Raw genomic sequence first — 72089 nt, forward strand, 5'->3', positions numbered from 1 at the left:
AGTCAAACTACGTGACTTTGATGGTCAACACTAAGTCTATGCTCAGCTTAAATTTAGTTCTCTGAACCAAATGTGTGATCACCACATGTGCTACTTTCGAGGTGCTACGGTCATAGACATGTTCACTAGGCACAACGGCCATAGAACGGCTTTGTCTCGAAGGACTCGATAAACGGCCGTGGGATTTCTCTCTCTTAGCACGCGACGCTACGGCCGTGTGCGGTGGGTCTCTCTCGTGGAAAACAGGCACTACGGCCGTGTTGGGTTTGTTTGCGTGGGGTGTACCATTGTTTTGTGTTTTTTTTAATTAAAAATAAATAAATAAATAAATAACGGGCCGGGCCGGCCCTCGTCGCTTCGGGCGGGGCCGCCGCCCGTGGGGAGTGCTTAGGGCTAAGTCTGGCGGCTTGCTGGGCTGGCCACCCGCGTCATTTTTAATAAATTAAAAATGAACAATTTATTTTTCTTTTTAAAAAAAATAATAATGGGCCGGGCCAGCCATTGCCGCTTTTGCCCGCCCATGGGGAGCGCGCCTAAGGGTTGGCCGCCCGCTATTTTCATTATTCATAAAAATAAATAATGAAAGTATATTTAAAAAAAATAAATTATTTTTTTTAAAACCCCTTTTTTTTTCTTCGCCTGCAGCGCTGGGGTGGCTGGGCTGCTTTGGCCGCCATCGCCGCCTGGCCGGCCACCCTTGGCTGGCTGTCGCTCGCTGGCTGGCTGGCTGGCTGCCTAGGCCGCCTGGGCTGGCTGCCGCCTGGGTGCCTAAGGCTGGCCTGGCCCTGGTTTGACGCCACCGACGCCCTCCTTCGAACACCTTCGATCTTCGCCCCACCTCAAAGCAGGACCCGTGCTTCGTGGGCTGGTGGTCTTCGCCCCCCCCACACACGTGTTTTTTTTTAAATTCCGTAGGTTTTGTCTGCGCAGTGCGCCCCCCCCTTACCTCTACATAGGTTTCAATTCTTTCTCAACCATTCAACGGAGAGGTCTACGCGAGAGCATTCGTAGTCATTCAACGCTGAAAACAAAAACAAAACCAAAAATTTTGCTTACCTGCGATGCTGCTCCTTGTGTGTGACGGGGAGAGAGAGAGAGAGAGAGAGAGAGAGTTCTTCCCCTCCATTCTTCCATGGCTGCCTCCCTCCACACCCTCCATTCGAGATAAGGATAAGGAGACGAATGGTCGAAAACCATCGAGTGGGCTCCGGTCCCCCGGTCACGCGCGGGCTCTGACAATCCCATCGAACCACGCTCTGATACCAGTGTTACATTCCCGTAACGCCGCTACGGGCATTACCACAAGAGGGGACGGCCTCTGGCTCACCACCCAGCCATAGAGGAAGAATGAGGATTGCCCCTCATCCCCCAGGCTATATAGTGTGTGGCCTGCCGTCCACACTAGCCTGGCCGCCCATGACTCCGCACGGGCGTCCTCTCCCACTGAACCCCGGATATGGCCATCCGGTCTGCCGTCGGTCACAGGCATTACAGCCTACGTGACATAACCTAAGAGTCTATTACAGACAAGGTTTTTCACAAAGTCAGTTTGTACTTCAGAGTCCAAGCCTATCAACTTGCTTCTCTGAGACAAGATTCAGAGAGCTTACGCCGCGAACCTACCACAAAGAGATTATCGAGTGAGGTTAGTTTTCTATGCTGGCTCTTGAACACTCACTGTGAATCGATTTTTAAAATTGACCATAGGGTTGTGCTTTTGGCACCTTGAAGCATCTACACATTTATTTTAAGCTCGTTTTGAACACTTTGGTATACTAGCTATATTTAACCAACAATTTAGCTCTAACTTAGCTTAAACCAGTATATTCATAACCAGATTAGCCTGAAGGTAAGCCTATAGGATAATGCCTATACCGAGTAGTAAAAGCCATCTTGGGAATATTCGGCTCCTTAATCTTGATCTACTAATAATATTCAGACTATACGTCAATGTTTGTGAATATCCAAGCCTCATGCAAAAGGTCTAACAACTCATCTATCCTAAGAATATGATACTTATTCTTGATAGTAAACTGATAATCAATTCATGATAATCAATGCACAATCTGAGAGCCCCATCCTTCTTCTTTTGGAAAAGAACTGGTGCACCCCAAGGGGATACACTTGGCTGAACAAATCCTTGCTCTCCAAAAGTTACCTTAATTGCTCTTTAAGCTCAATTGCTTATGGAACGGCCATCTTATATGCTCTTTTTACAGTTGGCTAGGAGAATCAACTCTATCTCATGATCAACCTTATGAGTTGGGATCATTTCAGTCAAATCTTTTGGAAATATATCACCATAATCACTTAACCAATCTGGTTCCTTTGTATCTAACTCTTTCCCTATGGGATTGAGCTTCACACCATAAATTGCTTGTTTCTTCATGAGTCCCTTTAATAATTTGATGTCTTAACAAGTTGTGGGTGGGAGTTCTAGTTACTCCAATCCCCTGCACCTTCTTTCTAAGTCCCTTTAATGATTTGATATCTTAACAAGTTTTAGAGTGTGAGTTCCAGTTACTCGAATCCCCTGCACCTTATTCCCATGAAGATCTATGAAGGAGCTCGTCCCTTTATAACAATGAATATCAGCTTGGTTCTATGTGAGCTAATCCATACCAATAATCTCATCACATACTCCTAAGGGCAAGACCCTGAACTTACATTTGATCGGGTTCCCATCAAGGAGAATTAAATTACATCTGTATTTAAAGCACTTGCGCTCCTTTCTGAGCTGGAACTACAAATGTATTAGCATCCAAGGGCAAGATTCCTGATCTCTAAGCCCACTAGCTTCAAATGTTTGGGTCCAATCTTGACCCTCACTCCTCTTTGACAACTCTCTTTGACTTAGGCATGCCAAAATTAGAAGGAGCTCTCTTTGACTTAGGCATACCAAAATTAGAAGGAGCTCTCTTCAGGGAAAGGGGCAAGAAGGGCTTCTACTGGGTCGTAACTTTGGGAAAGTCTTGCAAAAAATCCTCAGCCATTTTAATTACTACAGCTTATAGATTAGGGCTTTGCATTCTTCACCAATCTATCCAAAGGAGGATCCAATATCATCCATCACTGGAGCATATCTCAGAAGGCTCACACAAGATTGGTGATATGCCTCAATAGGTTTATTAGCCTAGAATATCTCTAAAAACTCGTTCATCTTCTCTTCTTGAAACCTAGGGGGACTAAATCTCTGGTGAAGGTAATTCTTTATTTCCACCCATACAAAAGTCTTGGTTAAGATGGTGGATTCAAGATAATTCCTCCAACTTCTTTGGGCCATAGCAATAATTTTTAACCTAGCAAGAGCTATCTTACTCCTATTAGTATTCCCTGCAACATCAAAATACTCGTCCATAAAGTTTGTCGAGCTTAATAATGTCTCTCTAAGGTTGTTGCCTTCTCCTTGAGCTGAGATCTATGAAGCGCTTCTTAAAATTATCATCCAAAGGCTTCATTTTAGGTGCAACATTATGAGCTTGACATGCTCGTGCCTCAATTTTCTTTTGAAATAAAATACTTTTCTTAATTCAAAACTTTAGTAATGATTACATAATAAGAAAAGATGTCCTTTACTTTCTCAAAGAATTTATTACATGACCAAGGAGAAATCTTAATCCTGGATCCAAAATGCTAATAATGATGATATTAATCTACAATTACAAATTTTCTACAAGAAAGATATAGAGTTAGATAATTTAGCCTAGCTAAATACTCATCTAGGGTAAAAAGACTTCTACCACAAACTCTACATTCCTTTATAAAATCTAGACTTTCCATAATCATGGGCTAAACTTAGATTTAAGGCATAGAACAAAAGATAATCTATGTCTATTGCTACAATAAACTTTTCTTCATCTTCATCCCACTGATGCTACATAAATAAAGACTGATAAGGCTATCTGAGATAAAATTATTAATAACTAAGATAAATATTTGTAGCTATTGCTTTGTCAATGAAAGCATCTCAGATTGCTTATGAGCTATACTGCATTTAAGTTTTTACACAATATTACTCAAAATGGAAGATAAGATTCAAAATTTGAAAAAGATAACATATATTTTATCCTAACAAGTTTTATTTGAATACATTAAAAGAAGGTCATCTCAGCAAACAAGCCTAGCTCTCATGGAGCAATGATACATCCAAAGAGACATGCCATAATACACCCAATCATTAAAGGCTCAGTTAGAAGTTGAGATCCTATGTCAAGAAATATAGCACCTAAGAATCCTATACATCAATCTATCAACCCATAGATCTCTCTATTCAAGGAGGAAATGGAAAGGATGAAGAAGGCCATGGAGGGAGTAGGATTTCATGTAGCTATAAGGGGATCTGGACAGGGCGAGGGAGAGCTAGGCTGCAACAACAGAAGGCCAGATCGCCTCTTAATAAGAGAAGAGCATATCAAAATCATCAAAGAGGTGTAGGCTAGGGCGGATAGGGTGAGAGTTGGTCTAGTCAAGGCGGAAGCCAGAATAGCTGTTTTGGATGCCAATGAATTTCCAGAGGTATACGAGATCAAATCTGAAAAGATGGAGCAATGGGAAGGGCATGCCATCGATGATCTAAAGGAGGTGTGGGGGGGGGGAATATTTAAAGAAGTTGTCGCAATAATGCAAGCCCCCAACACCTTCTTGGAGGCAGATGATCCCTTACCACTCACATAACAACAATTTGGAAGGAGGCTCCGGACAATCAAACCCAGTCTAGTTAAACATGCTTGAAAACAACAAGAACTCTGAACACCTAGTCTGAGAAGGCAAGGAGGCGAGAGCCAATGGGGGAAGTGCCAACAAGGAAATGTAGTTGCAAAAGGAGATTGAGAAGCTAAAAAATGAGGTGGAAGTATGGAAACACAGGTTCACACTCTTGAAAGGAGACGGGAAGAAGGTAGCCACGCCAACAACTGATGAGAAGGGGAGGGAGCTTGTAATATGTAAAGGGTTATCAATGGACCTAATCCTCGAGACAATGAGCTAAAGGAGCATGCATGGGCTACAACAAAGAAGCTAGAGGAGCAAGAGAGTCATGAAGCTGCACTCAAGGCACATATTGAAGAAATGAAAGCCTTGGTGGAGGAGTTTAAAGAGTAGCAGAGGTAGGATGGGTTGACCATAAGACCCTGAAGAAGGAGGTAGAGGCCACAACCCCTGACAAGAATACAAGAGGAAGAAAAGGAAAAATGACCATCAACGAGCTGAATGTCGCCTTGACAATAGCCCATTCCAACCTCTGGAAGAGACAAGAACAAGTGGACGCCATGAGGAGGGAGCACACGTAGAAGAGGCGAGGAAGAGGCAGGAGATTATGGATGTAATGAGGCAAGTGCATGCCAAAGAAATCAGGGCCAAGGATAAGGTGATAGAAGATTTCTAGGGTTGGACCAAAAGGGAAAGGGTGGCTAATGAAGAGTTATAGAAAAGGGTCCAGGAGGATCTGGGACAAAAGAACACGGGTGTCTAGAAGGGCACTGCCCTAAATTGTATGCAAACTTTTATCCAGACAACCCAGATTGCAGGCACCCTGAGGCCTTCCAATTGGGAGGAGATTGTAAAATTCATGAACTAGTTGGAAGGGTCAAAAATCAACAAACATGGACAAGGCAACTCTCAAGCGGGTGCCTCGGGACAAGGAAGAAGCCCCTCCCCCATGTGATGTGGATGTGGATGAGATGTGATGTGATGTGAATATATGTGGATGTGAAGTGATAGATGTGAATGTATGGATAGATGTGGATAGTCGTACATGTGAATGATTGGGTGAATGACATGGGATGTGTATGAATGAGATATGATGTGGATGTGATGTAATGTGGATAGAATGTATGTGATGAAATGGAGATAGAATGTATGTGATGAAATGGGGATACAATGAATGTGATGAATGTGAATGGAATGTAATGTGATGTGAGTTGGATAAGTATGAATGGGTGAATGTGAATGGATACAATGAATGTGAATGGATGTAATGTGATGTGAGTTGGATAAGTATGAATGGGTGAGATGTGATGTGAAATGGATGTGATGTGATATGATGTAAAATTAGGATAGATGTGAATGGGTGATATGTGATGTAAATAGATGAGATGTGATGTGATGTGAATGGGATGTGAATGAATGATATGGGATGTGAATGGATGAGATGTGATGGGATGTGAATCGGGATAGATGTGAATGAATGAGATGTGATGTGAATAGATGAGATGTGATGGGATGTGAATCAGGATAGATGTGAATGAATGGGATGTGAGGTGAAATGGATGTGATGTGATTTGGATCGGGGTAGATATGAATGGACGAGATATGAATGAATGTGATGTGATGAGATGTGGATATGGTTAGATGCGAGCGAGTGGATGAGATGTGATGAGCATAAATGTGGAAAGATATGATGAGATGGAAAATGATGTGATTAGATGAGAATGGATGAATGACGATGGGAATACAAATGATTGGACTTGGACTAAGTAATGTGGATTGGAATAATGTGGCAAGACGAGAGTTTGTTATAAAAACTGTATTTATGACCTGTTTTTAAATGACTGTTTTATGTCAAGAATGCTGGGGAAGCATTTTGACCGTCTTGTAAATGAAGTCCTGGAGACCTAAGTGATAAAGTTGCAACAATTGACGGAGAGTCAACGGAGGACATCTCGCTAGCACGGTCGGCCGAGGTCTTGACCAGCCTCGGTTCGATTTAAATGATGGTGACCTTCCGGTACGATGGATGAGGGACCAAGGAAGCAGCCTATGAGTGAAGCGCTAGGTGACCTGCAAAGGATCCTAGAGGGTGTTGATGACCATACAGTGCTCGGGCTCTGAGTCGTCGAAGATACCCACAGGTGCATCGAGAAAGATATTGGAACAAGGAGTAAGAGTTGTTTTCTGAATTCGGGCGTGGATCTGGTTGATTGACGTTGCTGGTCCTCAAACGGATGAGTCCATGGCTCTTTTATATGGATCTGTTAGTTGATCTTGCTGATCTTCAACGAAGAGTCCATCTGGATTTTTATAAGTGAATATATTTCCGGGTACTATGAGCGGGGCCTGGCCCCTGAGTGGATAGGTGGTGAGCGTTCTGGTTGCCAATGATGCCATAGGTACACCGATGAAGGAATGATTGAAAATTAGAATTCAACCGGATATTTTGAAGGATTATGATCAGTGATTCTATGGTTTCATTAAAAGATTGTTTTAAAGACAGCTGAATCTGTGAAACAGGCAATTTCATATTGGGTGTGTAAGTGGTGTGACTAGCTTGAAGTTTGCATGAAGATGCGGCTAGGGGGCCTGGGAACTCTTTTCCCTGGTACCCGGGACAAAACCTAACCAAATTCTTAATTGGATCCCATCATTGAAGTGGTTGGGTGGTTGGCTAATCCATGGGACTGGATGGGGTTAGGTTGGACTAATGGATCCCTAAAATGAGACTCAATTCTGTTATGGTACGATAGATGAATTAAATCTCGGATAGTCTTTGTTCTATGGAAAAGAATCAACGGCTGTGCCTCTCGATGAGGAAAAAAGCATTGGTCTCTATGATCCAAGTGCAAGTTTCTTCCTTGATCTGACCAAGTGACTTACAGGTTGGGTCGGATCAGTTTGGTCAGTAATGACCTTGACTACGTTAGAGTAGAAATATCCTAGATATTTTGCTCGTGCTTTCGGGCAAGGGAAGTTTTTTCGGGTTCAGTTTTGGGAGAACGGAGGGATTAGTCTCTTGTCCGGATATTCGTGGGCGAGGCCCCGAGTGAGAGGCTCTGCCCTGCGCAAGAAGTGTTACTTCCGCCACTAGCACTCCCGAATTCATCGCGCAGAGGGGGCAGGGATCTTTCAACTAGTATCAGAGCAAAGTGGCTAAAGTTGATTAACCGAGAAGCAAGAAATGTCAAAAATTTATGAAGTACCAGTAAAAGATTATAATTGTGTGATGAAATTCATACAAATTGATATTCAGAATGAAATTCATAAATTGGTAACTGGGTCTTCAGATGGAAGTACCGCACTTGTATGGAATCCCTGTTGAGGCCTACACATGATGGTATTTACCTTATAATTCGAAGTGTAGTGACTACCTGGATATACCGAGGGTATAAATGTAGCTCTTTACTGGCAGTATATACGAGTAAATCTAAGACCTTGAAATTATAAGCAAAAATGCTATCCAGATGATGAATTCGAATGCTGGTTGATATGATTTTAGAATTCTGGTTGAGAATTAATGAGTTGATTTGGATTCTGATTGAAAGATAATGATTCTTGAATTCTGGTTGAAAGAAGATAAGTTGAACAAAACCACAATGAGGATGAATGGGACGAATCCCAGTAATGATGTTAATAACTGGAATGATGATTGTGACTTCAGCAAATCACTCTATGAGATTAGTGGATTATGCTGACAAATTGCTACTGTTAACACTTGACCCAGTGGATCAAGTTAAAGGATGACAAATTAAAAACCTGCATAAGTGAAATTCCCATGGAGGAATGTTCAGATGGAATTTTCGGTCTAATGGACCATTATTGTGTGTTGAAGGATATAATTGATATACTCTGAATGAATTGTTATCTGATAATGAGTTCTATATGTTCTTCTTGTAGAAGGGATCTTTATCCCAGGATTCTGTTTGGTTGACTTGACTATAAGAAATCCCAGAATCAATTGGATCTTAAGGGAAAGAGTTATCCTCCAGCTGCTGCGAGATGAGGACATCTCGCGTTTTTTAAGTGGGGTAGGATGTAAGATTCCTCCCTCCAGCTTCTGAGGTGTAAAGGAGTAAGAACCTCCCCTTCTGATCTTGTAATTATTCCCCTCTCTGAAATAAAAGAAAGATCTTGTTTGACCCTGTTTTGGCCTAGAGAGAGAAAATTTCTAGAGAGAGATAATCCAAAATTGAGATATTTTTGGATATAAAAATCCTCCTAATGTCTAAAATGATTCCCCCTGAAACATAAATTTAAAAAGAACTTTCCAATGTGCAATTGGAATTAATTGAAAATGTGTATAAAGGACCTTAGCCTAAGGGTCTAGATTTTCATAAAGTTTTGGATTATGGTCCAATTAAGGTTCCTATGGGCCAATAGGATCAATCCAAGTGTGGGGAGGAGATAAATCCAATGAATAAAAGAAAATACCCAAAAATGAGTAAATTCCCACATAAGATGAAGAGTTGACTGAGTACAAGGTTTATTAGTTAAAAACTATGAGATATTACTTTAAAAAAATGAGATATTTTGGTATAATGATACATTTTTGACACCTTGGTAGTAAGGAGAAGGGGGGACTTCAAGGAGGCGCCTATTTCACACATGTGGTGGAGTTTTTAACTCAAAAAAAATTGTGATATTTTTATCGCTCCTCTCTCCTGGATCACACCAAATCAAAAGGAAGCCAAACTAGGTCCAAATCCTGTCCAAATTTAGCCAAACTAAACCTAGAAAATTCTAGAACCTAGTTGGAACTGGTTAGAGGCCTCTCTCACCTATAAATAGATCCTTAGTCTTTTGTAAAAAAATCTGTGAGCTATACCATGCCAGTATTATACTAAAATAATGATATTTTTTATTATCCCTTAAAAATCCTCTAATTTTGGAGAGTGGAGCCTCTCTCTCTAGAAGCAAGCAAAAAACAAGAGGTAAAGTGTAATTTACTATTCTTAATGTTTCTCACTTCTCAACCCCTCTCAAGCTTGGGAAGTTTTTAATTAAGTGTTTATAATGCAAATCAAGCTTTTCTTAAGAGTTATAATGAATAATTAAAAAAAGTTTACATTTATGCTTAATTTAGGAGTGCTTTTATGTTTATCTCTCTCTCCAATAGAGAATTGGTCATTCCTATGACCAATTCTCTATTCAATTGATGCTTCTCATGGAGAAATTCTTAATTCACAAATCAAACTCTAGGCTTGTGAAGCTAGAGGTTAAGAAAATGTTTTTTTATATACTTATATGCTTGAAAATTATGGTAATATTATGAGATAAATCCATAAATTGGATTTAAGATTAAAAGATAGTTATACTATCATAATTACATTACTATGTCTTATTCTTTTCAAGAAAATTGAAATTTGTCCCTAGTAATAGCAGCGGAGCTATGGCAAAAATTGATACATGATTAATTCTTATGCATAACATGAAAAGAGGACTTCCTACCATATTCTAGGATTGAATATCCTAGGCTAAAAGAATGATTTTTATCACATTCAATGGAAAACTAATTTTTAAGATTTATGTATAATTAAATAATTAAGAAAAGAGAAAATTATGGTAATTATATTTAGATGATAAAAGAGAGAAATTCGTATGAAATTTGGAATTCAATCATTTAAATAGAAAAAGTGAAATTCCTAGCATATTGGAATTAATGGATATTTTATTTAAATTCAAAGATAAATTTTAGATAAATTTATTTTATGCATGAGAAATATTTAAATGATAAAAGCGGAATTCCTATGACATTTGAAATTCAATCATTTAAATAGGAAAAGTGAAATTCCTAGCATATTGGAATTAATGGATATTTTATTTAAACTCAAAGATAAATTTTAGATAAATTTAGTTTATGCATGAGAAATATTTAAATGATAAAAGAAAAAATTTCTATGACATTTGGAATTCAATCATTTAAATAGGAAAAGTGAAATTCCTAGCATATTGGAATTAATGGATATTTTATTTAAATTCAAAGATAAATTTTAGATAAATTTATTTTAAGTATGAGAAATATTCAAATGATAAAACAAAAATTCCCATGACAGTTGGAATTCAATCATTTAAATAGTAAAAGTGAAATTCTTGGCATATTGAATTAATGGATATTTTATTAAAGAAAAGAGAAATTTTAGATAGATTTATTTTATGATAAAAGAGGAATTCCCATGACATTGGAATGCAAATAATTAAATGCAAAAAGAGGAATTCCCATGATATTTGAGGTCCGATAAATTAAATGGAAAAAAGAGAAATTTTTAGTATATTTCAATTTATGATTATTTATCAAAAGTGTAAATATGGGTAGAATTGATTTTTGAAAATCCCATGAATTCTTTTATTCAAAAGAGGAATATTGAATATAACTCATTTGAGAAATTGAGAAAGAATATGGAAATAGTCGCGAGAAAAAGAACCTTTATCTAGGCCAAGCAATTGGCAGAAATTTAGAAAAAGTTCCCTTATCGGTATCGAAGTAGAAAAACCTACTAAATGGGAATAGGATGTGAATGGGATGTGATAAGATGTAAATGGGATGTGATAAGATGTAAATGGGATGTGATAGGATGTGATAAGATGTAAATGGGGTGCGATAAGATGTGAATGGGGTGCGATAAGATGTGAATGGGATGCGATAAGATGTGAATGGATGCGATAAGATGTAAATGGATGCGATAGGATGTGAATGGATGCGATAAGATGTAAAAGGGATGAGATAGGATGTGAATGGATGCAATAAGATGTAAATGGGATGCGATAGGATGTGAATGGATGCGATAAGATCTGAATGGGATCTGAATGGGATCTGAATGGATGTGGTGTGATAAAAATGAATGTGGATGAGATGTGAAGTAAATGGATGTGGATGTGGATGTGAATGATGAGATGAGAATGAGATGAGAGGATACATGAAAGGGTGAGATGTGAAGTAAATGGATGTGGATGTGTATGTGAAAGAATGTGATATAAATGAATGTGGATGTGGATGTGAAAGGATGTGATGTGATGTAAATGGATGTAAATGTGGATGTGGATGTGAAAGGATGTGATGTGATGTAAATGGGTGTGAATGTGGATGTGGATGTGGATGTGAGGATGTGATGTGATGAAAAGAGATGTGGATGTGAATGTGATGTGGATGTGGATGAGATATGATATGATGTGAATATATGTGGATGTAAAGTGATAGATGTGAATGTATGGATAGATGTGGATAGTCGTACATGTGAATGATTGGATGGATGTGGATGAATGAGATGGGATATGTATAAATGAGATATGATGTGGATGTGATGCGATGTGGATAGAATGTATGTGATGGAATGGGGATACAATTAATGTGATGAATGTGAATGGATGTGATGTGATGTGAGTCGGATAAGTATGAATGGGTGAGATGTAATGTGAAATGGATGTGATGTGATATGATGTAAAATTGGGATAGATGTGAATGGGTGATATGTGATGTGATGCGAATCGGGATGTGAATAAATGATATGGGATGTGAATGGATGAGATGTGATGGGATGTGAATCGGGATAGATGTGAATGAATGAGATGTGATGTGAATAGATGTGATGTGATGGGATGTGAATCGAGGTAGATGTGAATGAATGGGATGTGAGGTGAAATGGATGTGATGTTGATCCGGGTAGATATGCATGGACGAGATATGAATGAATGTGATGTGATGAGATGTGGATATGGTTAGATGCGAGTGGATGAGATGTGGATATGGTTAGATGCGAGTGGATGAGATGTGATGAGCGTAAATGTGGAAAGATATGATGAGATGGAAAATGATGTGATTAGATGAGAATGGATGAATGACGATGGGAATGCAAATGATTGGACTTGGATTAAGTAATGTGGATTGATGTGGAATAATAAGGAAAGACGAGAGTTCGTTATAGAAACTGTATTTATGACCTGTTTTTAAATGACTGTTTTATGTCAAGAATGTTGGGGAAGCATTTTGACCATCTTGTGAATGAGGTCGTGGGGAGAGACCTAAGTGATAAAGTTGCAACAGTTGACGAAGAGTCAACGGAGCACGTCTCGCGTAGCACGGTTGGCCGAGGTCTTGACCTCGATTTAAATGGTGAGCTTCCGGTACGGTGGATGAGGGACCAAGGAAGCGGCCTATGAGTGAAGCGCTAGGTGACGTGCAAAGGATCCTAGAGGGTGCTGACCATACGGTGCTCGGGCTCTGGGTCACGGAAGATACCCACACGTGCGTCGAGGAAGATATTAGAACAAGGAGTAAGAGTTGTTTTCTGAATTCGGACATGGATCTGGTTGACTGACGTTGCTGGTCCTCAATGGATGAGTCCATGGCTCTTTTATATGGATCTGTTGGTTGATCTTGCTGATCTTCAACAAAGAGTCCATCTGGATTTTTATAAGTGAATATATTTCCGGGTACTATGAGCTAGGAACTATTGAAAAGGCCCCTGAGTGGACAGGTGGTGAGCATTCTAGTGGCCAATGATGCCATAGGTACACCGATGAAGGAATGATTGAAAATTAGAATTTAATTGGATATTTTGAGGGAACATGATCAATGATTTATGGTTTCATTGAAGTTTGCATGAATATCTGGCTAGGGGGCCTGGGAACTCTTTTCCCTGGTACCCGGGACAAAACCTAACCAAACTCCTAAATGGATCCCATCACTACATTGGTTGGGCGGTTGGCTAACCCATGGGACTGGATGGGGTTAGGGTGGACTGGTGGATCCCTAAAATGAGACTCAATTGTGTTATGGTACGATAGATGAATTAAATCCCGGATAGTCTTTGTTCTATGGAAAAGAATCAACAGTTGTGCCTCTCGATGAGGAAAAAAGCATTGGTCTCTATGATCCAAGTGCAAGTTTCTTCCTTGATCTGACAAAGTGACTTACAGGTTCAGTCAGATCAGTTTGGTCAGTAATTACCTTGACTACGTTAGAGTAGAAATATCCTGGAGATTTTGCTCGTGCTTTTCGGGTGGGAGAAGTTTTTCCGGGTTCGGTTTTGGGAGAACCGAGGGATTAGTCTCTTGTCCTGGGCGAGGCCCCGAGTGAGAGGCTCTGAAGAAGTGCTACTTTCGCTAACTACTAGCACCCCCGAATTGGTTGCACGGAGGGGGCAGGGATCTTTTAATGTGCATAGGTTTATATGACCTTTGGTGTTCACGTACCTCCCGTGTCATTGTGGGCGCATAAGTGACAATCTTCTCTAGCATTGTCTTCATCTTCTTATTTTCTAGCCTGTAAATCATTAACCTGGTTAATCAAGTTGGCATTTTGCATTACCATGTCATGCATAGCATCTTGCAAAAACATTGTTCTCTTTTTGTTTTGCCAACAATGATCTATTAAGTTTCATGATCTGTTGTGCAGAAACATGGGCTTGGGTTGCAAGTCTCCAAGTATAACCCTGTAACCCTGCATTACCCTCACAAGTATACTTAACAAATGATGTTAGTCTTGAGAATTGGGGAGATTGTTGTGTAATAGGATGAGGTGGATATATAGACCCATCAACCCAAAGATCTATATGTTTTTCCCTGCTATTTTGTGTAATTGCATCACCGATGGATTCATCATTGAAACCTCAATTCTCTTATACAATGGGACATACTCTTCATCTAGCTGGAAGTGTATACTTCTCTTCTTAGAGCTTCTTGCTTCCTAAAACATCAAAAACTAGAAACACTTGAATATAAAAAATCAAAGCTCACACTTTTGAATATAAAAAATTTAACTTATCCCAAAAAAAAATCTCGAGTTTTTAAGTTTATAATTAAGTTTGGTCTCTAAGTTTAGAAAGCACTCGGGTCTCCTCAACTACTACCTGCTTTATAGTATTTAAATCCTTTATCATCTTAGACTAGTTTTATAGACTAAGCCTAACTGTTAAAACCCCAAGATCTCTCTAGATAATTGTTATGCATAAACATGCATAAATCAGGCATAAACTCATCCACCCAACCAACCCCGAGCCCAAGGGATGCACACATGAATTATAAATGAAATACATCATACCTCTACCTTGATGTCCCATACCATCAAGAGGTATAACTTCAATCCAATAGCATGTAGCTATAGTGTGAAATGGTAAGTGAGAGATATGATCCTCTACACAAGAGAGCATAACAGAGCCTTGGCCTCACAAGCCCAAGCCTCCCTTGAGTGTGCCCCATGCCCCTATTATATAGAAGGGCCCTCAAGTGACTCTTGACTCTCCATTTCCCATGTGTGACCCTTGGATGCCTGACCCTAACCTTAACCCTTAAGGTTAGTCCTAACCCATGCTCCACTAGAGCTTGTTCCCATGCTCCCATGCTCACAAGCCTAATGTGAGTTAGCCTCCTAGTATATGCACACATAATGTGCATATAACACTAACCCCATCCAATCCCATGGGTTAGCCTACCACCCTCCATGTGTGATTCGCGGGCAATGGGGGTTGAGGTGGGAGAATAAGGGGTGATAAGGGCATTTTAGGTACCCTAAGAATTCCTCTTTGGGCCACTTCTTGGCCTAGTTGAGGTGCATTATGGAGAGCAGGTGCTGGCAAAGCCAGCTGTTGCCTTGGGTTGGCTGGCAAGGCCTGAGGTATAGCACGCGCTTGAGCAGCCCTCTACTGATAGCAGTTCGTAACTTCGTGATTGCCCCATCTTTGGCAATATGTGCAATAGAGGTTAAGACGGGGTCGCAAATGTGGACACTCCATGCTGGTATGGTTAGCTCAACAAATTGGGCACCATACAAGCTCCGTCTTCGGATAGAGATGGGGTTGCCCGAGACCTTGATCGGTCCTCCAATGTTGGGTCATCTGCTACATTAATGTAGCGGCCCTCAACTTAATGTCCAGATGTGGACTCTTTGCTCTTTCCATCAAATTTTGTGCTGGTGGTCTTGAAAGAAGCTTCTAATGTACCCTCATGAAGTTCTCAAGGACGGCCAACTTAATGTTGGGTCATCTGCTACATTAATGTAGCGGCCAACTGCTCAACTTAATGTCCAGATGTGGACTCTTTGCTCTTTCCATCAAATTTAGTGCTGGTGGTGAAAGAAGCTTCTAATGTACCCTCATGAAGTTCTCAAGGACGTGTTCCCTTGAAGTTGTCCTCAAAGTCCACAGCACTCCTACAACATTACTCGAAGGAGGTATGGGCCAAGTCATCCATAGCTTCTAGAAATCTCACCATTAGTCTTTCATCAAAGAACTTGTATCTAGCACTATAACGAGAGTGGAGATATCTGACTCTATTGATATAGTCTTGGATGGTTTCACCATCCCTTTGTCTTGGAGTTTGTCTTGGATGGTTTCACCATCCCTTTGTCTGACATTGTACAGCTGCTCCACCGGACTCCATCTGGTACCTTAGTGAGAATATCCTACCTTGAAGGCCTCTTTCAAGTCTTCAAAGGTGGCCTTGTCCCTCAGCTTTCAAGGACCTAAACTATTGGCCAAAGGCACTCACCTTAACTTGATCTTCTACGTTGGCCAAAGACCACAAATTTGGTTGAACATCTCCAAGTTTTGTGGGATGGGATCTCCAGTCCCATCAAATTTAGTGATCAACTTTGAGATGTTTGCCGGTTTATTCCGCTTTAGTCTAGGTCCAGGTGCAGGTTACACCAGTGCTGGGGGCGTGATGCCCGCATCCACCCCCTCCCTATTTCCATGGCTAATCTTAACATTTCTTGTTGTAGCACTGCCATGGCTGGAGCAAGTGTTGGTTGAGGAACGATTGGGGGAGGAGCGGGGCCAGGTTGATAATAAATCGGATCCATATGTTAGAAGCTAGTGGGCCTAGAGGTGAGGAATCTTTCCCCCAAATGCCAATTGATTTGCATTTCCAACTTAGAAAAGAATGCAAGTTCTTTAGATGCCAACCAGGACATTTTATGAGTAATTGGTCACCTATCCAATACCTTCTTCCCTAGAATCTTATTTTCCAGAAGCATGTGGTCTCACACCAGAGTAATCACTCCCCGTTAGAATTGAAGAAATCAGAAGAGGTCCGTTCTAGCCCAATCAACCTCCAGTCAGCAACCACTTCCAGTGATGTGATAATAACTGACTGGAAGGAAGAAGAGAGAGGAAGAATTCTTGCAGTAGTAGTTGAGCACCAAGGACAAAATCGACAGGTTGTAGGCCCCTGTTAATTTCCAAGGTAAATATTTTAAGCTTTTAGTCAATTCAAGCAGTACTCATTCTTTTATTTTGCCAGGATGCATGCGTAAGTTAGTAATCAACTAAAAGAAGTGTAAAAGTGGAAAATTATTTTCATGTGCCATGAGATGGATTTAATTCAGCTTTCCTTCAATGGGAGGCAGGCAAAGTAAGTGGTGTATATTCAAAGTCTTACTCTTTGGTGTGTATGATGGAATCCTTGGAATGGATTGGCTGACGCGTAGAACCAAGCTAATATTCATTGTCATAAGGGGATTGTTTCTTTTTCAGATCCAAGGTACAAGGAATTGGAGTAACTAGAACTCTCACCCTACAACTTGTTAAGGCATCAAAGTTACTGAAGGGACTCAAGAAGAAGCAACTTATGTTGTGAAGCTTAATCCTATATAGGCAGAGTCAGTTACAAGGGAATCATAATGGGCGAAGTGAAGCTCAATCCTATAGACAAAGAGTTAGATACAAGGGAGCCAAAATGGCTAAGTGGTGGGTATGTTGATATATTTCCTGAAGATTTAACTAAAATTCTGTCAACTCATGAGATTGATCATGAGATAGAGTTGATTACTAGAGCCCAATCCATTACGAAGAGAGCTTACAAGATGGTTGTTCTAGAAGCAATCGATCTCAAAGAGCAATTGAGGCAACTTTCAGAGAAAGGATTCATTCCGCCTTGTGTCCCTCTTTGGGGTGCACCACTTATCTTCCAGAAGAAGAAAGATGAGACTCTCAAATTGTGTATTGATTATCGTGGGTTGAATCACCTTACTATAAAGAATAAGTATCCTATTCCTAGCATAGATGAGTTGTTAGACCGTTTTCATGGATCCCACATATTCACAGAGATCGATTTGAAGTCTATATATTATCAAATCAAGATTAAAGAGTAGGATATCCCCACCAAGATAGTTTTCAATGCTCGGTATAGACATTATGAGTTTATAGTAATGCCATTCGGATTGACGAACTCCCCTACTACCTTTAATCAATTGATGTGTAGGAAATCTTTAGAGAGCATCTGGATGATTTGGTTTTGTTCTTCTTTGATGATATTATGTTTTACTCCAAGAATGTTGCTGATCATTCAGAAGTAGATTTAGTATTTAGGGTTCATAGTATTGAAAGATGGTATATTATTTGATCCTACAAAGGTGAAAGCTATCATCGATTGGCTAGAACCAAAGGCAGTAAAGGAAGTCAGAGGATTCCTAGGATTGACAGGGTGGTGTCAGATTTTTATTCCTCGATATGCCAAGATAGCTTCTCCACTCTAATAGCTTTTCTTAATAAGGATATTCTGTTGTGTTGGTCTAAAATGTGCCAAAGTTTTTTTGATAAGTATTGTGTGACGCCTTTGAATTGCTCCAACCCACTAATCAAAGTGGAAGTATCGAAAGTAGAGGTTAGACGAAATGGATTGTCAGATGTAGTCAATAAAGAAAGATATCAAAGCCACTAAGGACAGACAAAAGCAATATGCCAATTTGAAGCATATGTCTAGAGAATTTGAGGAAGGGCATATGGTTTTTGTTCGATTACAACCTAAGAGGAGTTACCTTTCCTTTGGAAAATACAAGAAGCTATCACCCAGATATTACGAACCTTATGTTATGACAAAGAAAATCGGAGATCAAGCTTATGAGCTTCTACTTCCTCCATACTTAAAGATCCACAATGTCTTCCATGTATGCTTATTGAAGAAGTATATACCATCCACGTCATATATTGGATGGAAGGTTGCCTTTCCCATTCAAGGCCAAGTGGAATTGGAACATGAAGCGGTTCTGAAATTCAAAGAAAAACTCCTCAGAAATAGAATCCTAAAAGAGTATCTAATTAAATGGAAGTTCTTCCCCGCTGAAGATACTATCTAGGAAAAGGAAGAAGATATAGTAAGAGAATATCGCCGAGATGAGGACATATCGGATTTTCAAGTGGGAAAGAGTATAAGATCCCTCTCTCTAAACATCCAATTTTACACGAGTATGTGCAAAGCTAATGTATTTATTCTAGTGAGAAAAAAATGCATTACTAGAAATTTTGTTAAATGAATTCAAATGGGGGTAGTCTAAAATTTTTGAAATTATTAAGAAAAATAATTTTAGAAAATAAGAGTAAGAGATTTGTTAATTGGAACAAAATAGGTGCATAGGTGCACCTAGGGTGCACATGTGCATATTTGAACCTGAGAGCTTGACTTTGATTAGATGATATGGAATTCTTAAGAATAAAGTAAATTGTGCCTGATGAGTTTTAGAGATCAATCCTTGCAAATTAATGTGTGCAAGACGTATACATGGTGTGCGTGTGTGTTCATGTGTGGATGAATGCACTTCCTTGACCATAGGAATGTGGGTGTCATGGAAAGGTTTAATAAGGATTGTGAAATTGAGGATTTAACCCCATGTGAACTTATGTAATAGTGTATTAATCTTGGTCTAGTGAATAATTAATAAGCTTGACATTATTTTATTCCAATGATGGGTTAAAAATATTAAAATTATCAAGGAGAAATTAAATGGATGAAACCTCTTTAAAGAAATTACAAAGGGTTAAGTGTAAGGTCTTGTAAAGGGATAATATCAAGGCTGGAAACGTGCTTGAGTTGAGAACTAGTTAAACTGAAGTTTCCTTGTATTTAAATTCTCTGTGTAATGAGAAGCCCTTGGGTAGGAGACCAGTGGTGAAGGTAATACTACAATTCATAAAATGATCAATATTACAATTGATAGGGCATGATGTTCTGGAAGTTCAACTTAAAACATCCTTTAGGCAATACTACAATTCATAAAATGATCAAGACATGGAAATATTATCCATCTTCTAATTGGATAGAAGTATACGGAGGTAGAGGAATGGAGCTAAGGAAAATTGATGCTTTATGGAGGACAATGGTATATCCATCCACAACAACAATGAAAGATATCATGATATTTTTTTATTAATAGTCAAACTTTTCGACGCTTCACATCCAAGATCAAATTGGTTTCTCAATAGGTGGAAAAGAAATGAGGACGAAATTTGATGATCCAAGGTTAAAAAATGTCAACAAAACTACAATTGGAATAATAGAGCAAGAGCAAACGCTATACAAAAGGAAACAACTGAATAATTGGACGAGAGCAAACATACAAACCTAGAAAAGAGAGAAAATGAGAACCATTAATATAGAGAGTGAAGATGATGAGACTAAAAATGAAATTGACATCTACAAGCTACATTATATTTCATTGTGCAAAAAGGAAATAGTGTGTTACTATGATCACATGAAGAAGCAACAAATGACACTTCTGATATATATCTCTCAATTTTGAATCCATGGAATTTTGTCATCACAAACAAAATAGTATGTATAGCTTTATTTTTGTCTTCCTCCTTCTAAATTGTGAGAATTTTTCAAAGTAGAGATATTACATTCTCCCTAAAATTACCCCAAAAGTTTCAATTACTGAAAACTAAGCGTAGGTGTTTTTGTCACAGTGCTACACATGGGATCATAATGTTAAGTTTCTGCATTTGTAGTTTTTTTTTTGACTCCATGAATAACAAAAACAAACTAAATTGGGTAAGCACGTTTGTTATCCTAAACAATTGCAATAAAGAAAGAGAGTCTGAATCAAGCAGCTCATTGTAAAAAGGCACATATGCTAGAGAGGATCCATATTAGAGTAACAAATCTCTCAAGTATTGAAGGGTATAACTGTCGAGCCGTAAGTTGAAAAATCATTAAATGCAAGAAAACTCCCACACTTTTGATGTCATGCTGATCAATTTTTTAGCAGTTAGTAAAAGCTTGACCAAGTTTTCATTTAATGCAAAAGGCCAAGTAATGAGCTATGTCCACATATTGTAGGTGCACCAAAGGCAGTGCATACATGGACAAAAATATGTAGTATTGTTATTAAATGGGAGCATTGTACATACCCCAAGAGTACTGCATGCACGCATCGACATCTTCCACATATAATGAAAGCAATGTGCGCACATATGAACACCCAGACCCACAACTGCACCACACAAACTCACACGCAAGCATGCATGTGTTTGTGTGGGCCTACATACCCAACCTTCTTACAATGTGACTACTGATAAGTAGCATGGCAATGAAGCCTAGATACACCATGACACACTCGAATTAAAAAAATGGAAGGAAGAGCAAGCAAGGTGCATTTCCTTTTCAGGGATTTAATATGGCTTTTCTGATTTGCAAGCTAGCTGCTGCAGGTCTTGGGTTAGAACGCCAGCACTAGAATAGAATATGTTCTCCCAACACCCCTCCTACAAATCTGATTGTTTCCCTGTTACCAAAAAAATCTCTATGCAGCAGTATAGACCCTTCCAACCCAAGGTCAGTAGTACTTTACGACAGCCATCATCAGCAACACTTACTCTCTCAAACTTAGGGGCAGGTGAGTCAACCTAGTGCTAAAGCGCTCTACAAAGCAGACATGATACCATAAGGAGGGGGGTGCTTAAAGAAACAAACCTCTTAATTGGAAAAAAAAAAACTCTCCATACATTTCATTTGAAAAGACAGAAAGCAGAGGTAGAATTAATACAGAAAATATGATACAAATGGAAATCAATTAACATTATTGCACGAAATTTACAAAGTACGCCAATCACCAGTTTCACCTTAGTATTTGCAGAAATTAAGAAGAATTATGTACAGATTGTTGAATTGATGGACAAGATGCTTATTCTTGGTGGAGAGCAAGATGCAGAATACGCATTCTTAATTGAAACAGTATAAAAACCTAAGACTCGGAATATGCTGCAGCCTTGCAAATGGGGCACTGATTCTTCAGCACTAACCACTGCTGAATGCAAGCAGTGTGGTAACCATGACCACAGTCAAGTTGACCGAGCTCATCGTCTTCCACGTACTCCTCCTGCACACATCACAGTCCTGGTAAGTGTAAAAAATGCAGGTAAGGTACTCAACTTGCACGCTAGATTTTAGAAGTCTAACCTGGCAGATACTGCACTTTTTTTCACTCTCCTGAGAGAGGACTGCTGAAGTCACATCACAACAGGAGTATTTGCTCGTCTTCAAGCACTTTTGTATGTTGTCCTCAGAGAGCCCAGTGTCTACATTACCTATTCTTTCTTCCAAAGCAAGAAGCTCCTGGGGAAATTAACACTAGATTTCAGTATTCAAACCTATCATATCACCTTTAGGGTCTAGACTTTACAGACAGATCCCAAGGGAGATCTCACCATTTCAAGAAAAGATTAAATTGGCAACAACTTTTTGTTTGAATCAATTCAAAAAATATACTGCATACCTCATATGACATGTTATCAACATCCAGCCGCATGTTACTATGCTGATCATGAATATTAACCCCATTGTACACCAGTGACTGATCCAACAATTCCTGCAATGAACAAACCCCTAAAAAATCAATCATCACTAGAATAAAAGATTTAATTCAACCAACTCGTATTTTAGAGCAATGTTGAAAGTGGTTTTCAAAAAATATTAAAGGCAGCATTTGCTAATTTCAACATGAGAAAGACTACTTACATGAGATGCAAATCGTTGACGGTTTATCCCCTCTGCTGGCAGAACATGTAATCCCCGAAAAGGCATGCGGTTAGTATTTTGCATTGGTAATGCGCGCCCACCTTCACGGGGTCCTGGAAAGAAAGGTGCCATTGCTGGTCCATGCATGGATGCAAATGATGGATAAGCATCTCCAAATGCTAGTTGAGGCCCAAGAATCATATTGCTTGTAGTGGCACATGATGGAGGAGGAAACAGCAGTACGCCTCCTTGAGAGTGGAAATTATCATGCCTGCTCAATGGTACAGCTGGAGGATGTGCAGATGACCGTGGGACAACTGGGCATGGATACGTGTACGGGTTGGGTGCCAGATGAGAGACTTGTGAAGCAGACCCTCTCAAAGGGACAGATCTACTTGTCATGCCAGATATTACCCTGCCTGGGGGTTCGAATGTGTTCTCCACCCTACAGTCAGCTGATGAAATTCCAATCCAATTTGAAGCTCCACGTGAATGATGCCTTGCATGATTCCCCACATAAGTACCAGGGTTGAAATCCCTAGATGTACCAACAAAACTTGGGTGATTGGTGGTCTCCCCTATAAAAGTATTGGTTCCACACCAAGTGACAGCAGCAGAGGAGCCATTGCTTTGACTAAATGACGAGGTCTCAGGCAGACCAATATCAATGTTCCCTGCAAATTCTGGCATATGCTCATTTGATGGCATCCTTCTAGACATCCATGTCTGAGATGGCAAAGCAGCCAATGATACTCTGCTACTCTGTATAATGGAGGGAGACTGACAAAGTTCTTGTGGCCCAAGAACATGCCTGCCATGGTACCTGTTGGAGCTTCCACTTTGTGAATAATGCACCAGATTGGTTCTCAATGATTGACACCGAACATCAGTGTCCCTAGGATATTGTGGTTCATCCCAAACAGGGACCATAGAAGCAGAAAAAAAATCGGAAGACATTGGATTTAAAGCATCAGACCTGCTCATCCCAGCTCCTCCAGAAAACCTGGCAGAATCGGTCTCCCTTTGTCCAGATGAAGCTCTAAAAGTTAATGAACCCACAGACCCTGTTACACCATCCATAGAGCTTTTCCTTTTACAACAGCTCCGGCTTCCATTACCTAAATGTGGGTGAGGATTGCTCATGAAACTACCCATTGAACCACTGACTGGAAATTGAGGAGTTTCCCCTTCAGAACCTGGTAATATTGCATTGCAATAAGTTTCTGTTAAAGCACTTTCATTGTTGGATAAAAAACCAGAGGAGCTGCTGTTTCCAGCTTCAGCAGATCCAGTTTGAAAATGTCTAACATTCAGCTTCCTGTTGCCTTGATCTGTCATGCCATGAAACCCAGCGAACATTGGCCCAGGGCAGTGGCTTATGTTTCCTTCAGCTTCCACATTTGTTGCATTGGACCCAGACCCTACCTGGTCTGTGCTTCCAAAAATCAAATTGTGGTGTCCTTGCACAGTGTTTCCACAATTTTGTCGTTTTACTCTTTGTACACTTTGCATCACTCCCATTTGAGAAGATTCCCCCATGAATGTTCTTCTGCGAGAATCGTTCCCCAAAAAACCTGAGCCATTCCAAACTTCCCGTTCGTCAGAATTGATCAGCATGTTGACTGGACCAGGACCTTGGCTATTACTTGCTTGAAATTCCAAACCTCTGGAACCAAAACCTTGCTCACCTGTTCAGAGCATAAAAATTTCAGAAGTGACAGTCTTGTCAAGGAGAGAGTAACTGTTAAATCCAAGCATGCACTATGGACTAGCAGAGAAAAGAAATCCCACAAAATATAATACAGCTTTAACTTGTCTAAAACAAAGGCACAGGTTTGAAGTACTCGTTAAATCCAAGCATGCTCAATCAAGTAGCAGAGAGAAGAAATTCCACAAGTTATACTTACAGGTTTAACGTGTTTTTAATTAAGAGACGAGTTTGAATTACTCCTACGAAATAGTCAAAAAACCAGAAAAAACGAATACAGTTCTTCTTTACAATATGCCAGCAAAATGCACAGTAAAAGCAGAAGAAAGCTGTCTTGAAGGTCTAACAGAAAACACAATTCTTCTTCTCTGAATTGTGTCGACTCCCTCACCATCGACAGATTCGAGCCATCATTGCCCACCACCGGAGGAGTTTACCACTACGATTCAGCAGTTCAGCTTTCAGCTTTCAGCTCTTACCTCTCTTAGGATGTTACTATTTTCATTCTAGGATGTTACTATTTTCATTCTTTCTTTCAGATTTGTTATGATGAGACATCATCATCATCAGTTGTACCTTGTTTTGGTCTCATGGGCCATTTCGGCCTTTAGGAGACGTTAATATATCTTTCTTTCTTTCTTTCTTTCTGACAGTCACCAGGGGAGGATACCAGCATTTAAGCCACCCTATTTGGATAGTAGTGCAACCACTATTTTCCTTTAACTTTGACAAAGTCCAGCCATGCCTTTTGTGTGAGAGGATCTTTCCCCTTGATTCCTCATATTTTTTGAGGTAGCAAACTCGTGGTATTTGCACATATTTCTGTTAACACTTGTTACACGTGCTCTAAGCCGCAGTCAATGGCGAGGTTTCCTTCTTTTGCTGATGCTTGGTACCCAGACAATGATGATGTCATCATAGTACCCTTGGGCATTCCGCACATTCTTGGGCACCCGCCTTGGTTCTTTTAGGAGCAGGGGGCTGGTGTCAGGTTGGTTGTCCATTCAGCCGCTGTAAGGTGTTCTCCCTTTCAACATGCATACTGGATTAGCAACACATCTTTTGCTGGTTGTACAAGCGAAGTGATATTATAAATGCATGCATACTAAAGTTTAGATTTAGGTACTTGGCAATCTATCTAAGTTGTAATTTGTTTTTTCCTGGGCTTCTTACTCAGTTATGACCACAATTTGCAGCAAGTAGCAATAGCTTGCTGATTATGGCGCTTAGATTTGCAAACCAGATTGTGGACCAACAAACACGGGCCTTGATTGAAACGAAGCAAGTACTGTAGGGTGTCCTTACGTCGCACAATCAATTCTTGGAGCAGCAAAGACAAGCCAGAGAGTGTGTTTGGCTGACCCTTGGTACAGTTTGGAATAGCTAATACAATGTATATGTAGCTCATGGTGCAGGTTTTCTCAAGATGACAATAGTGGGTTGAAAAGTTGAAAGGTAGTTAAACCCATCTGTATATTATTTCCAAGGTATCAGTCTCCAAATAAAAATCGTAAACAAGGGTACTTTTCTGACGATGCAGGCACATATGCCAACAGGTCATCGGCAGGCCTAGCTTTGTGGGTAAATCCAAATGGTTCTTCCTTTTATAATCAAAACACACAACTCATCTTCAGATTAGATGTACCTTCATAAGTGGGAAGGGCTGGCCCTTCCTCCAGCCTCTAACTATATGCCATGAACAGCAACCACTTAGCCCAACTGCTGCTCATGTCCTCTTCCCAGACGGCTTTCAAAGTCATACAAAATGACCCTTTCACAGAGGGATGGAGAGCTTGGGAACAGCCAATACCGAAAAGATCTTATAGATGACCTTCCTGGTGGTTCATAGTCACCAGCAAATGGCAACTGTTTATTCAAAATGCCATTTTCTGTTTATGCTCCACCAGCTACCTCTCCTGGTCTGATTAAGCCTTCGTTTAATAGTCGGAAGTTTGTTACTGATCACTTTCTGATATTATGGCAAACATCATTTCAATGGCGTTCCCATCCCCTTCTTTTCAACAATCCCATTTGCAACAAGCTGCTGATTCTGCTCCCATCTGTAGGCACTCCATTGGTGGACTCTCATGGATCACAGGCGAACAGCAGTCTTGGGCACCGATCAGCTCCATCTTGCAGCTCACACCAGGACAACTATTTTTGAGTTTTCACATCGCGCAGCTGTAATATTATGATATCAGGGCTTCTTAAGCAGACGAAGGCAAAGAGCTAACGTCTCTTTTATGATGGAGAAGAGATGCATGGGCGATGCATTTACATACACTGCTCATGGTTGGCTTGCTAAAGAGGGCAAGCAAGCTTGTACCTTGTTAGTTGTTGATTGGCTGGCTAACAAGGTTGAGGTAGACAGAGCTTTGGAGCTGCTCGAGGAAATGAGCACAATGCAATGCCGGCAAAATACAGTGACATACAACAGGTGGGTAGAGGGAAGGCGGCCTTTCCACTTTGGCTCACATGATGGAGAAGAGACACAAACCCTCTACTATAACCTGCAATATATTTACTGGCTAGCTCCCAAAGGAAGGCAAGATAGATAACTTGACATTGCTTGATCAAATGCCAGATATGAAATGCCGGCCAGACACAGTGAGCTACAACCGTTTTCTTTCTGGGCTTGTCCAGAAAAAGAAATTCGACATTGTCCCGTCCACAATTGCTCTCGTGCAGGAGGAGCGCAGCCCTAGTACTGCGACTTATAACATACTAGTTGATTGTGTAGCTAACCAAGGCAAGATGCATGAAGCTCTTCATCTATTGGAAAAGACGGCCTCCAAAGGATGCCAACCTGATGTCCAGAGCTACAACAGCCTCTTGTTTCACCTGGTCAAAATAGGCAGATTTGATCATGCTCTCTCTCTCCCTCTCTCTCTCTCTCTTAACCTGCATGAAAGAGAAGGGATGCATCCCTGATGACTGTTCAAGTCCTTTGAGAAAGTAGGCAGGTCAGATAAATCTCTGACACGGCTACGCCCAAAAGCTACCTTCCAACAATCCAAAAAAGTAGCATACTTCTATCACCATATGGGTACCTGATTGCTAAAAGATCCTTTCAATATAAAGCACAAAAGCCTTATTCAATATCTTTAAATCCCCGCAGAAAAGAGATTTCTTCCTCCAAGTCATCAAAGATAGCATTAACCCCTTGTGAAATGTTACCTGCTGAGTGCATTTATACGCTCATAGAGAGGTTTACAAGTCAAATTTACAATAACACAACAGATATATTTCTGCCCATGCCATGGTCCCCCAATGTTTAGGTGATTGCTTTGTGAACCGTCTGCAAACACGACAAAACAAGGCAACAACTAAAAGGAGGAGCTAGTACAGATTCATAACCAAAACCCCACGTCCCTCTTACTTACTACAGCAGCATCAGGTCCACAAAGGCCTTGTGCCCATAGCTCCTTTCTGTGTCCTATGACTAATTTATCATAAAGGCCTTAGACCTTACCAATGCTAGATTAGAAGTTAATCATTGGTAGGTACGAAGAAAAGATTAAGAAAATACACTCCTCGGAAATCTCTACTTTCCAAGAGTTTCATTTCTCCTCAGACGACTCCATTGAAAAATCAGGCCACACTTTGAACTGTGAAAACATCCACTGCAAGGACACCTCACTTCTTTGAGAAAGTTGAAATCATAACTGGCCAACCATCTTTATATTTGGTTTATCCCTATTTGCAAAACCATGTCAAAAAAATAAAGCTCAAAAATTTATCATACTATCCTCCTGGACCAGATTAAATCCCAAATTTAATATATCCAATGCCCATGAGTTCTACTTGTAATCTAGAAGGTGACTTTGTGAGCTGATTAAATACTCTTGTGACCGCAAAATCTTGGCCATGATCCATATACCTTTCCCACTCTCATCACTTGGAAATTCTTGGAATCAAAGCTGAAACGTCTGCTTTAAGCCTTCGAACCTTGAAGGCTGCAAACGCAATTGCACATCTGTAGAACTGTAAAAAAATGAACGAGGTAAGGAGCCAAGGAGGAGACATAGCTACTAAACATGGGTACTGAGTTTATTACTACAAAAGTGTAAATTTTTACCTTACAACTCCAGATCATAATTGTGAATCACCTTACATGACATGCAAGGAGATAAGGAATGTGATAATGGTAAGTTGAGAGATGAGCTTAGAGAGGCTTCAATCTCCTCGTTTAAATTTCCAAGAGATATTCATGCAAGCTCCTAAAAGATATTTTGAAATTTATGACACCTCAAATTATGTCCTACCTGGGACGTCACATTACCACATCTTCTTAGTCTCCTGCCCACCTCAAATTATGTCCTACCTGGGACGTCACATTACCCCATCTTCTTGGTCCCCCATCTCAAGCAAAAGAAGCTAAAAGCTTACATATATTTGAGCTCAAAGTCAGTTTCATCTTCCTGACTTATGTTGGTTGACAGGTCTAACCTGGGGTTTGGTTAACCTGGGCGCTAGGATGGGGCATCTTCCTGGAAGGTCTAGGGGTTAATGAGGCATTAGGCTAATTAAAGCTCCTGGTTTATAGGAGGACTATACAAGTCAACTATTGGAGCAGTTCAAGGGGATTGATCATTCCAGCCCTGGACTCATGGTCTGGCAGGGACTACTCCATGCGACACACCTAAGGGGTGTTTGCACGTGCAAGCCATGCCTCTAGACGTCTCAACTCTCTAGATCTCCAGCTCAAGGGTGAGCATGAGGGGCTCTATGGATGCCAAGTTCCCATACATGATAATATAGCCATCAGAGGATGAGTAAACCCAGATCGTAGTTGGTATATATATATACCTAGATGAATCCAAGAACATGCCCACATTCACCTTATAAGAAAGTGTGATTTATAACCTCATGGTAATCATCTACAAGACAATAAACCATCAACTCCATCATGCATAGTATGGACTAGATACTACGACATCCCCACTACTTACAAACAACTAATGCCATCTTTCTCTTGATGCCTTTTATTGGCCTTCAACTTCTAGCTCTGAATCAAGAATATGTACCTTAGAACTTGATTTTTAGCCCAAATCACATTATTTAGAACCCACTTTAATACCTTATCACCAACATCAGCATTCTCACCATAATCAGCTGTCCAAGGCTTCTCACTGCCTTCCTTCCCTAAAGTGATGTCTGCCAATATAAAAGTCCAAAAAAAAAAAAAACAAGGCAGCCTCTCTTTACAAAGAGAATGGGGCCTGCATCAAGACTTTCTGTATCATAGAAAACAGATGAACCAAGGAAAGTTGCAGGGTTGTGGAATGCAGGATTAAGTGTTAAGACACAAATGAGCACAAAAAAGTAACTCCTAATATTTCAGAACATTGTATGAATACCTTTTTGTGAAACGTATCACTCAAAACCTGACAGGTCTCCCAAACTGCACTGGGTAACACAAATACTGCATGCTGCAAGTTCATAGTTCTCCTGATCTCACACATTGTGACTATAGAGTCCACCTCTAATCTTGAGAACCAAGTTAGAAAGCACGATGATTTATTTTATTTTATTTTTTAACATAAAGCATTTAAAAGGCGAGGCAAAGCAGAAGCACAACCCCAGAACTTTATATAAACAAAAGTCTGCAAAACCTACAACCACCCCAATTTGAAATAAAACTCTCGGTGAGGAAAGTTGGTTTAAGTAGTGCTAAAGTTTCAATAAATTCTGTAACTTATGGAATAAAAAATCCCTTTGAGATGTTGAAAAACATGTACTGAAGGTTGAACCCTCAACATCTAACCCAACAGCCAAAATTTTGGCCTGAGGCAAACCATTCAAACTACGCTAATCAATCACATCAGTGAGAACCGCATTTGTTATGGATTAACCAAGAGCATGTTCAAAACAGGCCTCAAGAGTGCCTTTTTTTACTCTTTGGAATGATAACTTTGAGTATGTATCTCATAATCATCGATCTCTCCCACAACATATGCCATAAAAAAAGTGGTTTGGGCATGTGATAGAGAAACCATGACTCATGTACCAAACTTACATAGAGCATCAAGTCGTATATCAACGTCAAGCATTGTGCATAATCAGGTGCACACACATACACATGTATGTATGTACAGTAAGTCTGCCGTCCATGCGTGCTTGTGAGTGAGATTTTCTGCGTGCACAGATTGAGTGCCTAGAAGGACTTGAAGCCCCATCTAGAATGGTTAAGTGCGCATTACAAATCTTCTTCTAAGATTGATTTGCCAAAAAATTGGCATAACTTTCACATACCAACTCCAATTATAACCACCCAAACTCTAATATTTGCTCATCAGTCATGGGCCTTTCTGCTAACAGGCAACTACTCCCCAGAAATTCATAAATTCAGCATGCGTAAAACCATATCATGATGGCCCTCAAAGAAATACAACAACTTACCTACAAGTCCTCTTACCTTCGGTGTTTTAGTCGGATACTCCCAACCAGGTGATACCTACCCTTAACATTACACCTGCCCATTCGGACGTTACTTTGCCTAACCATAAATAACGCTTTGGTGATTGATATGCTCACTGAAAGAAGCTCAACTGCAGGTACGGTGTCTATCAATACCAAATCAAAGTGGCCATGCTTTGATTTCAAAATATGAATATTAACACATTCACTCCTACAACCTGCATTTGTGTCCACCATAAGTGATGACAGGCCAATGCCATCAGTAGAGCTTGAATTGAGTGTATTGTTGAAGGAAATAACACGATAATCTCTAGGAACCAAAACACAACATGGAAATGGTCTTGGATCATGCTGGTCACATCGTGTAATACCCGCTACCATCCTACGCAAATGTTGAAGACCCACTACTGACAAATCACCCATCTGCGAGTCCTCACTGCAGTGATTTTACAGGCTGCTGTAGAAGCATCGAAGTACGGTCACTTTGCTAAGCATTGATCTATACAGACTTAGCTGCACCATAGAACCCAGTTTTGAAAGCCTAGGAGAATGAAAGCATTGCAATTACCCAGATCAAGATTGAAGGTTTTCTCTTGTTTGCACAGAAAAAAATCCTTCTCTGGGCTTGAAATCTACCTCAGAAACATCTGCACCACACCTCTAATGCTCTTCCATGAAGAAATAAAATAACTGCTATACAGCAAGTCACCTTCAAAACAAGTGAAAGCTGGTCTTCAGGAGTGAAAAGAAACAATTCCATGACTGAAGAGTTACCAGTAGAAACAAGCCTTCAAACATTTAGAAACAATTTAATCTATGCAAGATTGGGGAGGGAAAGTGACACAAAAAGAACCCTCTCAAAATACATCCCAAAATTAAAACGCGACCTCTTTAGAAACTCAGCTGCAGTAACTAAACCTTGCTCCTTGATCTGCACCCAAGGTCTTATTATGGTTAGCATGCTGAATTTGACTGGCACACCTGCTACTCTACATCAGCTAGCATAAAGCAGAAGCAAGCGATGCATTTCCATTTTATGCCGCGTAGTCCCTGCAAAGTAGTCAGCACCGTACATGCTTCTGTACCCTGGCAAATGTTGAATGTTGCCCCTCCAATACTCTACATCTTTTGAGGCACAACTCGTGTTATATTACAGAAACAGTAAAAACAGAAAAAGAATTTGCTGAAGCATGACGCAAATACGATTACAAGGGCAAGTAAGGGCTTTGATCGTGGATGATCAAAGAATCGCAAGGTGAGGTAAGGTGGAAGTAAGGAAGCACCTCTCACATATACACAGATGAAACCATGGGCCCTTGGAGAAAAAAGCCCTTCCAAACAACATTTTATATTCTAATGCCCATGAGCATCTGATATCAATGGTGAACAGAACTATATGCATGCCAAAGTACATTAATGTATAGTGATCTGAGACTACGTGAATAGGCGTTTATTTACAAGGCATGGATAAGGTAGTCGGAAGAATTCTGTAATGCGTGACCCAGGAACTTTGACAGCCCTGTAGAACTGACCCCAGAAAAGAACTATTGCTTTTTATACATGCTTTGTATACATGAAAGGAGTGAACTGTCAAAATGATGTTTTGATGCCGAGTTAAGGACGACTCAGCTTTTGCACAGTTTTAACATTGATGTTGGTGATGTTGGGGGGCCTAGGTCAATACACAAAATCTTGACAGGCAAAATGCCCTATGATGGTCGCATAATTGGAAACGCCCAAAATAAGCTTGGAAAAAAGGGTTTTAAGGCACTCTGAACTAAGGGCTGACACTAGCTACATTCATGATTCACAGAAGGATGTGATGGGCATGCCTACTCAAAGCACCAGAAGGACAAGAGGAATGCTAGTTTAGGGAGTGCTACTGCTCCTGTCTTTTAGAGACCATACGTTCTGCTCCCTGACTAGTACATCACCCGGTGCAAAGGGATTCACACCTCATAACGTGGTTAGTGTGTATGACAGTGGCTACTTGTTCATACTCTCTTGGATCTTTTGAGCAGTAAAATCTCCTCACTGTTCACTCTCTTCACAGCCTCCCACGATGTGATTTGCATGTGACTGTAATGCCTTCAGGAAAAAGAGGAGAAGTGATCAAAAAGTGCTTTGTTCTTTTACATAGAGATATATGAAATATTGTGATTGGAAAGTAGCTAAATTGATGTCAAACGGGAGAATCTCCGAATACACCTGCAATAACTTTCTGAATCAACACAAGTGAAATTGCAAATCGAACTGCTTACACTTTGAACACTTTGATCAAAGCAACAAGATGGCCGAGATAGGCCACATCCCATTGGACGACAATCAGCCTTCCCTGCTTACAAATATATCAAAATCCCCTTCCATGATAAGGAAACTATTTCTTACAAAACATATGGTAAAATAAGGTGTTGGTCATTTTTTACTAGGCCAAGCCAGTGGGGTACCCTTAATATGAAGTAGATAAATACACAAATGAAGAATTTAGGGGCAACCCTTGAAGATACAAATAAAAGATCGACGAGCCGAAGTCAAAGAAAACCTTGATCTGGCCAGCACATGTCAAGGGAGACTTCTATTACATGATATGTACTTCAGTTTATGTCTCATATCTACATACGATGAAGGATGGCATAGCCTCATCCTCCATATGATGGAAGACGGCAAGATCGTTGCAGTTATTCAATTCCCTGCAGACCCAAAGGGATGTTATCATGAAAGGATCTCGCCATTCACCCCTGCAGACATAAGGGGTGAGGATGCCCAGAGTGGTGCTATCATAAACGATTCCCTGCAAAACACAAAGGGGTGTTATCATGAACGGATACCCAGAGACGTTTTATAATGAAAGGATGCAGGCTCCCGTATGAACAAAGGTTCCCATTTGTTTCTATCTGTCCTCCATCCCTCTGTGAAAAAGAGCTTGACTCCTTCCTCTTGCCTTGTAAGCGTCGCCCTTCTTTTGGAGCAAAGCAAAAACGCCTCTCCCGGGCCTGCAAAGGTCAAGCTACTTGAAAGTGGCAAAAGGGCTTTGCTAAAGGAAGGGCCTAAAATCCTCTCCCTTCAAAAACCCCCCTGTCTAAAGCCAACGCGAGCATCTGGAGCAAACATAAGGAAAAGGGGGAGGGGTTGCGAAGAAACCTGATGAGAGCAACAAAAACAAAATAAAAGCAAGGCGCGCAACTGTGAGCCCTTTTGGAGCAGAGGACAACGGTAGCAACCATGATAATTGCAATCAACGATGAAACCACAAGCAAGAAATATACTAAGAGGGGCCGCTGAGGCGAGGCGGATCAAACCTGCTTCCATGTGATGAAGGCAAAACAGCGAGGTCAGGGTCCTCCTGGCTTCTGGTGTCTGCAAGGGCGGGGGCGGTGAAGGAACGAGGGGTTCAGGATGCAAGAGATTGGCGCACAGGCAGAGAGGAGGAGTTTGCGTGTGCGAATGAAGACCTGGAAGAAGGGGTACTTATAACGCCTCGTCAGCCTATATTTCTCATCGTCAATCATGGAGGGGGAAGGTGCCCGGCCTGCTAAATATAGCGGGTGTGGGCGTCGTGCGATAGGCGAAAAAAAAAAACAAAGGAAAAAGAGCCATGGTGGTGGCCACATCACCATCTCTGTCTGTGTGTGTGTGTCTGGAAAACGGCAATAATTAAACCCAAAAAAAAAAAAGAGAGTTGCCACCCGACGTCAAAAAACGAGTAACACGTGCACACAAACAAAGCGCCGCGACAGTTCAGAGATCTCATCAAATACGAAGGCACAGAAAGTGAGTTCAAGCAGCATACCTCGTTGCATTATCATCTCCTCTGATCTTTGCTTGCTTGCTGTCTGTCTCACACGGGCCAGCCCGCAGCCCCCCACCCTTGTTATTTCTTGCCCTTGTTCCTCTCTCTCTCTCCCTTTCTCTCAGTGACTCTTGTTACCCTGTATATCGCTTGCCAGCCAAGTTCTCCGTGTCCTCTTAGCACAGTAGAAGATCCTACACGTAAACCCCCTTGTGATCCTTCACGTAAAACCCCTGTGGCTTCATGGACTGCTGCTGCATTTGTTCCCGCACGCAAACCCAGCGCGCGAATAGCCACACCCCACCCCTCCAGCCCCCTTGATTAGTAATCGTTTTTCCCGGCGGGCGCGCACGCCACCGTTTGATTTCATTATTCTTAATGCAAAGTTTAAAAGTAATCAGAATAATATGGTGTTTAAAACATGCACTCATCAAAATATGTAAATGTTGTTCAAATAATTATTTTAACTTTTGCACTAAAAGATCCCTTAAATTCTAATGGCCAAACTTGTGTAAGATTTAAAAGCTAGTTCATTTCCATATCTTAGGCAAGACACCAAGTGTTAGGTCCATAAGTCTCCAACTCAATAATAAAGAACCTTGGTGTAAAGATAATGCCTCTTTGGAACCTTTAACAAGCATGCATCATTTATCTACTTATATTTTTCCCATGACATTACTTCGTGGTTGAGCAAGTGGTAGTGTGCATGCTTTATCCTCAAGATGTAACCTAAAAGATACCTTTGGGATGAAGTAGTGGTAGAGTGCATGCTTTATCCTCAAGATGTAACCAAAGATACCTTTGGGATGTTGAAGTAATCAAGGGTACAAGTCAAAAGAAAAGCAAAGTATAGATGAAGGTCCATACACTTTTTCTTGAGAAAAAAAAAGGAGGGTATTTTATAAGGGAGAGTGATAGAATGATTTTTTAATATTCATGTGTATGTAGTGTTACATGTAGCTTAATAAATAGAGTTCCTTATTTACAACAAATGCCAAAAAATGTCAAGATGGTCAAAAAGCTTAAAAGTGAAATTTGGGTGCATATAGTTAAGCTAAGGGGATACATTCATGCAATATCTACGGAGTATCTACTATTTAAGCTAAGGGGATACATTCATGTAACATCTACTATTTATGCATTCTTTTGGCTTTTTCTCTAATAAGTGATGTCTCATTTATGGGGAGCCGTACAACACTTGTGTGATAGCTTGCACCTTTTGCCTCAGGTATTCTCACTAGAGAAAGCTAGGAAAACCAAAAGCCTAAAACCTTGTAATTGCTACTTGGTCTGAGGAGTTGCACAAAGGAACATTGCATTATTTTGAAGTCCAAACCTTTAAAGGTCCCAATTATTTCGATGTTTAAAACATGCTAGTGCATATGATTAGTGTTTTAACTCTAGCAACCTTGCAGTATGATTTGTGACTTGAAATAGTGCACTAGAAAAAAAAACCTAGTTTACACGAAAGTACATTTAAATCTTCTATATACAAATCAAATAAGATCCTATGAAGCTGAGTGTGTTTATTACCTTAGTAATTTTACATGAGATAGACTATGGATCTAACATCCACATGGGAGCAAAAATAACTTTAAAAATTCAATATTTCTAAGATAGATAAACTCCTTAGCGTTTTGTAGAACTTTCGTAAGGGTTGAGGTTGAGGTGAGATAGAGGAGGCTATCTATTTAACGCCCCCTCGATTTGAATTCACTACCCATTGCTATTTAAAGACATGAATGGCTTCACATACTTGTAGTAAAAGTCCATGAATAAAAATATTGCATTCTCTTTTGTTAAAAAAGTGGACATGGTTAGTTATTATCCATGCTTTTTGGAGGATGGCAGGTAACAGAGCTTTGCTCTCTTGAAGGATTGGTTTTTCAACTAGATGGATATAGATAATAAGCCTTTGCTCTTTTGAGGACTCCTTGCGTGTCAAACTTCAAATTTTAAATTTGTATTCTTAATCCAAAATTCATCTCCATTAATCAAGCTGTTTCATTGTTTATTTAGTTCAACTAAGTGTTGATTTGTGATAACACACACAGTGTGTGTGTGTGTGTGTGTGTGTGTGTGTGTGTGTGTGTGTGTGTGTGTGTGTGTGTGTGTGTGTGTGTACACTACAACAAGCTAGGCCTCAGCAGCATCGATGCTTTGAACTATAATTTCATTTGTTTTGAGGGCATGTATCGTCGGCTTCCATTTTGGAGCTTTTGTCGATATGAGAATGTCTAAAACAACATCAAGGAAAACGTTAAAATTACAGCGGTAAAGCTAGTTAAAGATTTAAATATATTATCACTATATAGACAAATACAAATTAAAAAACATGATTTTTATTATACCATATTGCTATTTCATGATCGTGGTATATACCAAACGTGCTATATAACGATCGTGGGGTCACATGCACATATCACGAACGTGCTAAATCATGATAGTGCTACGAAAGAATGAATGTGCTATGCCACGATAGTGCTATAGAAGCACAAATGTACTATATCATGATAATGCTACAAAGAGAAGCATAAACATGCTTTATCTCACGATAATGCTACAGAAGCATGAATGTGCTATATCATTATACTAGTGTTAAAAAACACGAACATGCTATACCACAATAGATGAGGGAGAGAATCAAAAGTAATGCAAAGATATATAGTAACATAACATTATTTTTATTTGTCACAATACAATGAAGTAGCACAAAAATGACATGCATCTCAAAAGGTTTACAAAAGACTAGTATAGTGTATGTTGAAATGTACTCTTTATCATCACAAAAATGACACATATGCCTCTCAAAAGATCTACAAAAGACATACATACTGTCTACTAAAAAGCACTCTTTATCATCCCCATCCTTTCAAATGGGCTACAAAAGACCTATATAGTGTCTGTTGAAAACTACTATTCATCATCCATGTCCTCTTCTCCTTCGTTGTGAAGGATGTCATGTTCTCCTTTGGCATCGACAGCCCATCAAGGAGGATTAGCAACTCATCTGCTAAGAACTTCCATTCATCATCCCTGCCCTCTTCTCCTTCGTTTGTTAAGGATGTCCTCTTCTCCTTCGTTTGTTAAGGATGTCCTCTTCTCGTTTGGCACATCGGCCCGTCGAGGAGGATTAGTGACTCCTCTTTGCTGCTGCATACAAGTTATTGGTTAAACAATGGAGTAGAGTATTAGCAAGAGAAGTTGTAGAGATTAAACTTTTCTTACCCCTCTCTGCATACAAGTTATTGGTTAAAGAATGGAGGAGAGTATTGGCAAGAGAAGTTATAGCAATTAAACTTTGTGTTAGATCGCTGTAACACCACTACGGGCGTTACCACAGGAGGGGACGGCCTCTGGCTCACCACCCAGCCATAGAGGAAGAATGAGGATTGCCCCTCATCCCCCAGGCTATATAGTGTGTGGCCTGCCGTCCACACTAGCCTGGCCGCCCATGACTCCGCATGGGCGTCCTCTCCCACTGAACCCCGGATGGCCACGTCCTTGGCAACCTTGAGGAATACAAAGTCACCTTTTGCAAAGATGACCTTTCTACGTCCTTTATCCACATAAGTTTTAGCATGATCCTGAGCGCTACGAATGCTCGCACGTGCGGCTCTGAGCATATCATTCATATCTTCAAGGAAATCCTTGACAGATTGAATCTCTCCTTTTCTAGGCCTACAGCCATCGGAGATCTCGACTGGAATCCATACATTAACATGAATGGTGTAAATCCAATCGCTGAGTGTTTGGAACTGTTATAGGTAAACTCCAATAAGGGCAAGTACTCTTCCCAATTAGATTGCTTCTTACTAACATAAGAACGCAACATATCCTCTAGAATTTCTCTATCTGACACTATATCTGGGGCGGGCAGGCCATATAGCTTGTAGAGATGTTCAATAAAGAGTTTTGCCAACTCTAGCGTTTTAACAGTTTTCTTCGTGGCGATAAACTTTGCCATTTTAGTTAACCTGTCCACTACCACCCACACTGAGTCATTCCCTCGACTCGTCTTGGGTAAACCGGTAATGAAATCCATGGAAATGCTTTCCCATTTCCCTTGAGGAATCTCCAGCGGATGGAGTAGTCCTCCAACCTTAAGACGTTCATGTTTATTGACCTGCCACTTACTGCATTTCAGCACATAAGTCTGGACATCCTTAAACAAACTAGGCCAATAAAACTGTCTTTTTACTAGTGCATAGGTCTTCTGAATCCCGGGATGACCCGCACTTGGACTATCATGACTTTCTTTAAGAATTTGGGTCCGAAAGTCACCAATAGTTGGTACACATACTCTACCCTTGTAGAGTAAGTAATCGCTTTTCCCGGCGGGCGCGCACGCCACCGTTTGATTTCATTATTATTAATGCAAAGTTTAAAAGTAATCAGAATAATATGGTGTTTAAAACATGCACTCATCAAAATATGTAAATGTTGTTCAAATAATTATTTTGACTTTTGCACTAAAAGATCACTTAAATTCTAATGGCCAAACTTGTGTAAGATTTAAAAGCTAGTTTATTTCCATATCTTAGGCAAGACACCAAGTGTTAGGTCCATAAGTATCCAACTCAATAATAAAGAACCTTGGTGTAAAGATAATGCCTCTTTGGAACCTTTAACAAGCATGCATCATTTATCTACTTATATTTTTCCCATGACATTACTTCGTGGTTGAGCAAGTGGTAGTGTGCATGCTTTATCCTCAAGATGTAACCTAAAAGATACCTTTGGGATGAAGTAGTGGTAGAGTGCATGCTTTATCCTCAAGATGTAACCAAAGATACCTTTGGGATGTTGAAGTAATCAAGGGTACAAGTCAAAAGAAAAGCAAAGTATAGATGAAGGTCCATACACTTTTTCTTGAGGAAAAAAAAAGGAGGGTATTTATAAGGGAGAGTGATAGAATGATTTTTTAATATTCATGTGTATGTAGTGTTACATGTAGCTTAATAAATAGAGTTCCTTATTTACAACAAATGCCAAAAAATGTCAAGATGGTCAAAAAGCTTAAAAGTGAAATTTGGGTGCATATAGTTAAGCTAAGGGGATACATTCATGCAATATCTACGGAGTATCTACTATTTAAGCTAAGGGGATACATTCATGTAACATCTACTATTTATGCATTCTTTTGGCTTTTTCTCTAATAAGTGATGTCTCATTTATGGGGAGCCGTACAACACTTGTGTGATAGCTTGCACCTTTTGCCTCAAGTATTCTCACTAGAGAAAGCTAGGAAAACCAAAAGCCTAAAACCTTGTAATTGCTACTTGGTCTGAGGAGTTGCACAAAGGAACATTGCATTATTTTGAAGTCCAAACCTTTAAAGGTCCCAATTATTTCGATGTTTAAAACATGCTAGTGCATATGATTAGTGTTTTAACTCTAGCAACCTTGCAGTATGATTTGTGACTTGAAATAGTGCACTAGAAAAAAAAAACCTAGTTTACACGAAAGTACATTTAAATCTTCTATATACAAATCAAATAAGATCCTATGAAGCTGAGTGTGTTTATTACCTTAGTAATTTTACATGAGATAGACTATGGATCTAACATCCACATGGGAGCAAAAATAACTTTAAAAAATCAATATTTCTAAGATAGATAAACTCCTTAGCGTTTTGTAGAACTTTCGTAAGGGTTGAGGTTGAGGTAGAGGTGAGATAGAGGAGGCTATCTATTTAACGCCCCCTCGATTTGAATTCATTACCCATTGCTATTTAAAGACATGAATGGCTTCACATACTTGTGGTAAAAGTCCATGAATAAAAATATTGCATTCTCTTTTTGTCAAAAAAGTCGACATGGTTAGTTATTATCCATGCTTTTTGGAGGATGGCAGGTAACAGAGCTTTGCTCTCTTGAAGGATTGGTTTTTCAACTAGATGGATATAGATAATAAGCCTTTGCTCTTTTGAGGACTCCTTGCGTGTCAAACTTCAAATTTTAAATTTGTATTCTTAATCCAAAATTCATCTCCATTAATCAAGCTGTTTCATTGTTTATTTAGTTCAACTAAGTGTTGATTTGTGATAACACACACACACAGTGTGTGTGTGTGTGTGTGTGTACACTACAACAGGCTAGGCCTCAGCAACATCGATGCTTTGAACTATAATTTCATTTGTTTTGAGGGCATGTATCGTCGGCTTCCATTTTGGAGCTTTTGTCGATATGAGAATGTCTAAAACAACATCAAGGAAAACGTTAAAATTACATCGGTAAAGCTAGTTAAAGATTTAAATATATTATCACTACATAGACAAATACAAATAAAAAAACATGATTATTATTATATTATATTGCTATTTCATGATCGTGGTATATACCAAACGTGCACGTGCTATATAACGATCGTGGGGTCACATGCACATATCACGAACGTGCTAAATCATGATAGTGCTTTGAAAGAATGAAGGTGCTATGCGACGATAGTGCTATAGAAGCAGAAATGTACTATATCATGATAATGCTATAAAGAGAAGCACAAACATGCTTTATCTCACGATAATGCTACAGAAACATGAATGTGCTATATCATTATACTAGTGTTAAAAAACACGAACATGCTATACCACGATAGATACTGCTATAGAAGCACGAACTTGCTATATCATGATAGATAGTGCTACATAAGCAAGAAAGTGCTATATTACAATAGTAAAACATGAACGTGCTATATCATAATTGTTACATATATTTACATGAACGTGCTATCTACATGATCATGGCATGCAAATGTTTTTAATTTGTTTATTTTTATGTTTTATTAAAATTTGTATATTTTTACAACATTCTTTTTTATGCATATTATTTATAAAAAAATTAATGACGTTTTTATCGATGCTTAGAGCTGAAAAAAAATCCAGAGTCAGATTAACTGGCTCCTAGGAGCCGAGTTATCCCACTTTGCAAGCAGCAAACACCACTTTAAATTATGTTGATTTTTTGGAGATGAGGGAGAGAATCAAAAGTAATGCAAAGATATATAAAAACATAACATTATTTTTATTTGTCACAATACAATGAAGTAGCACAAAAATGACATATGCATCTCAAAAGGTTTACAAAAGACAAGTATAGTGTATGTTGAAATGTAATCTTTATCATCACAAAAATGACACATATGCCTCTCAAAAGATCTACAAAAGACATACATACTGTCTACTAAAAAACACTCTTTATCATTCCCATCCTTTCAAATGGGCTACAAAAGACCTATATAGTGTCTGTTGAAAACTACTATTCATCATCCATGTCCTCTCTTCTCCTTCGTTGTGAAGGATGTCATGTTCTCCTTTGGCATCGACAGCCCATTAAGGAGGATTAGCAACTCATCTGCTAAGAACTTCCATTCATCATCCCTGCCCTCTTCTCCTTCGTTTGTTAAGGATGTCCTCTTCTCGTTTGGCACATCGGCCCGTCGTCGAGGAGGATTAGTGACTCCTCTCTGCTGCTGCATACAAGTTATTGGTTAAACAATGGAGTAGAGTATTAGCAAGAGAAGTTGTAGAGATTAAACTTTTCTTACCCCTCTCTGCATACAAGTTATTGGTTAAAGAATGGAGGAGAGTATTGGCAAGAGAAGTTATAGCAATTAAACTGTGTTAGATCGCTGTAACACCACTATGGGCGTTACCACAGGAGGGGACGGCCTCTGGCTCACCACCCAACCATAGAGGAAGAATGAGGATTGCCCCTCATCCCTCAGGCTATATAGTGTGTGGCCTGCCATCCACACTAGCCTGGCCGCCCATGACTCCGCATGGGCGTCCTCTCCCACTGAACCCCGGATGACCACGTCCTTGGCCATCCGGTCTGCCCATCGGTCATAGGCGTTACGGCCTACGTGACATTACCCCCCCCTTAAGAAGAGTTTTCATCCTCGAAAACAAACTGGAAATCCTCTTGGAAATTGCACTGCGGCGTTCCTAGGTAGCTACCTCCTCATCCCTATCTGTCCATTTAACAAGTACCTCCTGGTACACTTTATGTCGGGTTTGTTTGTCACGATACTCTAGAATCTTTTCAGGTTCATGTGGTATCTTTGGTGGCTCTATCAAGTCCACCAAAATCTCTGGAGAAACTGCGTTCTCTAACCCGTGAACTGATTTCTTCAGTTTACTGACATGGAAGACAGGATGGACTTGAGAACTCTCCGATACCTCAAGTTTATATGCTACATCCCCAATCTTCTTAAGGATTTTAAAAGGACCACAATATCTCGGAGAAAGTTTATTACACTTTCCCGTTTTCATGGTTTTTGACTGTGCAGGAACCTTGAGGAATACAAAGTCACCTTTTGCAAAGGTCACCTTTCTACGTCCTTTATCCGCATAAGTTTTAGCGCGATCCTGAGCACTACGAATGCTCTCACGTGCAGCTCTGAGCATATCATTCATATCTTCAAGGAAATCCTTGACAGATTGAATCTTCTCCTTTTCTAGGCCTACAGCCATCGGAGATCTCGGCTGGAATCCATACATTAACATGAATGGTGTAAATCCAGTCGCTGAGTGTTTGGAGCTGTTATAGGCAAACTCCAATAAGGGCAAGTACTCTTCCCAATTAGATTGCTTCTTACAAACATAAGAACGCAACATATCCTCTAGAATTTGGTTAACTCTTTCAGTTTGACCACCATCAGCAGACTCCGGATGATCTGCCGTACTCATACTCAGAGTAGTATCCAACTTTTTGAAGACTTCCCTCCAAAAATGACTGTTGAACTTTCTATCTCTATCCGACGCTATATCTGCGGGCATGCCATATAGCTTGTAGAGATGTTCAATAAAGAGTTTTGCCAACTCTGGCATTTTAACAGTTTTCTTCGTGGCGATAAACTTTGCCATTTTAGTTAACCTGTCCACTACCACCCACACTGAGTCATTCCCTCGACTCGTCTTGGTAAACCGGTAATGAAACCCATGGAAATGCTTTCCCATTTCCCTTGAGGAATCTCCAGTGGATGGAGTAGTCCTCTAACCTTAAGACGTTCATGTTTATTGACCTGGCACTTACTGTATTTCAGCACATAAGTCTGGACGTCCTTAAACAAACTAGGCCAATAAAACTGTCTTTTTACTAGTGCATAGGTCTTCTGAATCCCGGGATGACCCGCACTTGGACTATCATGACTTTCTTTAAGAATTTGGGTCCGAAAGTCACCAATAGTTGGTACACATACTCTACCCTTGTAGAGTAAGTACTCGTCGTCAATGGAGTAATTAGCATATTTCCCCCCCCCCCACGAAGTTTCCTTTGAAGCCGTGGTAGTCAAAGGTGATGAAGGGCCTACGTCAGAGCTCTCCGGCTCCAAACTATACCCAGAAGACGCGGCTAGTCTCTTCGGACTAACTCTCGCTTCCCTTCCCATTGCACCTTCCAGTCAATCTCTCCGGACTAGCAATCCGTGCCAACGAGGGAGGTGGTCGCGTCTGTGAAGAAGTGCGTACGCGTACAGCACGCCAGACCTCTGTAAAAGATGGATCGTGCTCACATAAACCACGTAGTGACTCCAAGAAATCATTCTTGAAGACTGTGAAACTAAGTTCGTTAATTTGTGGCATGCGACTAAGTGCATCTGCCACCACGTTATACTTACCTTTCTGGTAACGTATCTGAAGATCAAACTCCTGTAGAATCTCCACACACTGAGCTTTTCTACCCTTCAGTTCTTTTGACTTGAAAGCCATTTCAGACTTTCATGGTCCGTCCGGACCTCAAAAGTAGCACCATATAAATAGTGTCTCCACTTTTTCAGTGCATGAACTATCGCTAGTAACTCTCGCTCGTAAGCTGAGTAGTTACGCTGAGCACGATCTAACTTTTTACTCTCAAATGCAACTAGGCGTCCCCTTTGCATAAGTACGGCCCCAATGGCCTCATTACTAGCGTCTGTTTCCAAGACAAACGGCTCATTTGGATCGACAATAATCAAAACAGGTGCAGCTTCTGTTGGGCTTCCCCCCAACTAATGTTTTTAGTTTTTGACCGTAAAAACTGGTCAGTCTCAACGGGACTGCGATCTTCGCATAGTCCTTCACATACTGTCGGTAGAACCCCGACATGCCAAGAAAAATCTGCAGTTCCTCGAGATTCTTCGGCGGTGGCCATTTAAGAATAGTCTCGACTTTTTCTGGTTCCATCCGGTGGATATAATATGGCCAAGGTAGTGAATTTCTGTTTCAAAAAATTCATATTTGCTCTTCTTTGCAAATAGTTTGTGCTCTCGCAACAACTCGAACACTAGACGCAAATGCTCTATGTGTTCTTTCTGTGTCTTACTGTACACAAGAATATCATCTAGGAAAACTACTACGAATTTTTCCAGATATGGACGTACAATACTGTCCACCATCAGCGTCATAAACGTCGCTGGAGCATTGGTTAGCCCAAATGGCATAACCAAAAACTCAAAATGCCCGAAACGGGTCCTAAATGTTGTCTTCGCAACATCTTCTGCTTTAATTCTAACCTGATGATACCCAGATCTCAGGTCTATTTTTGTGAAGTATCTCGATCCATAGAGTTGATCAAACAACTCATCCTTCCATGCGTGGCATCGAATACTTGTTCTTAATCGTTATTTGATTAAGAGCCCTAAAGTCTATGCACATCCGCATAGATCCGTCTTTCTTCTTTACCAGAAGAATAGGCGATGCCCACGGACTTGAACTATGCCGAATGAAGCCTTTGTTCAAATATTCCATCAATTGTTTTTCCACCTCCTGTGCCTCGGAGTGGCTTAATCTATAAGCAGGTTTGCTTATAGGTTTTGATCCTGGTATAACTTCGATGCCATGGTCTACTTCTCTAGATGGTGGTAAACCATCTGGTAAATCATCAGGAAAAACATCCTGAAATTTCTCTAATAAATTCATTAAAGTATCTACGTACTTTTTCTTCAATGTCTCTTTCACCTTGGATTTTTTCTTGTTTGAATCACATGCATGCCAAACAGGGTTTTCAAACAGTGGGTCTCGTCCAAGGCTATTTTGTTTTCCTTGTTTGTCTACGCAAACATCAATTACAGTTTCATCAACGGAAACAGAATTCAAAAGAGGTTAACAAGCATATACCTCTGCTATCTCGTCTCTGCGGACCGCTGTACACAGCTGGGAAATAAGTGGTGTGGCGGGGACAGTACGGTCACCCTACAGGGTAATGACTCTACCTCCGTGCTCAAAACATAGCATATTATGTAAGTAATTCCGAGCTAGACTAGGGCCCAAGCCATACAGCCACTCCCTGCCTAGATATATGTCTGCTCTGGCTAAGTGCATGACCTGAAAGTCAAGCGGAGCCTCGTAGTCTTGCATAGATAATGGGACCCCCAATACTACGGTATTCCATACCGTTTTGTCATATCCGTTGGCTAGGCCAACAGTATACTCATAATCATCGTCGTCATACTCCAAGAGGTCCTCCTCGGTCCCCTCGGCGACGTCGGTGTTCATGTCATCTGGCTCATTGGCCAGAAAGGGGTGTTCATGTCATCTGGCTCATCGGCCAGAAAGGGGTCATCTGCTAATGCAGCCATTGCGGGCTCGCCGGGTCCTAAGGCAGGGTCAACAGACGAGGAGGGCGCTGGCGGATCACGCGTGATCGATGAGCGCACTCCGGACCGGACAACGGTCGGGCGTATACGGCCTGACAATTCGGTCGAGGTCAAACCCGCGACCGAGGACAAGAAACCTGAAAACCCTAGAGTGTTACCATATTATAGTAGTGATGTGTGTGAACACACTTAGGACCGCCGGGGCACTTTTTCCCTCACTAGGAGGTTTTTTCCCCCGTGCATTGTATATACGCCCATTATCTTCTAGGGCTTGTTATCTTTCATTTTTGGCACTCATAATACACTACTGTGTTGTGCTCAAGCTTCCTCATCTTCTTGAAGTTGTGTGTGCATTCCTGCAACCCTAATTCCAACAATTGGTATCAGAGCAGGCTTCCTCCTCCCGGGCAGCATCACCGGCACCTGCCGCTTCATCTCCTCCGATTGCGACGAGGTTTCACGAGCGTCTGCAGGTTAGTATATGCCGTGGGAGAGCCCGTAGGGATCGTTCGTTTCAGAATTTTGATCTGAAGTCATTTCGCCCTCCGTTTTTGCATTCCAAGTACTGCGCAGGCAAAATCGTCCTACTGTGCAGATTTTCTGTCAAGATTAAAATCTGCAGGACAGGTGCCCATTTGTCTGTTTTGGGCTGTGCTATATAGCACAGGTCGATTTTATACAGGTTTACCTCTTACAGACAGCATCTACGTACCAAGAGGAAATTTCAGGATGCAGGACGTCGCAATTACTGCCACTTGTTCTACCACCACAGCCACCACATGCCAAGATCAACTAGGTGTTGATTGAATAACCCTTGGAAGAGGGGGAAAGTTATGCATGAAGTCGAAGTGAATAACGACTACTATAAGGAACCAACTGACATTACACCTGAAAGATCCCTACCCCCTCCGCGCAATGAATTCAGGGGTGCTAGCAGCGGAAGTAGCACTTCTTGCGCAGGGCAGATCCTCTCACTCGGGGCCTCCCCCATGGATATCCGGACAAGAGACTAATCCCTCGGTTCTTCCAAAACCGAACCTGGAAAAACTTCCCTCGCCCAGAAAGCACGGGCGATTCCTCCAGGATATTTTTATTCTAATGTAGTCAAGAGCCTAAACTAATCAAACTGATCCGACTGAACCCATAAGTCACATGGTCAGATCAAGGAAGAGACTTGCACTTGGATCATAGAGACCAACACTTTTTTCCTCATCGCCGCGAGGCACAGCCGTTGATTCTTTTCCATAGAACAAAGACTATTTGGGATTTACTTCATCTATCGTACCATAACAGAATTTAGTCTCATTTTAGGGATCCATTAGTCCAGCCTAACCCCATCCAATCCCATGGGTTAGCCAACCACCCAACTACTATAGTGATAGGATCCATTTAGGAAATTGGTTATGTTTTGCCTTGGGTACCAAGGAAAAGAGTTCCCAGGCCCCCTAGCCGGCACTTCAAGCAAACTTCAAGACAATCACACCACTTACACACCCAATATGAAATTTCATGTTTCACAGATTCAATTGTCTTTAAAACAGTCTTTTAAACATAGTATCACTAATCATAATCCTCCAAAATATCCGGTTGAATTCTAATTTCCAATCATTCCTTCATTGGTGTACCTATGGCATCATTGGCAATCAGAACGCTCACCACCTCAGGGGCCTTTTCAATAGTTCTTAGCTCATACTACCCGGAAATATATTCACTTATGAAAATCTAGATGGACTCTCCGTTGAAGATCAGCAAGATCAACCAACAGATCCATATTCACTTATGAAAATCTAGATGGACTCTCCGTTGAAGATCAGCAAGATCAACCAATAGATCCATATAAAAGAGCCATGGACTTATTTGTTGAGGACCAGCAAGACAATCAACCAGATCCATGACCGAGTTCAGAAAACAACTCTAACTCCTTGTTCCATTTTCTTCCTTGACGCACGCGTGGGTATGTTTGACGACCTAGAGCCCGAGCATCATATGGTCAGCACCCTCTAGGCTCCTTTGCAAGTCACCTAGCGCTTCACTCATAGGCCACTTCCTTGGTCCCTCATCCACCGTACCGGAAGCTCACCATTTAAATCGAACCGAGGCTGGTCAAGACCTCGGTCGAGACCTTGCTATGTGAGACGTCCTCCGTTGACTCTCCGTCAGCTGTTGCAACTTTATTAATTAATTCTCCCACGATCTCATTCACAAGATGGTCAAAATGCTTTCCCAACATTCTTAACATAAAACAGTCATTTAAAAACAAGTTTCACAAATACAGTTTCTAACGAACTCTCATCTTTTCACATTGTTCCACATCATTTCTCGTTATTCCACATTCTTCTACATCAATTCACATTATTTATTCCACATTCAGTCATATGTATTCCCATCGTCTTTATCCATTCTCATCCAGTCGCATCATATTACATCTCATCACATCATATCCACATCTATTCATTCTCATCCAGGTCACATCATATCCACATCTATTCATTCTCATTCAGTCATATGTATTCCCATCGTCTTTATCCATTCTCATCCAGTCACATCATATTACATCTCATCACATCTATTCTCATCACATCTCATCCATTCTCATCTACCCATATCCACATCACATCACATCACATCCATTCACATCACATCTCATCCATTCACATCTAACCCGATCCACATCACATCTCATCCATTCACATCTAACCTGATCCACATCACATCTCATCCATTCACATCTAACCCGATCCACATCACATCACATCCATTCACATCACATCTCATCCATTTATATCTAACCCGATCCACATCACATCACATCCATTCACATCACATCTCATCCATTCACATCTATCCCGATTCACATCACATCACGTCACATCCATTTCACATCACATCTCATCCATTCACATCTATCCCGATTCACATCACATTACGTCCATTCATATCACATCTCATCCATTCACATCTAACCTGATCCACATCACATCACATCCATTCACATCACATCTCATCCATTCACATCTATCCCGATTCACATCTCATCACATCACATCCATTCACATCACATCTCATCCATTCACATCTATCCCGATTCACATCACATCACATCACATCCATTCACATCACATCTCATCCATTCACATCTATCCCGATTCACACCACATCACATCCATTTCACATCATACCTCATCCATTCACATCTATCCCGATTCACATCACATTACATCCATTCACATCACATCTCATCCATTCACATCTATCCCGATTCATATCACATCACATCTCATCCATTTCTCTTCACATCCACATCCACATCCATTTACATCCCATCCATATCTCTTCACATCCACATCCACATCCAAATCTATTTACATCACATCACATCCCATCCATATCTCTTCACATCCACATCCACATCCATTTACATCACATCACATCCCATCCACATCTCTTCACATCCACTCACATCCACTCACATCGCATTCACATCTTATTATATCCATTCACATCTTATTCACATCGTAATCACATTTAGTAACATTTTCTACTTTCGATACCGATGAGACTTTTCTAAATTTCTCCCAATTGCTTGGCCTAGTTAAAGGTACTTTTTCTCGACGGACATTTTCATATTCTTTCTCAAATTCCTCAAGTGAAATATATTCAATATTCTTCTTTTGAGTAAAAGATTCATGGGATTTACAAAAATCAATTCTACCCATATTTCCTAATAAAATTAATAATGCTCAAAATTTCACTTTTGATAAATACTCATAATTTGAATTATGCTAAAAATTCCTCTTTCACCATTTAATTTCTTGGATCTCAAATATCATGGGAATTCCTCTATTTGTATAAAATAAATTTATCAAAAATTTCTCTTTAAACTAAATAAAAACATCCATTAATTTAATTATGCCAAGAATTCCACTTTTACCATTTAAATGATTGAATTCTAAATGTCGTGGGAATTTCTCTTTTATCATTCAAAATTTCTCATGCATAAAATAAATTTATCTAAAATTTCTCTTTAAATTAAATAAAATTATCCATTAATTCAATTATGCCGAGAATTCCACTTTTACCATTTAAATGAGTGAATTCCAAATGTCATGGGAATTCCTCTTTTATCATTTTAATTTTCTCATGCATAAAATAAATTTATCTAAAAATCCTCTTTAAATTAAATAAAAATATCCATTAATTCAATTATGCCAAGAATTCCACTTTTACCATTTAAATTGTTGAATTCCAAATGTCATGGGAATTCCTCTTTTATCATTTAAAATTTCTCATGCATAAAATAAATTTATCTAAAATTCATCTTTAAATTAAATAAAAATATCCATTAATTCAATTATGCCAAGAATTTCAAAAACTTTTACCATTTAAATGATTGAATTCCAAATGTCATGGTAATTCCTCTTTTATCATTTAAAATTTCTCATACATAAAATAAATTTATCTAAAATTTTTCTTTGAATTAAATAATTATTTATGCATAAACACTCAAAATTAGTTTCCCATGAATATGATGAAAATCATTCTTTTAGCATAGGATATCCAATCCTAGAATATGGTAGGAAGTCCTCTTTTCATATTATGCATAAAAATGAGATATGTATTATTTTCTAAAATTTTTACCATAGCTTTGCTGCTATTATTGATAATTTTTAATTTGTTTCTAAAAAGAATAAAACATTGCAATATAATTATGATAGAAGACCTATTCTTAAACTTAAATCCAATTTATGGAATTAAACCATAATCATAATCTTAATTATGATTAATCTACTAGATTGGGCTATTTGTACTATTCTTCTTTTCCCAAAATGATAGGATTTATCTCTTTCACATTTATAATCACTTAAAGTCATTTAATATTTTTTTATTATTATCATAAAAGCATAAAAAAGCTATTTTCTTAACCTCTCGCTTAAAAAGCTAAGAGTATGGTTTTGAATTAAGAATTTATCAATGAGAAGCATTCATTTGCTAAAGAATTAGTCATAGGAATGACTATTCTTTTGGGAGAGAGAGATATACAAAAAAAACATTCTAATTAAGCATAAAGATTAACTTTTTTTTTGTGATTAATCATTAAAACTCTTTAGGGAAAGTTTGATTTTCATTATAAACAATTAATTAGAAACTTCTCAAGCTTGAGAGGGGTTGAAAAGTGAAATCATTGAGAATATTAACAAAAAAACCATAAAATTCTTCTTACCTTTAGGTTTGGCTTGCTTCTTTATCTAGAAGTGAAGCCCCTAACCAATCAATTGGTTTGGTATGTTGAGAAGAAAGATCCAAGAGTTGTTGAAGAGAGAGAGAAGCTCCAAGCTCTCCAAAAGTAGAGGATTTTTAAGGGATAATAGAAAATATCATTATTTTAATGTAGTTTTGGCATGGTATAGCTTACAGATTTTTTTTTCTCAAAAGATTAAGAATATATTTATAGGTGAGGGAGGCCACTAACCAAGTCCATCTGGGTTCTAGAATTTTCCAGGTTCAGTTTGACTCAATTTGGACAAGATTTGGACGAGTTTGGCTTCCGTTTTGATTTTGTTTTATCCAGGAGAGAGGAGAGATAAAAATATCACAATATTTTTGAATTAAAAACCCTTCCACATGTGTGAAATAGGTGCCTAACTCAAGAGTCCGCCTCTCCTTACCAAGGTGTCAAAAATTCATCATTCCTTCAAAATATCATTTTTTTAGTAATATCTCTTAATTTTTAACTAATAAACCTTGTACTCAGTCAACTCTTCATCTTATGTGAGTATTTACTCATTTTTAGGTACTTTCTTTTATTCATTGAATTTATCTAATCCCAACACTTGAACCTTAATTGGACCATAATCCAAAAATTTCTGAAAAAGTAGACCCTTAGGCTAAGGTCCTTTGTACACATTTTCAATTAATTCCAAATGCACATTGGAAAGTTCTTTTTGAATTTTTGTTTCAGGGGAATCCATTTTAGACACTAGGAGGATTTTTATATTCAAAGATATCTCAATTTTGGATTATCTCTCTCTAGAAATTTTCTCTCTCTAGGCCAAAACAGGGTAAAACAAGATCTTTTTTCTGTTTCAGAGAGGGGAATAATTACAAGAACAGAAGAGAAGGTTCTTACACCTTTACACCTCAAAAGCTCGAGGGACGAATCTTACATCCTACCCCACTTAAAAAATGCAAGATGTCCTCATCTCTCCAGGTGGAGTATAATCTCTTTCATCTTCTTCTTCTTCAATCACTTCCAACGTTACTGCCTTGGAAGTGGACGACTGATTTGGGAACATATCTCTTTGACTTTCCCTATTCTGAGGCGGAGGTCTTGCATTACTTTGGATTGAAACTGAGGGGGGTGGGTTAGAGGGTCTAGCTCTAGAATTTCCCTGATTTTGACGGAAAGGAATCCGATTACTCTGGAAGGAAGGAGCTTGAGTCTAGAATCCTGGTCCATGATTTCCCCGCCCCGAAAACCTTGATCCAAAAGGAGTTGGGCAATCCATACTGCGATGTCCAAATCCTTGACATTTATAGCATTTCACTTCCTTGTTCAAGGGTGGAACTTCTGAAGTTGAATTCCAGGAGATTGATTTTCGAGAAAAGGACCTTTCTTCCATTCTGGAACTTCCCATATCCTGAGCTTGACCTTGTTGTCTCTTAGGCGGTGGAAAGTTGGAATCACCTTCCGGAGCTAGAAATCTTTTGAAAGATGATGGTGCTAGCTTTGGCGGGACCTTGACATCAAAAGCCTTGGTAAAACCCTTCGCCATCCACACTGCTTCAGCCATGGAAACTAGCTTGGTATTCTTCACTAGGATATTCAAGGGTTCGTTCAGTCCTCGAATGAACTTGACCATCAGCTGTTCTTCATCCAGCGGTGGCGAGTACTTGAGGAGGAGAGCGAACGCTTGGTGATACACTTCAATAGTTCTGATCCCCTAGGTTAACTCTAAGAATTCGTTCATCTTGGTTTCCAAAAAACCGGGAGGACAGAATTTCTTTCTTAGGTAAATCTTGAGATCATTCCAGGTCTGGGTGTTCCGATCCAGATGGTTTGTCTCGCAGTGGTTTCTCCATGCCACTCTAGCTTTTTCTACTATTTTCAGCCTTGCAAGAGCCATTTTACTCTTATCATTGTACCCAGTGACATCGAAGTATTCTTCCATTGCTTCGATCCACTTCTCCACAGCCTCACCCAAGTTTTCCCCTTCACCCTTGAAAGGTCCAGGCTGCGATCTATGAAGAGTTTTACGAACATCCAAGTCTAGCTCTTCCTCATCGAGACGAGTTGGGGGTTAATATTCCTACCACGATGACCTCGATCCACGATCCTATCAATACGAAAATTCTTGTTAAGTCCCTTTATTTATAATTCAAATTCGACTTTAGATCCAACTGATTCTGGGGTTCTTTAGATTGGTCAGTCCCCCACAGAATCCTGGGATAAAGATCCCTTCTACAAGAAAAACATACAGAACTCATTATCAGAAAATAATTCATTCATATTCTTAACACAATAATGGTCCATTAGATCGAAAATTCCATCTGAACATTCCTCCACGGGAATTTCAGTTATGCAGGTTCTCAATTTGTCATCCCTTAATTAGAGCCACTGGGTCAAAGGTCAACCTAGTAGCAATTTGTCGCACAATCCACTAATCTCATAGTGATTTGCTGAAGTCATAATCGTCATTCCAGTTTACTAACATCATCCTCACAAGGATTCGTCCCATTCATCCTCATTGTGGCTTTGTTCAACTTATCTTCTTTCAACCAGAATTCAAGAGTTATTATCTTTCAATCAGAATCCAAATCAACTCATCAATTCTCAACTTGAATTCTAAAATCATATCAATCAGCATTCGAATTCATCATTTGGATAGCATTTTTGCATATAATTTCAAGGTCTTAGATTTACTCGTATATATTGTCAGTAAAGAGCTGCAGTTATACTCACGGTATATACAAGTAGTCACAGTCCTTGGAATTATAAGGTAAATACTATCATATCTAGACCTCAAGCAAGTTAGGGATTCCATACAATTGCGGTACTTCCATCTGAAGACCCAATTACCAATTTATGAATCTTTATTCTGAATATTAATTTGTATGAATTTCATCACACAATTACAATCTTTTATTGGTACTTCATAGATTTAGACATTTCTTGCTTCTCGGTTGATCCACTTTAGCGAATTCGCTGTGACACCAGCTGAAAGATCCATGCCCCCTCCGCGCAACAAATTTGGGGGTGCTAGCAGTGGAAGTAGCACTTCTTGCGCAGGGCAGAGCCTCTCATTTGAGGCCTCGCCCAACGGATATCCGGACAAGAGACTAATCCCTCGGTTCTCTCAAAATCGAACTTGGAAAAACTTCCCTCGCCCAGAAAACACGGGCGATTCATCTAGGATATTTTTATTCTAACGTAGTTAAGAGCCTTAACTAACCAATCTGATCCGACCGAACCCATAAGTCACATGGTCAGATCAAGGAAGAGACTTGCACTTGGATCATAGAGACCAATGCTTTCTTCCTCATCGAGAGGCATATCCGTTGTTGATTCTTTTCCATAGAACAAAAACTATCCGAGATTTACTTCATCTATCGTACCATAATAGAATTTAGTCTCATTTTATGGATTTATCAGTCTAGCCTAATCCCATCCAGTCTAATCCCATCGATTAGCCAATTGCCCAACCACTGTAGTGATAGGATCCATTTAGGAAATTGGTTATGTTTTGCTTTGGGTACCAGGGAAAAGAGTTCCCAGGCCCCCTAGCCAGCACTTCAAGCAAACTTCAAGATAGTCACACCACTTACACACCCAATATGAAATTGCCTATTTCACAGATTCAGCTATCTTCAAAACAATCTTTTAATGACACCATAGTATCACTGATCATAATCCTCCAAAATACTCGTCGGTTGAATTCTAATTTCCAGTCATTCCTTCATCGGTGTACCTATGGCATCATTGGCAACCAGAACGCTCAACACCTGTCCACTTCAGGGGCCTTTTTAATGGTTCCTAGCTCATAGTACCCGAAAATATATTCACTTATGAAAATCCTGATGGACTCTCTTTTTAAGATTAGCAAGATCAACCAAAAGATCCATATAAAAGAGCCATGGACTCATCTGTTGTTGAGGACCAGCAAGGACAATTCAACCAGATCCATGCCCGAGTTCAAAAAACAACTCTAACTCCTTGTTCCATGTTTTTCCTCGACACACGCGTGGGTATCTTCGGTGACCCAAAGCCCACGCACCGTATGGTCAGAACCCTCTAGGCTCCTTGGTCCCTCATTCACTGTACACCGGAAGCTTATCATTTAAATCGAACCGAGGCTGGTCAAGACCTCGGTCGACTTTGCTACGCGAGATGTCCCCATTCTCCGTCAGCTGTTGCAACTTTATCAATTAGATCTCCACGACCTCATTCACAAGATGGTCAAAATGCTTTCCCAGCATTCTTGACATAAAACAATCATTTAAAAACAGGTTTCATAATACAGTTTCTAACGAACTCTCATCTTTTCACATTGTTCCACATTATTTCTCGTTATTCCACATTTTTCTACATCAATTCACATTACTTATTCGACATTCCGTCATATTTATTCCCATTGTCTTCATCCATTCTCATCCAGTCACATCATATTACATCTCATCACATCTATCCACATCTATCCACATCTATCCTTATCACATCTCATCCATTCTCATCTACCCATATCCACATCACATCACATCCATTCACATCACATCTCCTCCATTCACATCCAACCCGATCCACGTCACATCACATTCATTCACATCACATCTCATCCATTCACATCTAACCCGATCCACATCACATCACATCCATTCACATCACATCCATTCACATCACATCTCATCCATTCACATCTATCCCGATTCACATCACATCACGTCACATCCATTTCACATCACATCTCATCCATTCACATCTATCCCGATTCACATCACATTGCATCCATTCACATCACCTCTCATCCATTCACACCTAACCCGAGATCCACATCACATTACATCTCATCCATTCACATCTATCCCAATTCACATCACATCACATCACATCCATTCACATCACATCTCATCCATTCACATGTATCCTGATTCACATCACATCACATCACATCCATTTCACATCACATCTCACCCATTCACATCACATTACATCCATTCACATCACATCTCATCCATTCACATCCATCCCGATTCACATCACATCACATCCCATCCACATCTCTTCACATCCATATCCACATCCATTTACATTCCATCCACATCTCTTCACATCTCTTTACATCCACATCCACATCCCCACTCCACATCCACATCCACATCCATTTACATCACATCACATCCCATCCACATCTCTTCACATCCACATCCACATCCATTTACATCAAATCACATCCCATCCATATCTCTTCACATCCACATCCACATCCACATCCACATCCATTTACATCACATCACATCCCATCCCATCCATATCTCTTCACATCCACTCACATCTTATCACATCCACTCACATCCTATCACATTACATTCACATCTCATCACATCCATTCACATTCACATCTTATTCACATCGTAATCACATTTAGTAACATTTTCTACTTTCGATACCAATGACACTTTTCTAAATTTCTGCCAATTGCTTGGCCTAATTAAAGAAACTTTTTCTCGATGGATATTTTCATATTCTTTCTCAAATTTCTCAAGCGAAATACATTAAATATTCTTCTTTTACCATTTAATTTCTTGGATCTCAAATATCATGGGAATTCTTCTTTTTGAATAAAATAAATTTATCAAAAATTTTGCTTTAAATTAAAAAAAATATCCATTTATTTAATTATGTCAAGAATTCCACTTTTACCATTTAAATGATTGAATTCCAAATGTCATGGGAATTCCTCTTTTATCATTTAAATTTTCTCATGCATAAAATAAATTTATTTAAAATTTCTCTTTAAATCAAATAAAATTATCCATTAATTCAATTATGCCAAGAATTCCACTTTTACCATTTAAATGATTGAATTCCAAATGTCATGGGAATTCCTCTTTTATCATTTAAAATTTCTCATGCATAAAATAAATTTATTTAAAACTCCTCTTTAAATTAAATAAAAATATCCATTAATTCAATTATGTCAAGAATTCCACTTTTACCATTTAAATGGTTGAATTCCAAATGTCATATGAATTCCTCTTTTATCATTTAAAATTTCTCATGCATAAAATAAATTTATCTAAATTTTCTCTTTAAATTAAATAAAAATATCCATTAATTCAATTATGCCAAGAATTCCACTTTTACCATTTAAATGGTTGAATTCCAAATGTCATGGGAATTCCTCTTTTATCATTTAAAATTTCTCATGCATAAATTTATCGAAAATTTCTTTTTAAATTAAATAGTTATTTATGTATAAACACTAAAAATTAGTTTCCCATGAATATGATGCAAATCATTCTTTTAGCATAGGATATCCAATCCTAGAATATGGTAGGAAGTCTTCTTTTCACATTATGCATAAAAATGAGATATGTATTATTTTCTAAAAAGTTTGCCATAGCTTTCCTGCTATTATGGATACTTTTTAGTTTTTTTTCTAAAAAGAATAAGACATTGCAATATAGAAGACCTATTCTTGAACTTAAATTCAATTTATGGAATTAAAACATAAATTTAGCCATAATCATGATCTTAATTATGATTAATCTACTAAATTAGGCTATTTCTACTCATTCTTCTTTTCCCAAAATGATAGGATTTATCTCTTTCATATTTAGAATCACTTAAAGTAGTTTTTTAACTACTTATAAGAATTTACCATTTTTTAAATTATCATAAAAGCATAAGAAAGGCATTTTATTAACCTCTAGCTTAACAATCTAGCTTAAGAAAGTCATTTTATTAACCTCTAGCTTAACAATCTGAGTATGGTTTTGAATTAAGAATTTATCAATGAGAAGCATTCATTTACTAAAGAAATTTTAGTCATAGGAATGACTATTCTTTTGGGAGAGAGAGATATATATAAAAAGCATTCTAATTAAGCATAAAGATTAACTTTTTTTTTTTGGTGATTAATCAATAAAACTCTTTTAGAGAAAGCTTGATTTGCATTAAAAATAATTAATTAGAAACTTCTCAAGCTTGAGAGGGGTTGAGAAGTGAAATCATTGAGAATATTAACAAAAAAACCATGAAATTCTTCTTACCTTTAGGTTTGGCTTGCTTCTTTATCTAGAAGTGAAGCCTCCAACCAAATTGGTTTGGTATGTTGAGAAGAAAGCTCCAAGAGTTGTTGAAAAGAGATAGAAGCTCCAAGCTCTCCAAAAGTAGAGGATTTTTAAGGGATAATAGAAAATATCATTATTTTAATGTAATACTGGAATAGTATAACTTACAGATTTTTTATTTCAAAAGACTAAGGATCTATTTATAGGTGAGGGAGGCCACTAACCAAGTCCAACTAGGTTCTAGAATTTTCTAGGTTCAGTTTCACTTTATTTGGACAAGATTTGGACGAGTTTGGCTCCCTTTTTTATTTGGTTTGATCCAGGAGAAAGGAGAGATAAAAATAGCTTACTATTTTTGAATTAAAAACCCTTCCACATGTGTGAAATAGGCGCCTACCTCAAGAGTCTCCCTCTCCTTACCAAGGTGTCAAAAATTCATCATTTCTCCAAAATATCTCATTTTTTTAGTAACATCTCTTAATTTTTAACTAATAAACATTGTACTCAGTCAACTCTTCATCTTATGTGAGTATTTACTCATTTTTAGAAATTTTCTTTTATTCATTGGATTTATCTCATCCCAACACTTGGATTAATCCTATTGGCCCATTGGAACCTTAATTGGACCATAATCCAAAAATTTCTGAAAATGTAGGCCCTTAGGCTAAGGTCCTTTATACACATTTTCAATTAATTCCAAATGCACATTGGAAAGTTCTTTTTGAACTTTTGTTTTAGGGGAATCCAATTTAGACACTAGGAGGATTTTTATATGCAAAGATATCTGAATTTTGGATTATCTCTCTCTTGAAAATTTCTCTCTCTAGATCAAAACAGGGTAAAACAAGATCTTTTTTCTATTTCAAAGAGGGGAATAATTACAAGAACATAAGGGGAGGTTCTTACACCTTTACACCTCAAAAGTTGGAGGGAGAAATATTATATCCTACCCCACTTAAAAAACGCGAGATGTCCTCATCTCCAGGTGGAGTATAATCTCTTTCTTCTTCTTCTTCTTCAATCACTTCTAGGGTTATTGCCTTGGAAGTCGACGGCGGCCGATTTGGGAACATCTCTCTTTTACTTCCCTTATTCTGAGGCGGAGGTCTTGCATTACTTTGGATTGAAACTAAGGGTTGGTTAGAGGGTCTACCTCTGGGATTTCCCTAATTTTGATGGAAAGGAACCTGATTACTCTGAAAGGAAGGAGCTGGAGTAAAGAATCTTGGTCCCTAATTTCCCCGCCCCGAAAACCTTAATTCAAAAGGAGTTGGGCAATCCATACTGCAGCATTTCACTTCTTTATTCAAGGGTGGAGCTTTTGAAGTTGAATTTCAGGGGATTGAGTTCCGAGAAAAGGACCTTTCTTCCATTCTGGAACTTCCCATATCGTGAGCTTGACCTTGTTGTCTCTTAGGCGGTGGAAAGTTGGAATCACCTTTCGGAGCTAGAAATCTTTTGAAAGATGATGGCGCTGGCTTCAGCGGGACCTTGACATCAAAGGCCTTGGCGAAATTCTTCGCCATCCCCACTGCTTCGGCCATGGAAACTGGCTTGGCATTCTTCACTAGGATATACAAGGGTTCGTTCAGTCCCCTCGAATGAACTTGGCTATCAGTTGTTGTTCATCCAGCGGTGGCGAGTACTTGAGGCGGAGAGCGAATGCTTGGTGATACACCTAAATAGTTCTGCTCCCCTGGGTTAACTCTAAGAATTTGTTCATCTTGGTTTCCAAAAAACCGGGAGGATAGAATCTCTTCCTTAGGTAAATCTTGAGAGCATTCCAGGTCTGGGTGTTCTGATCCAGACGGTGTCTCGTAGTGGTTTCTCCATGCCGCTCTAGCTGTTTCTACTATTTTCAGCCTTGCAAGAGCCATTGTACTCTTCTCATTATACCCGGTGACATCAAAGTATTCTTCCATTGCTTCAATCCACGTCTCCAGAGCCTCACCCAAGTTTTCCCCTTCACCCTTGAAAGGTTCAGGCTGTGATCTATGAAGAGTTTTACGAACATCCAAGTTGAGCTCTTCCTCATCGAGTTGGGGGTTAACATTCCTACTACGACGACCTCAATCCATGATCCTATCAATACGAAAATTCTTGTTAAGTCCCTTTATTTATAATTCAAATCCGACTTTAGATCCAACAAATTCTGGGGTTTTTTAGATTGGTTATCCCCCCACAGAATCCTGGGATAAAGGATCCTTCTACAAGAAGAACATACAGAACTCATTATCAGAAAATAATTCATTCTTATTCTTAACACAATAATGGTCCATCAGACCAAAAATTCCATCTGAACATTCCTCCACTGGGAATTTCAATTATGGAGGTTCTCAATTTGTCATCCCTTAATTAGAGCCACTGGGTCAAAGGTCAACCAGTAGCAATCTGTTCAGCTCAACTTATGTTCTTTCAACCAGAATTCAGGAATCATAATCTTTCAATCAGAATCCAAATCAACTCATCAATTCTCAATCAGAATCCAAATCAACTCATCATTATCTTTCAATCAGAATCCAAATCAACTCATCAATTCTCAACTTGACTTCTAAAATCATATAAACTAGCATTCGAATTCATCATCTGGATAGCATTTTTGTTTATAATTTCAAGGTCTTAGATTTTCTCGTATATATTGTCAGTAAAGAGATGCAGTTATACTCATGGTATATACGGGTAGTGATGGTCCTTGGAATTATAAGGTAAATACCATCATATCTAGACCTCAAGCAAGTTAGGGATTCCATACAATTGCAGTACTTCCATCTAAAGACCCAATTATTACCAATTTATGAATCTTTATTTTGAATATCAATTTGTATGAATTTCATCACACAATTATAATCTTTTATTGGTACTTCATAAATTTTGGACATTTCTTGCTTCTTGGTTGATCCACTTTAGCCAATTTGGGGGGTGCAAGCATTGGAAGTAGCACTTCTTGCATAGGGTAGATCCTCTCACCTCGAGGCCTCGCCCACGGATATCCGGACAAGAGACTAATCCCTCGGTTCTTCCAAAATTGAACTCGGAAAAACTTCCCTTGCCCACAAAGCACGGGTAGCTCCTCCAGGATATTTTTATTCTAACGTAATCAAGAGCCTTAACTAATCAAACTGATCCGACTGAACCCATAAGTCACATGGTCAGATCAAGGAAGAGACTTGCACTTGGATCATAGAGACCAACACTTTTTTCCATCATCGAGAGGCACAACCGTTGATTCTTTTCCAATATAGAACAAAGACTATCCGGGATTTACTTCATCTATCATACCATAACAGAATTTAGTCTTATTTTAGGGATCCATCAGTCCAGCCCATCCAGTCCCATGGGTTAGCCAATCGCCCAACCATTGTAGTGATAGGATCCATTTAGGAAATTGGTTATGTTTTGCCCCGGGTACCAGGGAAAAGAGTTCCCAGGCCCCCTAGAGTAGCCGACACTTCAAGCAAACTTCAAGATAGTCACACCACTTACACACCCAATATGAAATTGCCTGTTTCACAGATTCAACTATCTTTAAAACAATCTTTTAATGAAACCATAGTATCGCTCATCATAATCCTGCAAAATACCTGGTTGAATTCTAATTTCCAGTCATTCCTTCATCGGTGTATCTATGGCATCATTGGCAACCAGAACGCTCACCACCTGTCCACTCAGGGGCCTTTTCAAGCTCATAGTACCCAGAAATATATTCACTTATGAAAATCTAGATGGACGCTTTGTTGAAGATCATCAAGATCAACCAACAGATCCATATAAAGAGCCATGGACTCATCTGTTGGACTAGCAAGGAGACAATCAACTAGATGCATGCCCGAGTTCAGAAAATACCTCTAACTTCTTGTTTCATTTTCTTCCTCGACACACTGCCTTGGAAGTGGATGGCCGATTTAGGAACATCTCTCTTTGACTTCCCCTATTCTGAGGCGGAGGTCTTACATTACTTTGGATTGAAACTGAGGGTTGGTTAGAGGGTCTACCTTTGGGATTTCCTTGATTTTGACGGAAAGGAACCTGATTACTCTGGAAGGAAGGAACTGGAGTCTGGAATCTTGGTCCCTTTCCCCGCCCCGAAAGCCTTGATTCAAAAGGAGTTGGGCAACAATCCATACTGCGATGTCCAAATCCTTGACAGTTATAGCATTTCACTTCCTTGTTCAAGGGTAGAACTTCTAAAGTTGAATTTCAGGGGATTGAGATTCGGGAAAAGGACCTTTTTTCCATTCTGGAACTTCCCATATCTTGAGCTTGACCTTGTTCTCTTTTAGGTGGTGGAAAGTTGGAATCACCTTCCAGAGCTAGAAATCTTTTGAAAGATGATGGTGCAGGCTTCGGCGGGACCTTGACATCAAAGGCCTTGGTGAAACCCTTCGCCATCCACACTGCTTCGGCCATGGAAACTGGCTCGGCATTCTTCACTAGGATATTCAAGGGTTCGTTCAGTCCTCGAATGAACCTGGCCATCAGTTGTTCTTCATCTAGCAGTGGCGAGTACTTAAGGAGGAGAGCGAATCCTTGGTGATACACTTCAATAGTTCTGCTCCCCTGGGTGAACTCTAAGAATTCATTCATCTTGGTTTCCAAAAAACCCGGAGGACAGAATCTCTTCCTTAGGTAAATCATGAGATCATTCCAGGTCTGGGTGTTCCGATCCAGACAGTTTGTCTCGTAGTGGTTTCTCCATGCCACCCTAGCTGTTTCTACTATTTTCAACCTTGCAAGAGCCATTTTACTCTTCTCATTGTACCCGGTGACATCGAAGTATTCTTCCATTGCTTCGATCCACTTCTCCACAGCCTCACCCAAGTTTTCCCCTTCACCCTTGAAAGGTTCGGCTGCGATCTATAAAGAGTTTTACGATCAGCTCTTCCTCATCGAGTTGGGGGTTAACATTCCTACCACAATGATCTCGATCCATGATCCTATCAATACGAAAATTCTTGTTGAGTCCCTTTATTTATAATTCAAATCCGACTTTAGATCGAACTGATTTTGGGGTTCTTTAGATTGGTCAGCTCCCCACAAAATCCCGGGATAAAGATCCCTTCTACAAGAAGAACATAAAGAACTCATTATCAAAAAATAATTCATTCATATTCTTAACACAATAATGGTCCATCAGATCGGAAATTCCATTTGAACATTCCTCCATGGGAATTTCAGTAATGCAGGTTCTTAATTTGTCATCCATTAATTAGAGCCACTGGGTCAAAGGTCAACCAATAGCAATCTGTCGCGTAATCCACTAATCTCATAGTGATTTGCTGAAGTCATAATCATCATTCCAGTTACTAACATAATCACAGGGATTTGTCCCATTCATTCTCATTGTGGCTTTGTTTAACTTGTCTTCTTTCAGCCATAATTCAAGAATCATTATCTTTCAATCAGAATCCAAATCAACTCATCAATTCTCAACTTGAATTCTAAAATCATATCAACCAGCATTCGAATTCATCATCTGGATAGCATTTTTGCTTATAATTTCAAGGTCTTAGATTTACTTGTATATATTGTCAGTAAAGAGCTGGAGTTATACTCACGGTATATACGGGTAGTCACGGTCCTTGGAATTATAAGGTAAATACCATCATATCTAGACCTCAAGCAAGTTAGGGATTCCATACAATTGCAGTACTTCCATCTGAAGAACCAATTACCAATTTATGAATCTTTATTTTGAATATCAATTTGTATGAATTTCATCACACAATTACATTCTTTTATTGGTACTTCATAAAATTTTGACATTTCTTGCTTTTCGGTTGATCCACTTTAGCCAATTCACTCTGACACTAGCTAAAAGATCCCTGCCCCCTCCGCGCAACGAATTTGGGGTGCTAGTAGCAGAAGTAGCACTTCTTGCACAGGGCAGAGCCTCTCACTCGAAGCTTCGCCCATAGATATCCGGACAAGAGACTAATCCCTTGGTTCTTCCAAAACTGAACTCGAAAAAACTTCCCTCGCCTACAAAGTACGAGCAATTACTCCAGGATATTTTTATTCTAACGTAGTCAAGAGCCTTAACTAACCAAACTGATCCGACCGAACCCATAAGTCACATGGTCAGATCAAGGAAGAGACTTGCACTTGGATCATAGAGACCAATGCTTTTTTCCTCACATCAAGAGGCACAACCATTGATTATCCGGGATTTACTTCATCTATCATATCATAACAGAATTTAGTCTCATTTTAGGGATCCATCAGTCCAGCCTAACCTCATCCAGTCCCATGGGTTAGCCAATCACCCAACCATTGTAGTGATAGGATCCATTTAAGAAATTGGTTATGTTTTGCCCCGAGACCTGGGAAAAGAGTTCCCAGGTCCCCTAGCCAGCGCTTCAAGCAAACTTCAAGATAGTCACACCACTTATACACCCAATATGAAATTGCATGTTTCACAGATTCAGCTGTCTTTAAAACAATCTTTTAATGAAACCATAGTATCACTGATCATAATCCTCCAAAATATTCGGTTGAATTCTAATTTCTAGTCATTCCTTCAGCTGTTTCACAGATTCAGCTGTCTTTAAAACAATCTTTTAATGAAACCATAGTATCACTGATCATAATCCTCCAAAATATCTAGTTGAATTCTAATTTCCAGTCATTTCTTCATCAGTGTACCTATGGCATCATTGGCAACCAGAACGCTCACCATCTGTCCACTCACGGGCTATTTCAATAGTTCCTAGCTCATAGTACCCAGAAATATATTCACTTATGAAAATCCAAATGGGCTCTCCGTTGAAGATCAGCAAGATCAACCAACAGATCCATATAAAAGAATCCATATAAAAGAGCCATGGACTCCTCCATTGACTCTCCGTCAGCTATTGCAACTTTATCAATTAGGTCTCCACATGACCTCATTCACAAGATGGTCAAAATGCTTTCCCAGCATTCTTGACATAAAACAATCATTTAAAAACAGGTTTCATAAATATAGTTTCTAAACGAACTCTCATCTTTTCACATTGTTTCACATCATTTCTCGTTATTCTACATTCTTCTACATCAATTCACATTACTTATTCCACATTCGGTCATATGTATTCCCATCGTCTTCATCCATTCTCATCCAGCCACATCATATTACATCTCATCACATCTATTCTCATCACATCTCATCCATTCTTATCCAGCCACATCATTTCTCGTTATTCTACATTCTTCTACATCAATTCACATTACTTATTCCACATTCGGTCATATGTATTCCCATCGTCTTCATCCATTCTCATCCAGCCACATTATATTACATCTCATCACATCTATCCTCATCACATCTCATCCATTCTTATCTACCCATATCCACATCACATCACATCTCATCCATTCGCATCTAACCCGATCCACATCACATCACATCCATTCACATCACATCTCATCAATTCACATCTAACCCGATCGACATCACATCACATCTATTCACATCACATCTCATCCATTTACATCTATCTTGATTCACATCACATTACGTCACATGCATTTCACATCACATCTATCCCGATTCACATCACATTACATTCATTCACATCACATCTCATTTATTCACATCTAACCCGATCCTTATCATATCACATCCATTCACATCACATCTCATCCATTCACATATATCCCAATTCACATCACATCACATCACATCACATCACATCTCATCCATTCACATCTATCCTGATTCACATCACATCACATCACATCCATTTCACATCACATCTCATCCATTCACATCTATCCCGATTCACACCACATTACATCCATTGACATCACATCTCATCCATTCACATCTATCCCGATTCACATCACATCACATCCCATCCACATCTCTTCACATCCACATCCACATCCACATCCACATCCATTTACATCCCATCCACATCCATTTACATCACATCACATCCCATCCACATCTCTTCACATCCACATCCACATCTATTTACATCACATCACATCCCATACACATCTCTTCGTATCCACTCACATCTTATTACATCCACTCATATCCTATCACATCGCATTCACATCTTATCACATCCATTCACATCTTATTCACATCGTAATCACATTTAGTAACATTTTCTACTTTCGATACTGATGAAAGTTTTCTAAAATTTTACCAATTGCTTGGCCTAGTTAAAGGTACTTTTTCTCGATGGATATTTTGATATTCTTTCTCAAATTTCTCAAGTGAAATATATTCAATATTCTTCTTTTGAGTAAAAGATTCATGAGATTTACAAAAATTAATTCTACCCATATTTTTTAATAAAATTAATAATGCTCAAAAATTTCACTTTTGATAAATACTCATAATTTGAATTATGCTAAAAATTCCTCTTTTACCATTTAATTTCTTGGATCTCAAATATAATGGGGATTCCTCTTTTTTTTTTTGCATAAAATAAATTTATCAAAAATTCATTTTTAAATTAAATAAAAATATCCATTAATTTAATTATGCCAAGAATTCCACTTTTATCATTTAAATGATTGAATTCTAAATGTCATGGGAATTTCTCTTTTATCATTTAAAATTTATCATGCATAAAATAAATTTATCTAAAATTTCTCTTTAAATCAAGTAAAATTATCCATTAATTCAATTATGCCAAGAATTTCACTTTTACCAATTCCAAATGTCATGGGTTATCATTTTAAATTTCTCATGCATAAAATAAATTTATCTAAAATTACTCTTTAAAATAAATAAAAATATCCATTAATTTAATTATGCCAAGAATTTCACTTTTACCATTTAAATGATTGAATTCCAAATGTCATGGGAATTCCTCTTTTATCATTTAAAATTTCTCATGCATAAAATAAATTTATCTAAAATTCTCCTTTAACTCAAATAAAATTATCCATTAATTCAATTATGCCAAGAATTTTAGAAACTTTTACCATTTAAATGATTGAATTCCAAATGTCATGGCAATTCCTCTTTTATCACTTAAAATTTCTCATGCTGCATAAAATAAATATTTATAAAATTTCTCTTTAAATTAAATAAAAATATCCATTAATTCAATTATGCCAAGAATTCTTCTTTTACCATTTAAATGGTTGAATTCTAAATGTCATGGGAATTTCTCTTTTATCATTTAAAAATTACTTTTACCTTTTAAATGGTTGAATTCTAAATGTCATGGGAATTCATCTTTTATCATTTAAAATTTCTCATGCATAAAATAAATTTATCTAAAATTTCTCTTTAAGTTAAATAATTATTTATGCATAAACACTAAAAATTAGTTTCCCATATGAATATGATGAAAATCATTCTTTTAGCATAGGATATCCAATCTTAGAATATGGTAGGAAGTCCTCTTTTCACATTATGCATAAAAATGAGATATGTATTATTTTCTAAAAATGTTACCATAGCTTCGCTGCTCTTATTGCAGTATAATTATAGAAGAAATATTCTTAATAGAAGACCTATTATTAAACTTAAATTCAATTTATGGAATGAAAACATAAATTTAGCCATAATCATAATCTTAATTATGATTAATTTACTAGATTAGGCTCTTTCTACTTATTCTTCTTTTCCCAAAATGATAGGATTTATCTCTTTCACATTTATAATCACTTAAAGTAATTTTTCAACTACTTATAAGAATTTACTATTTTTTTAAAATTATCATAAAAGCATAAAAAGCCATTTTCTTAACCTCTATCTTAACAAGCTTAGAGTATGGTTTTGAATTAATAATTTATCAATGACAAGCATTCATTTGCTAAAGAATTAGTCATAGGAATGACAAGCATTCATTTGCTAAAGAATTAGTCATAGGAATGACTATTCTTTTGGGAGAGAGAGATATATATAAAAAACATTCTAATTAAGCATAAAGATTAACTTTTTATATGATTAATCATTAAAAATCTTTTAGGGAAAGCTTGATTTTCATTAAAAATAATTAATTAGAAACTTCTAAAGCTTGAGAGGGGTTGAGAAGTGAAATCATTGAGAATATTAACAAAAAAACCATGAAATTCTTCTTATCTTTAGGTTATCCACATCCATCCTCGATATCTCATCCATTCTCATCTACCCATATCCACATCACATCACATCACATCCATACACATCACATCTCATCCATTCACATCTAACTCGATCCACATCACATCACATCCATTCACATCACATCTCATCCATTCACATCACATCACATCCATTCACATCTATCCCAATTCACATCACATCACGTCACATCCATTTCACATTACATCTCTTCCATTCACATCTATCCCGATTCACATCACGTTACATCCATTCACATCACATTACATCCATTCACATCACATCTCATCCATTCACATCTAACCCGATCCACATCACATCACATCCATTCACATCACATCACATCCATTCACATCTAACCCGATCCACATCACATCACATCACATCTCATCCATTCACATCTAACCCGATCCACATCACATCACTCATCCATTCACATCTATCTCGATTGACATCACATCCATTCACATCACATCACATCCATTCACATCACATCTCATCCATTCACATCTATCCTGATTCACATCACATCCATTTCACATCACATCTCATCTATTCACATTTATCCCGATTCACATCACATTACATCCATTCATATCACATCTCATCCATTCACATCTACCCCGATTCACATCATATCACATGCCATCCACATCTCTTCACATCCACATCCACATTCATTTACATCCCATCCACATCTCTTCACATCCACATCCATTTACATCACATCACATCCCATCCACATCTCTTCACATGCACTTACATCTTATCACATCCACTCACATCCTATCACATCACATTCACATCGTATCACATCCATTCACATCTTATTTACATCGTAAAATCACATTGAGTAATAGTTTATACTTTCGATACCGATGAGACTTTTCTAAATTTCCACCAATTGCTTGGCCTAGTTAAAGGTACTTTCTCAAATTTCTTAAGTGAAATATATTCAATATTCTTCTTTTGAGTAAAAGATTTTTGGGATTTACAATAATAAATTCTACCCATATTTTCCAATAAAATTAATAATGCTTAAAATTCCACTTTTGATAAATACTCATAATTTGAATTATGCTAAAAATTCCTCTTTTACCATTTAATTTCTTGGATCTCAAATATCATGGGAATTCCTCTTTTTGCATAAAATAAATTTATAAAAAAATCATCTTTAAATTAAAAAAAATATCCATTAGTATAATTATGCCAAGAATTCTACTTTTACCATTTAAATGATTGAATTTCAAATGTCATGGAAATTCCTCTTTTATCAATTTAAATTTCTCATGCATAAAATAAATTTATCTAAAATTCCTCTTTAAGTTAAATAAAATTATCCATTAATTCAATTAGGCCAAAAATTTCACTTTTACCATTTAAATGATTGAATTCTAAATGTCATGGGAATTCCTCTTTTATCATTTTAAATTTCTCATGCATAAAATAAATTTATTTAAAAATCCTCTTTAAATTAAATAAAATTTTCTATTAATTCAATTATGCCAAGAATTTTACTTTTACCATTTAAATGATTGAATTTCAAATGTCATGGAAATTCCTCTTTTATCATTTAAAATTTCTCATGCATAAAATAAATTTATCTAAATTTTCTCTTTAAATTAAATAAAAATATCCATTAATTCAATTATGCCAAGAATTCCACTTTTACCATTTAAATGGTTGAATTCCAAATGTCACGGGAATTCCTCTTTTATCATTTAAAATTTCTCATGCATAAAATAAATTTATCTAAAAATCCTCTTTAAATTAAATAAAAATATCCATTATATCAAATATGCCAAGAATTCCACTTTTACCATTTAAATGATTGAATTCCAAATGTCATGGGAATTTCTCTTTTATCATTTTAAATATCTCATGCATAAAATAAATTTATCTAAAATTTCTCTTTAAATTAAAGAATTATTTATGCATAAACACTAAAAATTAGTTTCCCATGAATATGATGAAAATCATTCTTTTAGCATAGGATATCCAATCCTAGAATATGGTAGGAAGTCCTCTTTTCACATTATGCATAAAAATGAGATATGTATTATTTTCTAAAAATTTTACCATAGCTTCGCTGCTATTATTGATAATTTTTAATTTTTTCTAAAAATAATAAGACATTGTAATATAATTATGATAGAAGACCTATTCTTAAACTTAAATCCAATTTATGGAATTAAAACATAAATTTAGCCATAATCATAATCTTAATTATGATTAATCTACTAGATTAGGCTATTTCTACTCATTCTTCTTTTCCCAAAATGATAGGATTTATCTCTTTCACATTTACAATCACTTAAAGTAGTTTTTTAACTACTTATAAGAATTTACCATTTTTAAAATTATCATAAAAGCATAAAAAAGCCATTTTCTTAACCTCTAGCTTAACAAGCTTAGAGTATGGTTTTGAATTAAGAATTTATCAATGACAAGCATTCATTTGCTAAAGAATTAGTCATAGGAATGACTATTCTTTTGGGATATATATATATATATATATATGTATATATATATATATGTATGTATATATATATGTATGTATGTATATATGTATGTATGTATATATATATGTATGTATATATATATGTATGTATATATATATGTATGTATATATATATATGTATATATATATATAAAGCATTCTAATTAAGCATAAAGATAACTTTTTTTTTGTGATTAATCGTTAAAACTCTTTAGAAAAAGCTTATTTTGCATTAAAAATAATTAATTAGAAACTTCTCAAGCTTGAGAGGGGTTGAGAAGTGAAATCATTGAGAATATTAACAAAAAAACCATGAAATTCTACCTTTAGGTTTGGCTTGCTTCTTTATCTAGAAGCAAAGCCCCCAACTAATCAATTGATTTGGTATGTTGAGAAGAAAGCTCCAAGAGTTGTTGAAGAGAGAGAGAAGCTCCAAACTCTCCAAAAGTAGAGGATTTTTAAGGGGATAATAGAAAATATCATTATTTTAATGTAATACTGGCATGGTATAGCTTACAGATTTTTTTTTCAAAAGACTAAGGATCTATTTATAGGTGAGAGAGGCCACTAACCAAGTCCAACTGGGTTCTAGAATTTTCCAAGTTTAGCTTGACTCAATTTGGATAAGATTTGGACCAGTTTAGCTCTCTTTTTGATTTGGTTTGATCTAGGAGAGAGGAGAGATAAAAATGTCACAATATTTTTGAATTTAAAACCCTTCCACATGTGTGAAATAGGTGCCTACCTCAAGAGTCCCCCTCTTCTTACCAAGGTGTCAGAAATTCATCATTCCTCTAAAATATCTCATTATTTTTAGTAATATATCTTAATTTTTAACTAATAAACCTTATACTTAGTCAACTCTCCATCTTATGTGAGTATTTACTCATTTTTGGGTATTTTTTTAATTCATTGGATTTATCTCATCCCAACACTTAGATTAATCCTATTGGCCCATTGGAACCGTTATTGGACCATAGTCCAGAAATTTCTGAAAATGTAGACCCTTAGGCTAAGGTCCTTTATACACATTTTCAATTAATTCCAAATGCACATTGGAAAGTTCTTTTTGATTTTTTTTTAAAGGGGAATCCATTTTAGACACTAGGAGGATTTTTATATCCAAAGATATCTCAATTTTGGATTATCTCTCTCTAGGCCAAAACAAGGTAAAACAAGATCTTTTTTCTATTTTAGAGAGGGGAATAATTACAAGAATAGAACGGGAGGTTCTTACACCTTTACACCTCAAAATTTGGAGGGAGGAATCTTACATGTCTTACAAAATAGCATGCCATTACTAGTGTTTCAAACCACGGTATAG

At 38.5% G+C, this 72089-nt stretch overlaps 1 protein-coding gene across 1 annotated transcript; it reads right to left on the minus strand.

The window, feature by feature from the left end:
* Positions 1 to 21471: 21471 nt before the first annotated feature.
* Positions 21472 to 34021, minus strand: LOC147635835 (uncharacterized). Its single transcript, XM_086801193.1, has 5 exons — positions 33862 to 34021; positions 22435 to 24122; positions 22193 to 22285; positions 21877 to 22032; positions 21472 to 21796 (listed from the first exon to the last, which is right to left on the minus strand). The coding sequence occupies exons 1-5, from the start codon at positions 33869 to 33871 to the stop codon at positions 21662 to 21664; spliced, it is 2082 nt and encodes a 693-aa protein (XP_086657319.1). The 5' UTR covers positions 33872 to 34021; the 3' UTR covers positions 21472 to 21661.
* Positions 34022 to 72089: the final 38068 nt, after the last annotated feature.

This window comes from Cibotium barometz, chromosome 8, assembly GCF_041138505.1.
Source record: "Cibotium barometz isolate CiBa-2024 chromosome 8, ASM4113850v1, whole genome shotgun sequence".
In the NCBI taxonomy this organism is placed as follows: Eukaryota; Viridiplantae; Streptophyta; class Polypodiopsida; order Cyatheales; family Cibotiaceae; genus Cibotium; species Cibotium barometz.

What these genes read in the sequence shown, in the direction of transcription:
- LOC147635835 (XM_086801193.1), bottom strand. An exon ending in GTCAACGATTTGCATCTCAT is followed by an intron (nt 22,286 to 22,434) that starts GTAAGTAGTCTT and finishes TGTTCATTGCAG; the next exon opens with GAATTGTTGGATCAGTCACT. An exon ending in TTGATAACATGTCATATGAG is followed by an intron (nt 22,033 to 22,192) that starts GTATGCAGTATA and finishes TAATTTCCCCAG; the next exon opens with GAGCTTCTTGCTTTGGAAGA.